Source organism: Sminthopsis crassicaudata, chromosome 1 (genome assembly GCF_048593235.1).
Source record: "Sminthopsis crassicaudata isolate SCR6 chromosome 1, ASM4859323v1, whole genome shotgun sequence".
NCBI classification, from domain to species: domain Eukaryota; kingdom Metazoa; phylum Chordata; class Mammalia; order Dasyuromorphia; family Dasyuridae; genus Sminthopsis; species Sminthopsis crassicaudata.
The window spans coordinates 396,778,727-396,850,815 of record NC_133617.1 but is presented as its reverse complement, the minus strand read 5'-3'; the positions used below and the strand labels follow the sequence as shown (position 1 = coordinate 396,850,815).

Sequence of the window (72,089 nt, the reverse complement as noted above, 5' to 3'; positions counted from 1 at the left end):
AAAAGGTCAAGAATTTCAAAGGAATTAATGAAGAGAAAAGCAAATGAAGATGCCCTAGCTGTACCAGATCTAAAACTATATTGTAAAGCAATGGTCATCACAACCATTTGGTACTGGCTAAGAAAAGAGAAGTTGATCAGTGGAATAGGTTAGGTTCACAGGACAAAATAGCCAATGGCTATAACAATCTAGTATTTGATAAACTCAAAGGCCCCACCTTTTGGGATAAGAATTCACTATTTGACAAAAAGTGCTTGGAAAACTTGAAACTAGTATGGCAGAAAGGTAGGAATAGATCCACATCTAACACTGTATACCAAGATAAAGTCAAAATGGATTCATGATCTAGACATAAAGAATAATACTATAAACAAATTAGAAGAATATAGGATAGTTTACCTCTCAGATTTGTGGAAGAGGAAGGAATTTGTGATCAAAGAAGAACTATAGATCATTATTGATTATAAAATAGATAATTTTGATTATATTAAGTTGAAAAGTTTTTGTACAAAATGCAGAAAAGATTAGAAGAGAAGCAATAAACTGGGAAAACATTTTTACATCCAAAGGATCTGAGAAAGGCCTCATTTCTAAAATATATAGAGAATTGACTCAAATTAATAGTAGTTCAAGCCATTTTCCAATTGATAAATGGTCAAAGGATATAAACAGACAATTTTCAGATGAAGAAATTGAAACTATTTGTAGCCACATGAAAAGGTGCTCCAAATCACTATTGATCAGAGAAATGCAAATTAAGACAACTCTGAGATACCACTACACACTTGTCAGACTGGCTAAGATGACAGGAAAAGATAATGACGAATGTTGAAGAGAATGTGGGAAAAATGGGACACAGATACGTTGTTGGTGGAATTGTGAACAGATCCAACCATTCTGGAGAGTAATTTGGAACTATGCTCAAAAAGTTATCAAACTGTGCATACCCTTTGACCCAGAAGTGTTTCTACTAAGAGATCTTAAAGAAGGGGAAGGGACCCACATGTGTAAAAATGTTTTTGGCAGCCCTTTCTGTAGTGGCTAGAAACTGGAAACTGAGGGGATGCCCATCAATTGGAGAATAGTTGAATAAATTATGGTATATGAATGTTATGGAATATTATTGTTCTGTTAGAAATGACCAACAGGATGATGTCAGAGAAGCTTCGAGAAACTTATAGGAACTGATGCTAAGTGAAATAAGCAGAACCAGGAGATCATTATACACTTCAACAACAATACTATATGATGAACAATTCTGATGGATGCAGCCGTCTTCAACAATGAGATGATCCAAAATCAGTTCCAATTGTTCAGTAATGAAGAGAATCAGTTATACCCAGCGAAAGAATTATGGGAAATGAGTATGGACCACAATATAGCATTTCCACTCCTTCTGCTATTGTTTGCTTGCATCTTTGTTTTTCTTCTCAAGTTTTTTTTACCTTCTTTCTAGATTCAATCTTTCTTGAGCAGCAAAATATTGTATAAATATGTATACTTATATTGTATTTAATATATACTTTAAGGTATTTAACATGTATTGGACTACCTGCCATCCAGGGGAGGGGGTAAGGGGAAGAAGGGGAAAAGTTGTAACAGAAGGTTTTGCAAACGTTAATGTTGAAAAATTACCCATGCATATGTTTTGCAAATAAAAAGCTATAATAATAATAATAAAAGAAATCATTGACAGATTATTAGAACAATAGCCTTCTTAGATCAGAGGGCCTCAGGATCACTAATATGTCTTCCCTAAAATCTAAGGGAAGAAATATTATTATATTTCTAGACCAGGGAACTGTTACAATCATTGATAGACATTGCCAGAACAATAGTGCTCCAAGGTTAGGAGAAAACTCAGGATCACAGATTTTAAAGTCAGAAGACTTTAGAATAACTGACAGATTGTTAGAACCAAGCACCTCAAGGTCAGGGGGACCTCCATACTACTGTCCCTCCTAGCATAGCTTCTATTAGTGAACAATTATGCTGTAGATTGGAGATGTATTCTTAACCAAACAGTAGAGAGAAGGAATTAAAAAAGGCAAAATGGATAACTTTGATTCCATGAAACTGAAAAGCTTTGGCACAAACAAAATTAATGCACCTAGGATAAAAAAGGAAGATGTACCCCAAACTCCAGGACAGAATATTTCAGAGATGCAAAGGTGTGACAGTATTGCTCTCAATTACTTTCTATAATCCAGATACACTACATTGTTATTAAAATTGTCTCTAATTTCTCAAACTGTATGTAAATCTGAAATTAAGGCAATTTGAAAACTAAGCTATTCCATGATTCTGACTTCCTCATCCAAATTCAGGATATCTATGTGATATTTGAAATTAAGTTGAAAATCATTAGAAATCTCTTGAGTTACCTGGGAAAGAATTAGGCAAATCTTTCAGAGGCAATAATAGTAACTTCTTATATTTCTATTTTTCAGCTTTTAAAATTTACAAAGCAACTTACATGCCCTGTCTCATTTGATTCTCAAAACTAAGGCTCCTTGAGTTGTCATTATGGAGAAAGAAATTCATAAAGAAGCACCAGAGAAAGGAGACCATGTAAAAAACAAAATAGATAATTTAAACTGTATAAAATTAAAAGCTTTTGCAGGAAGAATATCAATGGAGTTAAAGTAGAATATAAGATGGTAAAGTGGGAAAATTTTTTTTCATCAAATATCACTGATAAAACCTGATATACAAATATAGGGAATTATCACAAATGCATGATGTTAAAAGCCATTCCCTAATAAATATATAATCAAAGGACATGAACAGTTTTCATTAGAATAGAAAAGTTGTTGAAGAAGAAAATTAATGTATTTTATGCTTATACTATATATTTTAGTTACAAAACCATCAGAAACAATTTGTTTTAATTTAATATTTTAAATCCAAGCTAATTTTAAAGCTAAGGATGAGAAATATCTAAACTGGCATAGTCTTTTCCTGCTTCCTCTCCTTCTCCCTCTGCCCCCAATATCCTGACATGCAAAATACTCCAACATATTTGAGATAATATTTATAAAGAATCTTGAAGAAGTTAAAATTTTTTGAGATGTTAAAACAACGCAAAAAATTGTTCATTTTAAACTTTCTAGAACAATGGACAATTAATCTATTTAAATTGCTTGAATTACTATATTTCTTCCTTGATTGTTTCTGTCAAGTATGGAAAGGTCTTCCTTCCTGTGATCATTTATCTTGAAATTTTGCAATCCTTGAAAAGGGAACACTGTTCTTTGGTGGATCATCATGCCAATTATAGCAGGATAATAGATAACAATGCTCTTAAATAGCTAAGAGTTAAGTGTACTTTCCAAGAAATATATTTTTTCAAGGAAGTCCTTAAGTTTTTTTCAAGCCACTTTTTTTTTTTCGATTCAACATCAACATTTATTTGGTGCCCATGGAAAGCAGTATTCTCTTGTTTCTTTTCTTTTAATTTAAATTTTTAAAAATTTTATAATTATAATTTTTTATGACAGCATATATGCATGAGTAATTTCTTTTATAACATTATCCCTTGTATTCATTTTTCCAAATTTTCCCCTCCCTCCCTCTACTCCGTCCCCTAGATGACAGGCAATCCCATAAATTTTACATGTGTTACAGTATAACCTAGATATAATATATGTGTGTAAATACCATTTTCTTGTTGCACATTAAGAATTGGATTCCGAAGGTATAAGTAACCTAGGTAGAAAGACAGTAGTGCTAACAATTTACATTCATTTCCCAGTGTTCCTTCTCTGGGTGTAGTTGTTTCTGTCCATTATTGATCAACTGGAAGTGAGTTGGATCTTCTTTATGTTGAAGATATCCCCTTCCATCAGAATACATCTTCATACAGTATTATTCTTGAAGTGTACAGCAATCTTCTGGTTCTGTTCATTTCACTCAGCATCAGTTGATGTAAGTCTCTCCAAGCCTCTCTGTATTCATCTTGCTGATCATTTCTTACAGAGCAATAATATTCCATAACCTTCATATACCATAATTTACCCAATCATTCTCCAATTGATGGACATCCATTCATCTTCCAGTTTTTAGCCACTACAAAAAGAGGTGCCACAAACATTTTGGCACATACAGGTTCCTTTCCCTTCTTTAGTATTTCTTTGGAATATAAGCCCAATAGCAGCAATGCTGGATCAAAGGGTATGCACAGTTTGATAACTTTTTGGGCATAATTCCAGATTGCTCTCCAGAATGGCCGGATTCTTTCACAGCTCCACCAACAATGTATTAATGTCCCAGTTCTCCCACATCCCCTCCAACATTCATCATTATTTGTTCCTGTCATCTTAGCCAATCTGACAGGTGTGTAGTGGTATATCAGAGTTGTCTTAATTTGCATTTCTCTGATCAGTAGTGATTTGGAACACTCTTTCATATGAGTGGATATAGTTTCAATTTTATTATCTGAGAATTGTCTGTTCATATCCTTTGACCATTTATCAATTGGAGAATGGTTTGATTTATTATAAATTAGGGTCAGTTCTCTATATATTTTGGAAATGAGACCTTTGACAGAACCTTTAACTTTAAAAATATTTTCCCAATTTGTTACTTCCCTTCTAATCTTGTTTGCATTAGTATTGTTTGTACAGAAACTTTTTAGTTTGATGTAATCAAAATTTTCTATTTTATGATTGATAATGATCTCTAGTTCTCTTCTGGTCATAAATTCCTTCCTCCTCCACAGGTCTGAGAGGTAGACTATCCTCTGTTCCTCTAATCTATTTATGATCTCACTCTTTATGCCTAAATCATGGACCCATATTGATCTTATCTTGGTATATGGTGTTAAGTGTGGATCCATATCTAATTTCTGCCATACTAATTTCCAGTTTTCCCAATAGTTTTTTTTCAAATAATGAATTTTTATCCCAAATGTTGGTATCTTTGGGTTTGTCAAACACTAGATTACTATAGATGTACCCTTTTTTGTCCTTTGTACCTAATCTGTTCCACTGATTGACCGGTCTATTTCTTAGCCAATACCAAATAGTTTTGGTGACTGCTGCTTTATAATATAGCTTTAGATCAGGTACACTTAGACCACCTTCATCTGACTTTTTTTTCATTAGTTCCCTTGAAATTCTCGACCTTTTATTCTTCCATATGAATTTAGTTGTTATTTTTTTCTAGGTCATTAAAATAGTTTCTTGGGAGTCTGATTGGTATAGCACTAAATAAATAGATTAGTTTGGGGAGTATTGTCATCCTTATTATATTCGCTCAGCCTATCCAAGAGCACTGAATGTCTTTCCAATTATTTAAATCTGACTTTATTTTTGTGCCAAGTGTTTCGTAATTTTGCTCATATAATTCCTGACTTTTCTTTGGTAGATGGATTCCCAAATATTTTATACTCTCAACATTTGTTTGGAATGGAATTTCTCTTTGTATCTCTTGCTGTTGCATTTTGTTGGTGATGTATAAAAATGCTGAGGATTTATATGGATTTATTTTGTATCTAGCAACTTTGGTAAAGTTGTGAATTATTTCTAATAACTTTTTATTAGAATCTCTGGGGTTTTCTATCAAGCCACCTTTCTAATAGAAAATACAAAAATGGCTCTTACTATAGATAAAATCATTTTTCTTAATTTTATCAGACTAAAAAGGAAGTTTTATAGGCTATCTGGTGATATGGCAAATCCAATTTACAAATACTCAGAGATATCTCAAGTGAAGAATAGAAATGTTTATTTTAGAATCTTGCAAGAAGCGAACATCTTCCACTGGAGTTCCACCAGTGGAGAGAGGTTAATTTCCACAGAGACTTAAGTGACTTATATGGTCATAAGCACAAGAATCCATGACATCTCCTTCCCCTTATCGATCAATTCTCACTTTCCCACTTAGTGGCACAAATTTGCCAAATTCTGGTCAGACCCATATGGTCAGTTTTACTGTTTGCAGGTGTAGTTTCCTAAATTTATGGATTTATGGTGGTCAGTCTCACAAGATTTACAACTGTTTACTTGAGCTAGTATGAGCACCTTATTTCATTTCCCCAAATTCCCAGATAAACTGAATCTAAGTTATAAATTCAATCTACCTTAGTTAATAATTTTATAAGAAAACATATAATCCCCCACAACAAGGAGATTGGTTTAAAGGTAAGTAGTCCATTAAACTAGAATAATCAAGGAGATTTAGTTTACCTCAGGCTTCCTCAATCAACAAATAGAGATTAGCCAGTTTATAGACCTTGTCTTCTCTTAAGTAGTTAGGTAAAGGTCCAGGAGATCAACTCAGATATTTCTACTACCGTGTTTCCCCGATAATAAGACACTGTCTTATTATTTTTTTGGGACTAAAAAACACCAGAGGGCTTATTTTCAGGGGAGGGCTTATTTTATCCTCCATCATGCCCCTTTTATCCTCCATCATGCCCATTTTAGCCTCCATCATGCCCCTTTTATCCTCCATCATGCCCATTTTAGCCTCCATCATGCCCCTTTTAGCCTCCATCATGCCCCCTGAGTGCTTATTTTATTCTCCATCGCTTACTGAACTTACCGAGTTTTTAGATGGTCCTGTCTCAGCTCTACTCCGCGGCGCTGCTCTCAGTAGCGCCAGCAAGCAAATCACCAGGGAAGAAGAGGATGACGCGCTCACTGCTGCAGCTCTGATTGGATGCAGCTCGGAGCCCGACGTGCGTTTCACCCGGGAGGGGAGGGCGGCGCTGCTTACTGAAGGTACCGTTACGCAGCATATAGCGCAGGGGATCACCATGATGACCGTTTTCATAGTAAGTTCGATAGGGCTTATTTTCGGGGGAGGGCTTATTTTAGCGGAATATTAAAGAGTATGTGGGTGTCTTATTTTCAGGATAGGTCTTATTATCGGGGAAACACGGTAGAAGAGCAAGCCTTTTGTTGTCCTTCCCAAAGCCTTAATGATTTCTTTAAAAAATAATTAATTAATTAATTAAAAACAATTTTTAATAGTTTTTATTTACCAGATATATGCATGGGTAATTTTACAACCTTGACAGTTCCCCCCCCCCCCCCCGAGGCTGGGGTTAAGTGACTTGCCCACGGTCACACAGCTAGGAAGTGTTAAGTGTCTGAGACCAGATTTGAACTCCTGAATTCAAGGCTGGTGCTCTATCCACTGTGCCACCTAGCTGCCCCCCACAACCTTGACAATTGCCAAACCTTTTGTTCTAATTTTTCCCCTCCTTCTCCTCTCCTAGATGGCAGGCTGGCCAATACATGTTAAATATGTTAAAGTATAAATTAAATACAATATAGGTATACATGTCCAAACAGTTCTTTTGCTGTACAAAAAGAATCAGACTTTGAAACAGTGTACAATTAGCCTTTGAAGGAAATAAAAAATGCAGGCAGACAAAATTAGAGGGATTGGGAATTCTATGTAGTGGTTCATAGTCATCTCCCAGAGTTCTTTCGTTGGGTGTAGCTGGTTCAGTTCATTACTGCTCTATTGGAACCGATTTGGTTCATCTCATTGTTGAAAATGGCCACGGACATCAGAATTGATCATCATATAGTATTGTTGTTGAAGTATATAATGATCCAGAGCCTTAATGATTAATAGACCTTTGAAATTTGGTCTGGAATTATCAAGTGACTATTCTGAGAAGTTCTCAGTTTCCCATTACACTCACTATCATAATTCCTAATTTGTGCTATTAGTTTTATTATTTGATAAATCTGTGTTAATTCTAGGGTTTCAATTTTGTAGTTAACAATTAATAGAAAATTATTTAGAGTAGTTTATTCACATTAAGGAGTTCCGGAGGAGTTCTTTATATTTTTCTTCAGGGCAGAAAATAAAAAAAACAAAACTGTAGATCAAGAACTATTTGAGATGTCATGATAGTCTCCCCAATGAAATACTTAGAAGCATTTAATTCACAAGGCACAGAGATCAAGTATTCACACATATGAATTTCTAGCCTTTCAGTTTTTTTTCATTTTGTGAAGGATTTAATTTTTTTTTAATAATAGCTTTTTATTTTCAAAATATATGCAATGACAGTTTTCAACATTCATCCTTGCAAAACCTTGCATTCCAAATTTTTCTCCTTCACTTCTCCCTACTTCATCCCCTAAACACCCAGTAATCTAATATAGGTTAAACATGTGCAATTCTACTATACATATTTCCACATTTATCATGCTGCACAAGAAAAATCAGATTAAAAAGGAAAAAAAATGAGAAAAAGAAAAAAGCAAGCAAACAACAACAAAAATGGTGAAAATACTATGTTGTGATCCACCCTCAGTCTCCAACGTCTTCTCTCTGGGTGCACATGGCTCTGTCTCCATTACAAAATCTATTGAAATTGGCCCAAATCACCTCATTGTTGTAGAGTTGTACACACAGAAATGATCATCATATAATTTGTTGCTGTGTACAATGTTCTCTTAGTTCTACTCACTTCACTTAGCATCAGTTCAAGTGAGTTTCTCCAGGCCTCTCTGAAATTATCTGAAATCTTAGCTCCTAGAGGAGATAGAAGTACGGAGGTACCCCTGACTTTGGAGTGCTTCTTTTGTAACAATCTTTCAGTAATTCTAAAGTCTTCTGGTTTTGGAATTTGTGATTCCAAGATTCCCCCACCTCCATCCTTGGAGTGCTATTGTTCTGGCAATCTGTCAATGACTGTAAAAGTCCTCTGGCTTAGGAATATAATACTATTTCTTACCTTAGATTTTAGGGAAGATATATTAGTGATTCTGAGAACCTTTGACCTAAGAATTCTACTGTTGTAACAATCTGTCAATGATTTCAAAAGTTTCTGGCCTTAGAATAGTCCTAGAAACATTACTATCAGATAGATAATCTGTGGGTCAGTGATAAACAGATCCCTGAGACAATAGTGAATAGACTACCATTCAAAGCTACTTGTAAGCCATAAAATTAGCAAATAAGTAACATGAAGCTCTGATCAACTTTGTCTTATAAATCTCTTTTCTCTTAGGTTCTTTGCTAAATTCTTCTGGAACTTAGCCTGTTTCAGTTGGCATTACAATTACAATAAACTTTGCCCCTTGACTTGGATATGGATTCAAGCCTGCAAATTCTGTTGAGACACCTTGCATCACCTGTCTGTGACCCCAACCTTTTTGGGACCCTTCCCAACCTCAACATTTGGGTGACCTATGTGGAGAGAGTCTAGCCTCCCCTGGCTTGGTTCCTTCATTGTCAAGGTAAGCCCTCCCCCATTTTTTTCTTTCTCACTGTTATAGTTGGGACAGCACTGGGAGAAGGCTTGTCTGGGTCATTATGCGCTCCATGCTCAGCAAGTTTTTCTTGACTGGGGATGCCCAGACTTGGAAATTCTTGCAGTTTTTGGAAAAGTTCCTTTGCCAGGGCAGCTAGGTGACGCAGTGGCTAGAGCACCAGCCCTGAATTCAGGAGGACCCGAGTTCAAATCTGGTTTCAGACACTTAACACTTCCTAGCTGGGCAAGTCACTTAACCCCAGCCTCAAAAAAAAAATTTCCTTTGCCACCTTTTCACCTTTTCTGTAACACCAGAGAAGACAAAATGCTATAGAATAGCTTTTGTTAAAGAAATTTTATGGCTTTTGGCAAAGATGGGACAGTTCTCTTTCATGTCTGTGCTGAATGACTGTGTCATGTTTGTCCTGCAAGATAGATTCTATTACCTGGAAAGATTTAAACTGCAGCCAGCAAGAAAAACTTCTCTGTTGTAGTTGTAATGCTGGGAAGATTATGACTTCCACCTTAAAAAAGGGGAAAAAAATCTAACTTTCCTTTGGACCTCAGCTCTGGCTAAGCTGGGGGTTACAGAAATGAAGTTTGTTAATTAAAATTAAAATAACTTCTTAGCAGAGTCTCAAGGTTTTGAGAGTATGATTAAGAAGTTTGGTAATTAGTCATTTTAAGATTGCAAGAAAAATTCCTGAAACATTGGGGATAATTCCAGAAATTTACCCCATTCTGATAGAAAAGAAAAGGAAAACAACAAACTAGATAAATAGCAACTTTTTGCTAATCCTTCCTTGACTCCTATCTTGTCCAGAATTCTCTTCTGCTCCTTTGGGAAAGCACCCCAGAAGGTAATAAGAGACCCTTTTTACTCTACTCCCCAGAGTCCTGCTGTATCTTAATTGTGGGGATTGCTAACAAAATCAATATAGTCCGAGTTCCTCTGTTTGCCAATTTCTCTCATTTCAGATCAGATTAAGAAAAGAGAATGCTTGTTCGTGGAGTTGTGAAAGAATCCAACCATTCTGGAGAGCAATTTGGAACTATACTCAAAAACTTATTAAACTGTGCATACCCTTTGATCCAGCAGTGCTACTATTGGGCTTATATCCCAAAGAAATACTAAAGAAGGGAAAGGGACCTGTATGTGCCAAAATGTTTGTGGCAGCTCTTTTTGTAGTGGCTAGAAACTGGAAAATGAATGGATGCCCATCAGTTGGAGAATGGTTGGGTAAATTATGGTATATGAAGGTTATGGAATATTATTGCTCTGTAAGAAATGACCAGCAGGATGAATACAGAGAGGCTTGGAGAGACTTACATCAACTGATGCTGAGTGAAATGAGCAGAACCAGAAGATCATTATACACTTCAACAACAATACTGTATGAGGATGTACTCTGATGGAAGTGGATATCTTCGATAAAGAGAAGATCTAACTCAGATCTAATTCAGATCCAATTGGTCAATGATAGAATCAGCTAGAACCAGAGAAGGAACACTGGGAAATGAGTATAAACTGTTTGCATTTTTGTTTTTTCTTGCCAGGTTATTTTTACCTTCTGAATCCAATTCTTCCTGTGAAACAAAAAATTCGGTTCTGCACACATATACTATAACACATTTAACATGTATGGGACTGCCTGCCATCTAGGAAAGGGGGTGGAGGGAAGGAGGGGAAAATTCAGAATAGAAGTGAGTGCAAGGGATAATATTGTAAAAAATTATCGATGTATATGTACTGTCAAAAATGTTATAATTATAAAATAAAAAAAAAGTTTCAGCCCTTTACAAGAGATGGCTACATGACCATCCTTTTAATAATTATTTGTTAGGCATAATTAATAAAATGATTAATGACCCAGAAAAAAAGAAAAGAGAATGCTAAAGAACTCTAGGGAAACTCAAATTCTGCCTGACCTGTAGAAATAAGGGAAGCAGCAATAGCTGTGGAGGACCCTGCATAACCTTGCCCAAATACCTCCCTAACCCTGCCTGGGGACCAGGGATGGAGTTGGGGTCAGGCTCGATGGCCAGCATTCCCTGAGTCCTGGCACCTGAAACTATCATCAAAGGGAGATCCTGGCATCAGTCACACCAGCCTTCAGCAGGTTCTGTCCAGCAACTGCCTGGGAAGCATCCAGGTTCCCCTGGCAGCAGCCAGCCTGGCTGTGTGAGGTGAGAAAGCCATCAGGCTCTGCATTTGGCAAGCCCACTATTCTCTGTTTCAGTTGGGATATGTGTTAGCTGTGTACTTCATGGCAGATTATTTTATCTCTGCCCAGTTTTCTGATTTGTAAAGAGAAATAATAATGATTATTGTTGTGAAGATCACATGATAGCAAAAGTTCTTAGCATAAAACATGCTATATGAATGTTAGCTGCTTTATTGGATAGAATTGCTTCATATTTGACAACTTCATGGGTTTTTAGATGCATATAATGTCAGTGTTGAAATAAATAATTTCTATGTGTATGTAAAGTAATTTGGAAGCAATTCAACTAAATTAAGGCCTCTTCAGGACTAGGAGGATAATGCATAGAAGGAAGAACAATTCAGTGAAATTTGTAATTTGAGATATGATAATAAAAGCAGTTTTAAAAGAACTCTAATTAAAACCCACTAAAGGGATATGTAAATTATAACCTATTTGTACTGATAGTGTTAACAGAAGATTTAAGAGTTTGGGAACTTAAGGAAAACAGAAAAGCAGTTTGCTACTACTTTAAAGACTCTGGCAATAAACAACCTGCTTTTGAGTTATTGAGTCAGACTTTTGAGGACCTTATCAATAAAAACTGGCACCTTAACTCTTTTCCTGGCTCACAAAAAAAGAAATGATTTACATGAATTGGAAAATAACCAAATGGCAATTCAATTTGTCTAGAACATTTAATCAGAATTTAGGGAATCTCATTAACTAAAGTTAAATGAATTTTAAAATATGTTCTATCTCAGTTTTAAGAATTGTCTTGTTTTCTCCCTAAAACAAAGGGGAAACTTATATTACCCATTTATAATCCTCTCACTATGAGGTATAATTATGACAAGTTCTATTTGCCTGCAACAAACAGACCTTAAATCTCTCATCGCTTCCTCTTCTGTAAGCCAGATAGGTTTAGTAATTATTGCTGCCCTCATGCAATTCCCCCTTAGCTTTATAGGAGCAACTGTACTAATAATCGCCCATGGACTTATTTAAGGGAATAGAAATTACAGCTAAGACTATTTGGCTTTTAGGAAAATTCTAAAATTGTTAACTAAGTTATTTGGAGTTATAGTCATTATGTTAAACCTAAAATTGGTAATTACTGTGTGTGTGTGTGTGTGTGTGTGTGTGTGTGTGTGTGTGTGTGTGTGTGTGGAACAAGAGGGATGAGGTGAAAGCGTTATCAGTTCACCTCCAAGTATGAGGTGTGCAACACCTTTTCCCCCTTCATGGAGTAGGGGAGGTATCAAGAAGCACAGCCCAAGCAAACATTAAAAATAATTGGGGCAGACAACAGCAAACTCAGCTCCTATCCTGGGGTCTCTGTCAAATTCTCTAAATGTGTAAGCTTGACAGTTTTCTTGAAATCATCAGGGAAAGCAAGGTCATCAGCCCTGAGGAATATGCTTACTATGAATCTATAAGGTTGTTTAATGATCGATCCTTTGCACGAGGATAAAGTTAAACATATAAAACATGTTAAACAAAATCTCCTATGTGTCTAAGACCTGGTAAACTTTTAAAGTAATGTATCTAGCCCTAAGCTGTGATTAGTAGAATCTGCTATTAGAGATACAACCTCTTGGGAATGTAACTGGTATTCTTTTGGGTTTTGAATTTGATTGCTGGATCATTAAGTCAGTAACCCACCATGCTTTGAGTTATTCAGAGGAATGCCTTTCTGAGCTGTCTATCAGGTGGATGTCTATCTGGGTAAGAATTGGGAGGACAATCTTAGCTTCTGCTTGAGGTGGGATTCTTCTGACTCATTTCCCAGTTCTGTTTCTTTGTTTCTCATCTGATTATTCCTGAATCTGACTGGAAGGTGGAATTGTTACTAAATGATTGGTTATTAAACAGAAATAAGGATGTTTTATCCTGTCATGTGTGTGCTCTCAGGCTAAAGCCTGAAGGACCTGTTTTGATGCTATTATAATCATGTCTCTGCTTTTCCCTCTTACAGAAAATTTCTATAATCAGAGCAAATGGTCAGTAGAAGCCATGAGCCCAGCACCCTTATTGTCGTCTGAACCTTTCTCTAAGAAACAGCTGTGTACTTTCCTGGGCATGGCTGACTTTTATACCTAACTTGGGTTATTGCCAAGCCTCCCTATGATTCTAGTCCAGGCCCTGACACAATTCCCCTCGAATGGGGCCCTGATCAAGCCAAGGCTGTTAAGATCCTGAAAGCTGAACTGACCTCTTGCCTCTGCCTTAGCCCTAAAGCCTTTCCCACTATATATTGATGGAAGGCGGGCCAGGTTCTAGGAGTCTCGGCTCAGTCTCTGGAAGCCCATCCAGACACCTTGCTTACTTCTCAAAGAAACTGGATGCTTCTTTGCCTCCTAGCTAATTGAGAAAGCCTCTAAGCTTACCCTACACCAACCATTGGAGGTTCTAATCTCCCTATAGGTGCAGAGTGTTTTTGCCCTCACCAGGGATTTAGAATTGGGGAAAGGAATGTGAGTGGATGTCTATACTGACTGCAACATGTTTTGCATGCTCAGGGGAAGAAAAGAGAATTTTGACAGCAAAACATTTATGGCAAACTGACTATGGACTTAGAGAGGTTTCTGTTATGTTTTGTAAAGGATATTAGAAGTGGGATTCACTTCAGACTAAGGGAAACAGGTTTGCAGACTCAACTGCCCGTACTGCTGCCTTTTTGCCCCTGCCCGTGGCACCTTTAATTCCCCAACTCCTACATTCTCATGTAGCTCCTAGAAACAGGCTCTTTGCTAAAGGAAAGGAGTACCTCCTTTCTCCTTTTGGGTGCTTTCAAACACTTCAGGCCAACTTCTAATCCCTGAACCAGCCAACTGAAATTTCTCTATCACCTACACTAAGCTACTCACTTGGAAAAAATGCTCTCCCATCCCTTGTGAAACCTATTTTTCACTGGTTACAAACAAGGAGAAACAATGAAAATAGGTTTGTCAGGCCTGCCCAGTTCTGCTCAAGTAAATCCTGAAAGGGCTTTAAAACACCCCCTGCTCCTGAGGCCCATCCAGAGAAGAGGTACATACCCAGTGAAGGACTGGCAGATGGATTTTACACATGTGCCCCTTTCTGGGGCTTCAGACTACTCTTGGTTTTGTTGTCATCTTTACTAATTGGGTAAAAGCCTTCCCTTGTAAGGGAAGATTTAATTAATTTATTACTAATAATATTTATTAATATTTTATTACACTATATTAATAGTAATTATTAACAATTAAGATTAATTATTATCTCTACTCCGCATGTCATTCTCTTAATGCTTAATCCTCAATGCTTAATGCCTTTTAAATATTATGTCTGGATGTGAGACATTCCTGATGGCCTCCTTTACCCTCCCCGCTCCCAAGTCTTCCTCTAGGTGGGTCTCCTGATTACTGTCCCTAGTAATCTCCATACTAACTTCACTTTTATTTATTCTTTTTTGTTCCTATTTGGCCCCTACATTTTTTAACCTACTTAACAAGATTTGTTTCCTCCAGACTCTAAGCTATGTACTTCCAACTATTTGTTCACCCTGAATATCATGAGCTAACTGATTCTGACACTTAGTACCCTTCTGAATGCTGCTGCTGCCATCTTCAAATCAGTCTGGACCCCACTAAAGAAGGACAGCTCCACACCCCTTATTAGCCTGAAGCAGCTCCAGAAGAAGAGATCTCTGTCCCTATGTCCCAAAGGAATTTGAGGTGCAGACTGCTTGAGAGGGAAAATGAAGCATAATAGCTTCTAGGGAAGACAGTAGTGTGGAGGTCTCCCTGACCTTGGGGTACTTCTAATAAATTGTCAATGATTCTAAAGTCTTCTGGTTTTCAATCTGTGGTCTTGAAGTCCTACCCCCAAACCTTGGAGTGCTATTGTTCTGGCAATCTGTTTGTCAATGATTATAAAAGTCCCCTGGCCTAGGAATATAATAATAATTTTCCCCTCAAATTTTAGGGAAGATATATTAGAGATCCTGAGGCTCTCTGACCTAAGAATGCTGTTGTTCTAACAATATGTCTGTCAATAATTTCAAAGTCTTCTGGTCTTAGAATTGTCCTAGAAACAATTATGACTATCAGATAGATGATCTGTGGGTCCCTGAGACAAAAGTGAATAGATCACCCCTCAAATTTCCTTGTAAACAATAAAATTAGGAAATAAGTAACTGATCAACTTTTTGCTATAACTTTATCTCTTTTCTCTTGGGTCCTTTGCTAAATTATTTTGGAACTTACTTAGCCTGTTTCAATTGGCATTACAATTACAATGAACTTTGCCCCTTGTCTTGGATATGGGTTCAAGCCTACAGATTTTTTGAGGCACCTCACAACACTGGTCTATGACTCCAATCGTTTGGGGGTCCTTCCTAACCTCAACAATCTTGATGATTGTTTCTTATAGAATAGTAATATTCCATTACAGTTATATATATATATATAAAACTTATTCAGCCATTCCCCAACTGATGGGCATCCACTCAGTTTCTAGTTCCTTGTCATAACAAAAATGGCTGCCACAAACATTTTTGCACATTTGCAGCCCTTTAGTTTTTATTTGTAGCCAAAGGCTCTGCAGCTTAATGATGCTTTCTGGTTTGAAGATGATCTAGTTTAAAGGCAATTGGTACTTAATCTGATCACCTAGTTGGTGACTTTGGTCATAGCTATTACAGAACAAATATTTTGAAACCATATGTTTATCTGGAAAGTGTACTCACTATTCTTTGTGAAAAGAATCTTATTTGATTTATCTGCATCCAAATCTCAATTTTTTTATACAGTGGAAATGGATGACCATAAAGATCAGAAAGCTTACTAATTTTCTCTTGAATGCCCAATATTTGAATTATTCTAGCAGCTCTTAGAATCAAATGAATAAGCTTCATAGGGAACTACTCTGTCAAATATACCTTCTTCCTTCATGGGTTTGTAGGAATGGAAAATTCATTGTGAATAACTACACTCCTAATCTGATAATCTTTAGGTGTAACTCTATGGCCATAGATCAGAAGGAAGTCTCAATTTTTTAAAGTGTCTGGCATGAATGAGTGAGTACATCAGTTATGGCTCACAGTTGATCAGGACTTTCTGATTTACTTTTATTCTAGAGTTTATTACTCTATTTACTTAGCCACTTAGTTGCCTCTTTCTTTAGTTTAAATCTCCCAAAGTTGTATGTCACATAAATAAGGTTGGTATAGTAATGCTGTAGTATCATTAAATAAAAAATTAACTCAAAATGTTTTTTTAACCATTTTTATGAATGTAGTAAAAATACCAATTGATATAAATTACTATCAATTCCCCCTACCTTGCATTTTGCTAAGCCTTAGAAAAAGAAGGAAGAATTTTCTTTGGCACAGATAAGTTGGTCTAAAGCTGAAGAAGAAGTAAGAAAGAGCTCTACCCAAAGTATAAAAAAAAATTTAGATCTTGGTTATGGAATCAGCCTAGATTAAGGTGAATTTTTAAATTGCCTAGACATTCCCAGGATGGTTTTGGATTTTTTTTTCTTATTTTAAAAATGATTTTTAATTTTTTTCCAAGTTGAATGTAAATGGAAATTTTAACATTTTAATTTTTAGCTTTAGTTTTTACAAATTTCAAGTTCTCTTCCTCCTTTTCTCTTTCTCCTTCCCCTTCTTCCCAGGAAAGGTAAGCAATTTGCCATAAGCTATATATGTGAAATCACACCAAACATGTTTTGGATTTGTACTTCTGAAAGATCCCCCTGCATCAGCTTCTCAGAGTATACAGAAACAAAGATGTTAAAGGTTATTCCTGGACTGAATTCTTCTGATTTGACTTTTCCCCATGATCCTGGTCACTCTGATTCAGATCTACCCAATGACGGGCATACATGGTACTTCACATAATGGAACATAAAGGGTCTACAGGCAATTCCTTGGTGTCTAAATTGCCATGTCACCAACACTTCTTCACATCTTTAACTGTGACAAAGATAAGGTCATTTGAATAGGTTAGAATAACATGGTTTGGATTGTTAAAGAAAAAATCACCAAAATTAATCATTTAAGTGTAATATAAACAATCTTCTTTAAACTGTTCCTGAGCTGCATTCAACATTGGTTCCTGAATATCAGTATGCATAAGCCTCAAAACACTATATCTATGTAGTATCCTTTCAAAATTACTCAAGATTCTATCATGATTTTTTATCATTTCCTGCATCATTGCTGGATTTCTTGCAAATTCTAGTGTTTGTTTCATTATAGCTGGATTGTTAATTATACGATTTATCTCTGATTTCTTTGTATTAGGTGATATATATATATATATATATATATATATATATATATAGCATATATATCATCCTTGAATCCAATCATAAAGGATTAATATTATTTTTTATTTATCACACTAAGGAAATGAAAATGTAAATAATATAAAAGAATTATAATTTTTTTCAAAAATACACACTTTGCTATTTCCTTCTCTGGCTCATTTTACTGATGAGGAAACTGAGACCAACTGGGTTAAGTGACTTGGCCAGGGTCACACAGCTAGCAAATGTCAGAGAACAGGTTTAAATTCAGGTCCTCCTGATTGAAAGCCATATGCCTTAACTACTGCTCCACCCAAAGGCACCAAAGACTCTCTTAAATTCCCACAAAGAACTGCAAAACTGACTATACCCATTTCGACCTTTACATTTTACTTGTGGTTAAAACCTCCTTTCAACCACACCCACTCTTCCCCTCCTTCATTTCCCTAGAGCCAGGATAGAGGAGTTGAGGTACTTCTCAAGTATCCATGGAATCCTCTCGCTACAACAAAAGGTCTAAAAGGCTCAATGATTTCCTTGCACCAGGGACAAAACTAAAATTCAGTTTCAACTCTTGCGTTTTAAGAAGCTGATGTTATTTCACAAATAATTAATAAAATCACAATAGCTTTTCATGTCCTTAGGCCATCTCTTAATGTCAGGCTGGAAATCTTCCCAGTCAAATAACCACTGGATTTCCCTGAACTACATTCTCTATAGCAAGATACTTGAAATGATCCTTTCTTTATCTGGAGTACAAGTAGCATATAAGCCAAGTCTAAGGGAACACTTAAGAGGAAGCAATGTCAGTGTTTGCCAAGTATCAGTAAAGTACAAGGGAAGGTGGAGTGCAGAAAACTGCATTATTCTTATAAATTCTTGAATTCTGTGGCTGGGGGCTCATGAAGGAAAAAGAAAGAACAAAATGATGCAACTTGAAGCACAAAGACAAAGTTAATTTATATTTTTGATCATTTGAGGCATCCTCTGGATCATAGCTCCTTGAACTGTGGGTCACTATCCCATATGGGGATCTTGTAATGGAATTTACAGAATGATGATTTTTGTTAATATACCTGCATACCCCAGGTCACATAAAAATTTCTCAGGGGAAAAAAGGTTTCAAATGGAAAAGTTTAAGGAGTTATGTTCTACATCCAGGTTATTAACTTAGAGGTCTGTGAGTTTGTTTTTAAAAAACTTAAACTCATTTTTAAAATTTTATAAATATTTGATAACTATTTCCATGTAACCATTTTCCTTTGAAATCTCATGTTTGATATTTTATTCTGAGAAAGGGCCATAGGCTTCACTAAACTGCCAAAGGGCTTCATCATGCAAAAGTTCAGAACTTCTGCTACAGATTTTATTTCTTAATATCTGTTGAGCATGTGCTCATCTCTGATAGGAATAGATGCTAGTGAGGAATGTTAGAAATAAAGAAAAGAGTAGGCTTTTCATGGGTTACCTATCAGAATGAGATGTGGTACTTCACCCCCAGAACAGGTTAATGATTTAATTGTATGACAGTCTGATGCTTACTATAGATATCACAAAACAGGGAAATGAGTCAGGTATGGGATCATTAAAGTACATCTCACAACAGCCTCTACTTAGACCAATATTGCCCATTGGAAGAAGCAGCTGATGGTGCAGTAGATAGAGAATACTGGTGCCTGAGTGGAAGAGATCTGAGTTCAAATTGAACTTCAGACTTATGGTGGATGTACAATCTTGGGCAAGTCATTTAATCTCTGTTTGAGGATAATAATAGCACCCCTTTTCCAGGGTTGTTGTAAAGATCAAATGAGATATTTGTGAAGTTCTTAACAATAGTGGTTAGCACATAGTGTATCCCATATAAAGGTTTGGTTAATACCAACGTATTTCAGGGAAGAGGTCATCAATTGCTGGCATTGCTCCCATTTGCATTGAGTTTCATAGTTTAGATAGCATTCTCCTCCTTATCCTATGAAATAAGTCAGTGCACAATTATCTCCCTCATTTAATAGATGAGGAAACTGAGTCAGAAGAGGTATAAAGCAATTAGAGTCAGTCAACCTTGGCCTAATAGCTCTAGTAAATCACAATCAATTCTGGAACCCAGGATTCCTTACTCTATCCTCAGTGTCCTAATACCCCAAAGTTTGGAAAATGGAATTGAGGAAAGTACCCAAATGTTCCCTGGATTTGAGCACAGACACTTCATGCTCTATTAGTCTCACAGAGAGCAAAGCATTATGATTTCTTGACCTTAGTCAATTCTCCTTTCCACAACAGACAACCCCTATTTCCCCTGATTTGAGGATTTCCTACAAAGGAATGGGATCCTCTGTTGGTACCACATCTACACTCATAAACCTCAAATACATTTCCCAACAAAGAACATAGTCTACCACGAGGAACACAGCTTTTACAGAGGCTTTATTGATTGATTAGATTTCTAAATTCCCTCAAGTTGTTCTCCCACCACCGCCTTAATTTCTTTTCTTCCTTTAGTCACATCATCTGGGTCATGGGTACCATCTCTTCTTTCAGATTTTATGATGATTGACCAGCTTAAGGTCTCTGGAAGAGTAACCCAGGTCATGGAATATATAACCTTACAAAAACAACTCAAGGTAACTACAGCTTTAAATCTTTTCTTAGAAGGGACAGATGGCTTAGTGGACAGTAGTTGTAGGAAGCTAAGTAACACGGTTGTGAAGTTGAGGTGTCTTCAAAAGAGATCCAGGGGGTGTCCTAGGATTCTTTCTGGGAAGAATGTGTCAGTTGTTTTCAGTAAGCACTATTGGGGTGTTTTCAGCAAGGGTCTCATTCAGGTAGAGTTATTTCAGATGGTTGTTTTTTTTAGGAGCGTGTTTCCAATCAAATGACATTTTTTGGATACATATGGCCCCATACAAACCCCTGATACCACTAAGCACCATCCCCTCCTCAGGGGGGGAGGCAGTGAATTTCTGGCCAGTGGGCTCCCCGATTGTAAAAGTTCTCCCTAAGTTGGTTTCCATTGTGATTGAGTGGATGCAGAGGTTATGATAGCCTGATACTTTTATTATGCTTTCTCCTTTCCAGAGGGTGAATTTCTCAGGATTGCCCCCTGAGAGTCCATATTTTTCACTCCATTGATCATTTACTTTCACCTGGATCCTAGAAGAAAGGATAAGTGTTAAAACTTCTTTGAACCCCAGAGTTGCCTCCTCCAGCATTTGTCTCTATATAGGAAAACTCTTCCTCAAGCTGGAGATAGTAAATTATGGGAAAGAAGTTGGATATTTTTATAGTTTCTGTCATGGGTAATTTCCAGAAAAGGAGATCTTATAGCCCCCATTGTGTACCAAATAGCCAGAAATTCATTCATGATGTTTAATCTCTGTAGGTACATTTGTAAGACACTGTAGTGGAAAGAATTCTAAACTTGGAGCAAAGATGCCATTGTTCAAACCTAATTCTGACCCTTCTTATCTGGGTGATTTCGAGCAAGTGACTTCAGGCCTCAGTTTCCTCATTTGTAACAGTATAGATAGTTATAGTTGCATTGCCTACCTCACAGATTTACTGTAAGGAAAATATTTTGCAAACTTAAAAGGGCTCAATAACTGTGAATTTAAATTTCCTGCAGTTAAGCATCAAAGCAAGTTTTCTTTAAATGAACTTATATCTTTTCTACAAAGTGAGGTAGTTGAATATTAAGAACTTTAAGGTCTGTAATAGTTGTCACATGCTCTCTTATAAGTTTTAAGGGGTGTTCCTGACCTTATATTCTGATATTTCTCCCAGATCTGACATTGCATATCCTGAGGAATCTTCAAGTTCTGACATGGGGTAGATCTACAACACTATTAGCAACAAGCCTTCACTGAGTGACTTCTATGTGATGGCCTTTTATAAAGGGTGGATGCTAAGTCTTGATGGTTTTGTCATGTCATTCAGATCTCAGAAGGGACCTTAGACGTCATAGTGTTTAATCATTCCCTGCCTCCTCAGTTTATATAAGAGGAAACTGAGGTCAGTGATATGAAATGACTTTTCCCAAAGGATATAGAAAATATCTACAAGTCTAAAGACAACATGACCTATTCCCTTGGCTGTGCAAGGTTTCTCCTAGTGGATCTCTTATATTTGCCCTGAGTTTGGTCTGTCAGTCAACCTGGAAATACATCTTTCCCCCTACATCCAAAAAATGGAGCCCCTCACTTTCTGTATCCTTACTCTATCCTCAGGATGGTAGTAAATGTGTAGACCTGCAGTCAAAAGACCCAGGGTGTGATGCTTATTATCTATGTGTATCTGAATAAGCAATGAATTTGGTAACAGCTTCCTTGGATTCTATTACTCTCATCTGTGAAATGGCATAATGCTGTACTATTCATCTCAAAACGTGGTTGTAAAGAAATGCTTTATAAAACATAGATAATTATAGAAATGATTTTCTGGAAGGAATTCCTATTATTCTTTCTTGCTATGAGGAGCAGAGCTGGACTAGTTTGCCTCTGAGGTCCCCCCCAGCTCTAGATCCTATGATCTGTAATGTAAAAGACCCAGGCTTCATAATCTCAAAGATCTTATCAGAGATGGCATTTTATGACTCTGTGATCATTCAATCATTCATTCTCTCCCTCATGGCTTGGGGAAAAGCAGTAGGAAAAAGAAATGGAAAAAGGGAAACTGAGACTATTTCTTAAAATATACAAGTAACAGTAGCTATCTGTGTATGAGTGAGGAGTCTGCCTGACTCCTTGGCCAAAGCTCCTTAGTGGAGCTGTGGTTTCAGACACTACAGGGGTCTTGTCCTTAAGCTTGAGGTACTCTAAAGTGTAGGTTCCTGTGATTCCTGGGGTGAGAGTAGACAGACTGGAAAATGGAGAAGTGATGGACCTTCAGACCTTCCCTATGCTTGTGCTTGCTCATCCAGAAAATCCCAGTGGTAAAATCTTTCTCACATGTTGTCTTGTACAACCCCTGATTTTGTTCTTCAGTTCATGTCCTACTTCAGTACATCTATGTTTATTATCAGTCCTCAGAAGGCAGAAGTTCTGTTTCTAAAAAACCCATCATAGAAACTTGTGCCATTAGGAGCTTGGAATCATAGTCTCAGAACAGGAAGAGACATTTAGAACATTGTATGTTGGAGCTGAGAGAGACCTTAGAACCTAAATAAAGTATTGGAGCAAACTCTGAGGATGTCAGCGTTCAAAGGAATCTTGGAAATCATCTAATTCAATCCCATCATTAGGCTGATGAAGAAACCAGTGCTTAGAGAGGTCATGACTTTTCCAAGTTCACATAGAATATTATCTCCTGACTTTCTGTCTAGTGTTTATTGCCTTTACAAAATCTGACAAGGTTTGTGTGGAAAAGGCCTGGGGACTCCATGGGTTCCACTTACCCCTTGAATTCGCCTAAAGCCCCCAGGAAGAATTGAATGGCCTCGATTCTGTCTCCAGGTTTCTCTTCACCAGCGGTAAAAAAGCCATTCCCAATGCCAGAAAGCTGGTTAGAAAGTACACCTAGAAGAGACAGCAAAAAGAGAAGCTTTGCTCTCAGGTGTGACAGGTGGAGGAGCATTAGGAGTATGGAGATCTTGAAGATCTCCAAGTGATCACTGTTATAGTTCATTTGGGTGGGCTTAGGGCCAGTCCCTCTGGTTCTCTGAGAGCCAGTATACTGACGTGGAAATAGGGACAACTTTGCAGGTTTCCAGTGAGGATTAAATTTCTTTCAGTTCATTTTGTGAAATATCCACTATGTGAGTAACACTTTTCTAGGGAATGGGGAAATAGCAATAAAATAGTCTCTGCTGTCACATTCTCCTGGAGGTGGGAGTAAGGCCAGAATGTGGTATTTACACTGAGATGTAAAGAGGAGGTAATTTAAAGTGGGAAGAAACTCCAACAAATAGGGAAATCAAAGAAAATGTCTTGAAAGAGGAGGCAGCTGAGTAGAGTTCTGAAGGAAGAGAAAGCTTCTGAGACTGTGATGAGGAGGGACCCAGTTCTAGGCAAGAGGAATGACACAAAGACATCATTATGTTGGAGCCTCTCTAGCCTTTCTCCTAAAGACTCAATATTTTAGCAAAGGCTTAAGGACATAGTAAGAATTGTAGGTATTTCCCTCCATAAGGAAGATGTGAGAGATTTCTAAGGGAGCCAAGGCAACTCACAACTCAGGAACTCTAGGCAGTTCCTGTAAAGTAAGGTGTCTGACGAAACTTTAAAGGACTCAAGTTGCTCATATTCCACATTTACCATATCACAGGATCTAAAATTTAGAGCCAGAAGGGCTGAGATGATAATGATAATAATAATAATTATTATTATTAAAAGCAATAATAATATTAATAGTTGAGGTCATACAAGCAACAAGATAGAGGACTAAAAATGTTTTGCTGCCTCTCAGTATCTCTCAAACCCCTCCAAAACAGAAATTATGTAACAAAAATAAAACAACTTCAGCTCTCTCCATGGTCTAGGACACCCAGAATCCAAAAGAAGGTAATTTTTCTTCCCATCTTTGAACTGATGCTTACCAAGTCTGAGCTTACTCAGTACCCCATCCCTATCACCCATGAGACCACTAATGTATCTGTGCAAGTAGACTCAAAGACCTGAGGGCTTCCAAAAGAATCCAACTTCATATTCCATATCCATATCCCTCCTTCTCTGTGGTGTTGGATAGACCCCACTTTCAGAATGCAGAATTTTGTTTGAGTTATAAGACTCATTATCTTATACACGCATTTTTTGGTTTGTTTTAATAAATGACTCTTTGCTTTCTGGGATTTTTTTTATATATATAATAAGTTTTGGTGGGGGTAGAGAGAAGCTGGATGAAGTTTAGCTATTATCTGAGATTAAACTACTTCCTAGGACCCTCACCTTCCCTGATCAGAGGAGGTGGTTTTTATCCTGGAATCAGCAAAATAATTGTCCTCCTGCACTACAAATATCTGCTTAGGTGTAAGAGATATAATTCTTGTGTGATACCCTTCTAGCAAATAGGGAAACAAAGCCCTGATGGATTGTCTATCTATGACTACTTTTTGCTTTCCACTAAGTGAAGACTTTTAAATTTCCTTGGGCAGCTAGGTGCTGCAGTGGATAGAGCACTATCTCTGAAGTCAGGAGGACCTGAGTTCAAATCCTACCTTAGACACTTAACACTAACCAGCTGGGTGAACCCTGGGCAAGTCACTTAACCCCATTTACCTCAGGAAAAAAAATTCCTTGCAAAAAGGCTTGATAGGGCATTACAGCTTAATCTAGAAATCCCTACCATGTCACATGATATACATTTTGGCTACCTTAGGATAAATTTTCCTAAAGGTCAGAGAAAATTCTCTATAACCTTCCCCTCTCCCACTCTTCCATTAAATCCTAGAAATATCAAAGAAGGTTTGTAAGTGCTATGTAACAGGCAGAACCTAAAGGAATCAGGAGTCTGGGGAAAGAGAACAATTCTTAGAAGACTTCAATAGGTGCTATCCAACCTCGGCTTCAGTGGCCCAAGTTTTCCTCAATTCCCATGTTGCATTGTAGAGGAGTGGGGCAGGAAGATAGACAGAATAAGACGCCTTGACCAGAATCCAAGAGGGAGGGATCAACTTACCATGGAAACTGCAGGCTATTCCTCCCAAGAGGACAAGGACCAATAAGAATCTCATGGTCTGCAAAGAAAAAAAAAATAGGACCTTATGCTTTATTTCTTTATTTTCTATTTTAAAAATGCATGAATTTAATAACTGTGAAAAAGTAAAAACATTTTCTCATATGAATCACAGAAATCTTGAAAACAAATGTACCTTTTTCACATTTTTATCCTTAGAAAGGCTATTACATTTTAAAAAATTAGTAACAAAATATCCCTGTTCATTATCCAGTATTTTTTATTCTATGTATTTAAAAATATTTTATTGAGGCTTTTATTTTTTTGCCTCTCAGTCACTGCCTACTATCTCCTCCCCTGCCATGACCCTCTCCATACCATTGAATCCCAAGTTCTCCATTTTTTGACAAATACAGTCAAACTAAACAAATCCATACATTGGCCATGTCTATAAATGCATGCTTCCCTTTGCAGCTGTGGTCCTGCATCTGTCTGCCAAGAGGTGGGAGGCATGTCATAGAATTTAGAGCTGAAAGGACCCTTAAAAAACCTTGAATTACTCAAAAGAGTGAAAGTCAATCACCTATTATCACACAGGTAGCAAGCTGCAGAAAGCTAGGATTCCAACTCTGGTCCTCCAGAGGTTTGGCCTGGAGACAAAGGAGGAGAAATAATTGTGGAGAGTAAGGATAACATGATGATCATAGACTTATAGATTTAGAAAGAGACCTTAGAGACCATAAATCTCTAACTTCATTTTACAGATGAGGAAGCTGAAGTTGTAAAGGTTGGAGTTGATGATATTTTGGGCCCCTTCCTCTTTTAACAGTCTATGAATCTTATGAGTCTCTGGGCCTGGAGAGCAAGGGAAGGTGGTGAGACCCTTCAGGTCTGCTCAGTAGATAGTAAGTGATTAGAGCAATTTGAACCCAGGTAATTTTTCACTCTAATGCCAGAGTACTATCCATTGCACCCCTTAGCATTTCAAGGGACTCATATTCCTTGCTCCTATTCTATCTCATGCTTCTGAACCCCTTTAGATCACAGCTTCTTATCTCCCTCTTCTGATCTTTGAAAGCTCTGATACCTTTAGAGCTGGTCTAGAAGTACCGTCCCCATTCACCAGCCCCCCAGATTCTGGGCTCAGAGATGATTCCAGGGCTCATGGCCTTCCCCATCTCTTTCTTACCTGTCCTGGGCTGGAAGTGCTTTGCTAGTCTCTACTCACCCATTTATACTCACCTATTGTTTTCTTAGATGTTGTATAAGTTCCTCCCTGTGACATCTGGCCCTTTCACATCCTAGCTCAGCTTCTTGAAACCTCTAAAGTTTCCCCTTAGTCAAAGGATGACTTTTACATAGGGATTATCTGAAGTCAACTAAAAAATGTTCCTGGTTGTGTAATAATACTTACATCCACACCTTCACTGTATGGAAGAGAAGGTATAGGGGCAATAAAGAATTAAGCTCATTCCTTCTTCCCCTGCTAAGATCCCTATTCTGGGTCCTGATAGATTATTCCCAGACATTTGGAAGTAGTTTCTAGGTTTTATAGTATAAGTAATGAATTCAGCCTAGATTTCGAGTCAGGATACTGGGTTCATATGTGTTTGACCTTGCATGACCAAATTATTTCTCATTTTAGGGTCTTAATTTGTCTTTTGTATAATGAGTAGGTTGGAGTTGATGATATTTTGGGCCCCTTCCTCTTTTAACAGTCTATGAATCTTATGAGTCTCTGGGCCTGGAGAGCAAGGGAAGGTGGTGAGACCCTTCAGGTCTGCTCAGGCAATGTCATATCACTGGCATCCAACTGTTTCCCCTCTTTTTATTACCCCCAGATTTCTTCTTTTCTCTCCTTTTCCTGACCTTTAGCTGGCAAACAATGCTGCTCTGTTGCTCAGAGTCTTGAATTTTAGTTCAAGGAAATAAAGCAAATAGATCCAAATCATGAGTACTTCCCCAAGAGAACTGTTTTTGACCCTTTTGTTAGATTTCTGTCAGTCTCCTGGGGTGGGGCAGGTTGTGGAGAGGCTTAAGGTAAAATGTCTTGGAAACTGCTCATACAATGAACTTCTTTTTCTCTACTCCCATTCTTCCATAAAAGTGATGTACGGGATGTCACACAAATTTACTGATGGGCCACATCTATCCTTGTGAAAACATTATTGAACAGGAATTGTGTAATTTCACAAGTCTATTTGGTTAGTGTATATGTGTTGGGGAAGGGCTTGGGAAAAACCAGAAGTACCTACAGTCTTCTCCTTGTTTAATTATTCTTCCTGCTCTTCCTTTTCCCAACTATTAAGAAAACTCCTTTTGTCTTTATGGACTTTTCTCTGTTTTCACCTTCATTTTATTTTCATTTGCCAACCTGCATACTCTGACCTGACTTCTGAATTAGACTGCAGGTGAAAGAAGGTTGGTTGGGAAGTATGTGGATCAGGGTTCCAGCCTGCAGTTTGGACACTGACTTACCCTATGACCTTAAGGAAGTCATTTACACTCCGAAGACCGCTGGCCAGCTATACAAGGAAAGGTTAATCGCTAAAGAATTTTTCAGTTTTAGAATTCTGTGCTATAAGATCTTCACCTCTGAATGTTTTGTGTTCTCATTTAAGATTTCTTAGAGTACTGATGATTTCTATTCTGTCTTTAATAGTTCAATACTCTGGTCTATAATCTAAGAATGTAACAGCTCTGGATTCTGTTCTCTACTCTTTCAACAGTGATATTCTGGGTTCAAGGACTTCCATTATATCAACTGCCCAATTCTTTTTAGTTTGTTGTTTTTCACTCTCTGTGCAGTACCTATCCCTGAAACTGCAAGATGACACTGTCAGTTCAACTGAAAATGAGTCCATTGAATGAGCTTAATTTTACTCTGATGCAAAAGTATGGGATCAGACCCATTTTATAAATATATATATTCTGTCCATGACGACATTTTGCCTTTCCTCAGGGAGGGTAGAAAATGTATGTGGGGATATATCTACACATATACATAAGTGTGTGCCTACACACATATGTGTGCATGTATGTATGCATAGTTATAGGGGTATAGATATTTATTCATGTATGTGTCCATATACATATATACAAAATAAATTACCCTGTCCTGTGTGAGTGAATCCTTGAGCCCTCTCAAACCTTCATCCCCTTCTTTCCATCAGTACTTCCTGCCCTTCTGACAGTTATTTAATTCCCTCTGGTTGGGATAGTTGCATAAAGCTGACATGATGTTGAATTTGACCAGCCATTGTGATCATTTTCCATTCCATCTGTCATAAGCCACATCTGTATCTCAGTCTTGATGCTATCCTTTTTCTTTCTCTCTCTCACACTTCTTCTCTGTCTCTCTTATTTTGTTTTTCTGTCTCTTTTTTTGCTCTTTTTGAATCCAGTGGCTACTGCAGAATTTTTCAGATTTGCTGGAATATTGACACCAGGACTTTAATATCACCATTCTCTAGGGTTTTAAATAGCTCAGCTGGCATTCTGTCACCTCCTCTAGCCTTACTGTTAACTGTCCTTCATAAGGCCCACTTGATTTCATTCTTCAGGATGTTGTCTTTTGACCAGTAATCCCACCATTGTGATTATCAGTGATGTTAAGATCTTCCTTGTATAGCTATTCTGTATATGCTCGTTACTCTTTAATGTCTTCTGCTATTAAATCCCTATTATTTTTTGTCTTTTATCGTACACATTTTGGCATCAAACATTCTCTTGACACTTCTCATTTTCTTGAAGAGATCTCTTGCATTTCTCTTTCTATTGCTTTTTAAAATTTTCTTTGCAAAGCTCATTTAAGAAAACTTTTATGTTTCATTGCTATTCTTTTGAATTCTGTATTCATTTGATTATATCTTTCCCTTTTTTCTTTTCCTTTCTCTGTCTTTCATCTGAGCTATTTTAAAACCTCAACATATAATTTTGTTTTGTTTTGTTTTCTTTTTCTTTTCTTTTCTTTTCTTTTTTTTCTTCTTCTTCTTTTTTTCCCCCTGAGGCAATTGGGGTGAAGTGACTTGCCCAGGGTCATATAGCCAGGAAGTGTTAAATGTCTGAGACCACATTTGAACTCAGGTCCTCCTGACTTCAGGGCTAGTGCTCTATCCACTGCGCCACCTAGCCGCACCCCCCCCTTTTTTTTTTTCCAATTTTGTTTTCTTGCTCTACTTTTGCTTTGGGATTTTTTAGTTGATGCTTCCTGTACAACATTGTGATTCTTTATTCATAATTCTTCAGGCACTCTATCTATTAGATGTATTCCCTTAAATCAATTCACCATCTTTACTTCATACTCATTAGGGATGTTATATATGTCATATCCATATTGCCTTTTGGTTTGCTCTACTTTTCCTAATTTAATCTAAATGCTGTAATAAGAAACTCATGATCTGAGCCATAGTGGACTTCAGTTCTTGTTTTAACTGACTATAAGACTGTGAAAATTGGGACGCTGACCAAAAGAACTACATAGCTCATTCCATGCCAAGCACCATGCTAAGCTCTGAAGTTACAAATAAAATCAAGCAAAATAATCCTTATCCTCAAGAAGCTTACATTTTAATGAGGAAGGACAACATATCAAAGGATAATGGCAAAATGTGGAGGTGGGGGGAAGGAGAAAAGGAAGAGCATCTAAATAAGGGCAAGACAGTTGTCAAAGAGGTCTGGAAAGTGGGTCAAGTATGAGTGACATAAGCATGGCTGGTAGCCCTTTCCAAACTGGAGAGTAGGTTATCAAGAAGGAGGTTTCTCCTATTTCAATGACCTAGAAAAAATAACAACAAAATTCCTATGGAAGAATAAAAGGTCAAGAATAGCAAGGGAACTAATGAAAAAAAAAGTCAGAGGAAGGTGGTCTAAGTGTACCTGATCTAAAGCTATATTATATAGCAGCAGTCACCAAAACCATTTGGTACTGGCTAAGAAATAGACCGGTAGATCAGTGGAACAGATTAGATACAAAGGACAAAAAAGGGTACATCTATAGCAATCTAGTCTTTGACAAACCCAAAGATACCAACATTAGGGATAAAAATTCATTATTCGGAAAAAAAACTGTTGGGAAAACTGGAAATTAGTATGGCAGAAATTAGATATGGATCCACACTTAACACCATATACCAAGATAAGATCAAAATGGGTCCATGATTTAGGCATAAAGAGAGAGATAATAAAGAGATTAGAGGAACAGAGGATAGTCTACCTCTCAGACCTGTAGAGGAGGAAGGAATTTATGACCAGAGGAGAACTAGAGATCATTATCGATCACAAAAGAGAAGATTTTGATTACATCAAACTAAAAAGTTTCTGTACAAACAATACTAATGCAAACAAGATTAGAAGGGAAGTAACAAATTGGGAAAATATTTTTAAAGTTAAAGGTTCTGACAAAGGTCTCATTTCCAAAATATATAGAGAACTGACCCTAATTTATAAGAAATCAAACCATTCTCCAATTGATAAATGCGCAAAGGATATGAACAGACAATTTTCAGATGATGAAATTGATTATATCCACTCATATGAAAGTGTTCCAAATCAATACTGATCACAGAAACTCAAATTAAGACAACTCTGAGATACCACTACACACCTGTCAGATTGGCTAAGATGACAGGAACAAATAATGATGAATGTTGGAGGGGATGTGGGGAAACTGGGACACTGATCCATTGTTGGTGGAATTATGAAAGAATCCGGCCATTCTGGAGAGCAATTTGGAACTATGCCCAAAAAGTTGTCAAACTGTGCATACCCTTTGACCCAGCATTGCTGTTATTGGGATTATATCCCAAAGAAATACTAAAGAGGGGAAAGGGACCTGTATGTGCCAAACAGTTTGTGGCAGCTCTTTTTGTTGTAGCTAGAAACTGGAAGATGAATGGATGTCCATCAGTTGGAGAATGGTTGGGTAAATTGTGGTATATGAAGGTTATGGAATATTATTGCTCTGTAAGAAATGACCAGCAGGAGGAATTCAGAAAGGCCTGGAGAGACTTACATGAACTGGTGCTGAGTGAAATGAGCAGAACCAGAAGATCGCTGTACACTTCAACAACAATACTGTATGAGGATGTATTCTGATGGAATTGGAAATCTTCAACATAAAGAAGATCCAACTCACTTCCAGTTGATCAATGATGGACAGAAATAACTGCACCCAGAGAAGGAACACTGGGAAGTGAATGTAAATTGTTAGAACTACTGTCAAATCTACCCAGGTTACTTATACCTTCGGAAGCTAATAATTAATGTGCAACAAGAAAATGGTATTTACACACATATATTGTATCTAGGTTATAGTGTAACACATGTAAAATGTATGGGATTGCCTGTCATCGGGGGGAGGGAGTGGAGGGAGGGAGGGGATAATTTGGAAAAATGAATTAAAAAAAAAAAAAAAAGAAGGAGGTTTCTCCAGGTGGGAAAGCAAAGAGTGAGGAGGAGTTCCATAATTCTTAATTCTTCCCTTGCCTTCGTCAACCAAGGAGAATGGATAATATCCATTTCAACAAGTTCATCTTAGAAAATTGCTGACTACTTAAAAGGAACTTAAGGCATTTTGTGACTCATTCTGTTAGATGTTTTTTCTTCCTCCTCATTACTTGTGTTCCCACCATGGTAAACCTCATCCTCAAGGTTCTGCTCTGCTGTTTGGTAAGTCTCTCATTCCTTCCCTTCTCCATTTACTTTTCCTTCTCCTTCTGTTGTAAATACCTGCAAGAAGCAAGAGATAATAAATGAAATAAAAGCTCCAGAGAAATGAATTTCTCTAGAAGAGAAAGTGGCAAATTTTATCCAAAAATAGATTTCCTGAGAGTTACATATATACCAAAAAAGGAAATCAAGGACTCCATGAGACCCTTTTTTAATAGAATGATAATATTCCATCATCTTCATATACCTCAACTTGTTCAGCCACTCCCCAATCGATGAGCATCTACTCGTTTTCCAGTTTTTTGCTGCCAAAAAAAGCTAGTACAAACATTTTTGCACATAAGATCTTTTTTCCACTTTTATGATTTCCTTAGGATACAGATCCAGTAATGGCATTGCTGGGTCAAAGGATGTTCTGTAAGCTAACAGTTTTATAGCTCTGTTGGTGTAGTTTCCAATTGCCTGCCTTGAATGGTTGGATCATTTCACAACTCCACCAACAATGTATCAGTGTACCAGTTTTTCCACATCCCCTCCAACATTTATCATTGTCTTTTCCTGTCATCTTAGCCAATCTGAGAGGTGTATAGTGGTATCTCAGAGTTGTCTTAATTTGCATTTCTCTAATCAATAATAATTTAGAGCATTTCTTCATATAACTATAGATGGCTTTAATTTCATCTTCTGGAAATGATTTCTTTAAGGGGCAGCTAGGTGGGGCAGTGAATAGAGCACCAGCCCTTAAGTCAGAAGGACCTGAGTTCAAATCTGTCTTCAGACACTTAATACTTCCTGTGTGTGACCCTGGGCAAGTCACTTAACCCCAATTGCCTCAGCAAAAAATAAATTGTTCATATCCTTTGAGCATTTATCAATTAGGAAATGACTTGTATTCTTATAAATTTAACACAGTTCTTTATATAGTTTAGAAATGAGGTCTTTATCAGAAACATTAGCTATAAAGAATTTTTCCCAGCTTTATATTTCCCTTTTAATATTGTTTCTGTTGGTTTTGTTTGTGCAAAATCTTTTTTAATTTAATGTAATCAAATCTATTTTGCCTTTCATAATATTCTCTAGTTCTTCTTTGGTCATAAATTCTTCCTTCTCCAAAAATCTGATAGGTAAATTATCCCGTGTTCTTCTAATTTGTTTATGGTATCACTTTTTATGCCCAAATTATGTACCCTTTTTGACTTTATTTTGGTATGGAGTATGAAACATAGGTCTATGCTATATGTCTCTAAAATATTATTTTGATGTTTTCCCAGCAATTTTTTTTTTGTTAAATAGTGAGTTCTTATCTCAAAAGCTGGAATTTGGAGGTTTACCAAGTACTAGATCACTATAGGCCTTGATTATTGTGCCATGTTATCTAATCTATTTCACTGATCCACCTCTCTATTTCTTAGCCAGTATCAAATGGTTTTGATGACTACTGCTTTATAATATAGTTTTAGACCTGACACTGCTAAAGTTTATTCTTAAGAATAATTTACCTTGCCAAGCTGAACAATTCTAGAAGGGAAAGATGGTATCTTAATAGAATAGAGTGGACTTTTCAACATATATTAATGAAAGAACAGATCAGAAAACATAAAACACAGAGTCCAGAGCAACCTCGAAAGGTTAATTGATTTAAACAATTAGAAATATAATGATGTAGTTGAAAAGTAGAAACAAGTTGTTTCTTTATAACCTTAACATCTTCAAGGGGTATTTAAGAAGTTAAAGATAAAAAACAGAGGTCCTAGAGATAGATTGGTTCTATTTTATGGTTCTGAAGAGGGGAAAGAGCAGAGAGTAAATGGAGTCTACTGGAGTAAAAATGCAGAAGGGGCTAAATTTACTATTTGTCTTAATTGGGGTATTTGAGAAGAAAATTATACAAACATAGAAGAAAAAATAAACATAGAAATCTAAAATTTAATGGAGTACTTTAGGTTGCCTCTTAGACAATTGGGGAATGGCTCACTAAATCATAGTATATGAATATAATGTAGTATTATTGTTCTATAAGAAATGACTATAGAGATTGTGGAGAATCTCAGTAGTATGAAATGATGCAGCATGCATTAAGCAGAATCAGGAGATGATCTCTGCAAGTATAGCAACATTAAAGAAAAATAACTTTGAAAATCTTAATAGCTTAATAGACATTTTGTCTCTAAAGAATCTATAATAAAGAAAACTCCCCACCTTCTGACAGAGAGGGAGGGAATCAGAAAAAAGGAGGGGATATACTTTTTTGGGTATGGTCATTGTGTGGATTTATCTTTAAGTTCATTTAGTATAATTGTATATAATTGTATATATATTGTATATATACATATATATAATTTATAAATTGTAATATATGTTGTCATAGATAATTTTATATAAAGTTATGTTATAACTAAACTCATTTGTTATAACAAAATTTACTTGTTTTAATCTCTCTCTTGGTTTTTAACTGAGAAGAATTGGGGAGAGGTTAGCTAAAACTAAAAAAAAAATCAACTTTAGCATTAAAAAAAACTTTATAGGAGAGAAGTTCTGAAGAAAGAACAAACAAAAGTATACTTTAAAAGAAATAGTTTGAAATAAAAATTCAGTTTCATATGGATTTTTTTGGGTGTTCTGCTGTGTGAATTTAAATGATCCTTTTTTTTGTTAGCAAATTTTAAAAAGTATGTGGGTGGCATGGTGCCACAATAAGCAGTGAATTCAGAAAAATTGGATGTATTCATCAGTTGACCATGCCCAAAAAATCTTTGGGAATGAAAATATTTGGTGGCTTCTAATAAACATTTTTAAGAACTATGCTATTATCAATAAGCTAATAGTGATCACACTCACAGGCAGAAGGTTGGAGAATTGGAAGCAGAAAAGCAAGAAAGTTCTTTCTATCTGGCCTTTGAAATGATTTGAAGTATTGGGATGAGAAGTGTGAACAGACGCTTAAAGATCTGGTCATTCGCCTCACGCTTGCCCAAATGCTGGATCATGGCAATCAAGCCAATTGTGGTGCTAACTTGGAAATTTGGAGAGTAGTTGTACCACAAGAATCTTAGCTTTCAGAAAACTTACATTTGGTAGTGGAGGATTTAATGATAATGACATTTATTAACCCATTCACAAATTGGAATTAATGGCTTTGAACTGGGCAATCAGTGAGAAGAGAATTCTGAGGCTATTGAGAAAAATGATTATTAATAACTAATGAGTAAGGGAGATCCAGAGCTTCCTCTTTTTCTAAAGGCTTTATTTGAAAGCTCAGTCTTTATTATGTGTAATGGCTCTATGGTAGACAGACAACAAGGAAAATTATGATTGTATAAAAAGTAACTAATATCAATTATAATCTTTCTTCAAAAAAAAATATAAGGGCTTCCACTACCTTGCCTTGTGGTCCCTTCTAGCTGAAGTCTTTTGATTTTCTTTCTAATTTTCCTATTAGGCATTTGGGGGAAGGACATTGTCAACCTTTAATTTCTCTATAAAGACTGAGTGAAAAAGTCACAGATTGACCTTTTCATAGATTTGCGGGTACAAAACCTCCTTTTCATAATGAATTGTTGATTTGTCAGTGTAAGTACTTTTTATCAGGATCAGGGTGAGATCATAAGCAATGAGTCAATTTTTGGTCTCAGGGAATTGTGTGTCACACAGGGATTTCAGTGCTCACAATTAAACATTCAATTGTGATTTTCATTAGAATCTCTAAGTACTGACTTTGATTTTCAGTATTTTCATTTCATAATATGTGCTCTGGTTTCCTGAAAACAAATTCATTATTTACATACAATATGGATAAGCTATTTAATATTTTCATGCTATTCCATATATTCTAAGACCTTGTTAACTGCACTATTTTCATGCTTTAAAGTGGCACTTGCTATACATAATCTTAATCAAAATGTTTCAAGAATTAGTTATCTAATATCTATTTCCCCAATTGGTATGAAGGGAGACACAGGAATCATACATTTTTTGATAAGCTATATAACTTGTCCCTTTCCAGATATACGTTTTATAAAATATATGAACTAACTATCTTTGTATAGTTTATCTGAAGTTTTAAGGTCTGAACCGAATCTTTCATTTTCATGTTTAAATGGTCACTAAATTTCTGTTCATTTTTGATTTTCATTTATTCAAAGACTACATTCTATAGCTCCAGCTCTGTCCTTGAGATGCCAGACTATGATAAGTAAGTTATTTTTCTGGCCATCTTCACACCACACTGCCTTCCCTTTTCTTTTCTAGCTCACTTATATGTGTTGTCTAAATCCTCACTTATTCACTCATTTATGCATTGATTTGCTGTTCCTGTGATATATGTGTTGAGGTATGTGGGTAAGAAATCCTTTTAGACAAGAAAATGGCATAGTTAGGTTAAAGTTATTTTCCTGGGGGGTGGCTAGTGCAAATGAAGAGCCATCCAGGGTGGGGATGGTGTCATTTGGGAATGGGGTCTTTGCAAAAATGTATCAGGTTCCATATATGGGCTACCTCGAGGATGCTGAGGGCACACCCAACAATCCTGAATGCCCCCGCTGCTCATAGAGTTCCCTAGGGTGTCTGAGGACTAAGGAGTTATCTCCCCACGGGCAGGGGCCACACAGTGACACCAGGGGAGCTGGAGAGAAAATACTAGGAACAAAGCTCTCATCCTCAGCGTGTTGTTAAAGTCATACCTGGAAAAAGGGGGAAATAACAGGAGCAAAAAAAAGCTAGAGTGAGGGAGAGGACACAGACAATGTCACTCTTCTCTATTCAATGTGTTTCCAGTGTTTCCTGAAGGCCTTCTGAAGAGCCGTTTCTGGTCCTCTATGGGTTCACAGGAATATTCAGAAATGGCTGAGGGAGCACTTTTAGTTCTAGAAATGCTAATCTAGCTGAGGGAACCTGTAGAGGGCCACAGACAGTGGGGGAACTCTGGGTGAAGTATAAGACCCTTCAGCCCAGAGGGAACCTGCTGACAATGTCTGGTTCAGCTCTCATCTTCCCTTTGGGTGTCTCACCTGTTCTGAGAAGTGGAGGGGGGCGGGTGACTACCTGTGTTCTATTTGGATATCTGGGATTCTCACAGTAAAGATGCATTTACATATCAATAGCAGGGTGCTTATAGTTAGCACATGCTAAGTGAACTAAGGTATTTAGGGGCTGAGAGGACTTGAAATAAATGGACTCCCTCTTTGACCAGCCTCATGAGTCTTCTTCACTCCTCCACTAAGACCAAGGACTAGGGCTGGTCCTGAGGTCCTCCAGAGAGCTAGTCCAGATGCTATATTTTGACACCCCAGCATGGGGGCTCTAGAAAGCATAGTACATTTTTGGCATCCCAATTTGGGGGCTTTAAAGCACACTACAGGAACCTTCGAGTTTGACTAATGTAGTCAAAATGACCTTACATGGTCCTTCCTAATGGGAGATTCTTCACCCAATTCTCCATAGTTTATTAAGGACTGGCCTGAGGGTGTGATTCATTTTTCCACTTCCTTAGAAGACTGAGTCCCCAGGCAAGGTGGAGATCATAAGTAATCTTAAGTGCCTCAGCTTCCTTTTGAGTTATTTGAGAAGTGAAGGCCAGGCCATTGTCACTCTGCAAAGAGCTGGGCAGGACAAAAAGAAGCTCTTACTGACTTGCCTCTGGAGGTAGAAGGCCTGAGGGGGTTTGAAACCATCCCTGAGAAGAAAGGGTGTATCCCCTTTCCTCTGCTAGGGCTGAGAGCTATATGAAGGAGTATAAGAGTCAGGGAACTGGGAAATTAAAGGTGCTATGATCAGGGGCAAATGGGCAACAGCGAGGGCAGCTGAATTTTCAAGCCTGTTTCCATAGCCTGAAGTGAATCTCCCTTCTGCGGTCCTTTCCTCAGTTCAAAAACTCTGTGAAGGCAAAAATGCTCTGCATGTGGTGGAGGGTTAGAACCCCCACTGGTTGGCCAAGGGTGAGCTTAGAGGCTTCCTCAATTAGAAGGGCTGTGGCAGCCATTGCTCTAATTCAGGAGGTTCACCCCAAAGACACCCAGTTTCTTTGAGAAGAAGCAAGGGGTCTGCAATAGGCTTCCAGAGACTGAGTTGAGACCTCTAGGAGCTGGCCCCACCTTCCATCAATGTACAGTGCAAAAAGCTGTAGGCAGGGCTAAGGCTGGGGCAAGAGGTCAGTATAGCTTTCAGGGTCTTGAAACCCTGCCTGATCAGGGCCCCATTCCAGGGGAATTGTGTCAGGGCCTGAAATAGAATCACTGAGGGGGTTGTCAATAAAGGCATAAAAGCCAGCCATGCCCAGGAAAGTACACAATGGTTCAGGGAGTGATTAACAGACTGACAGGCAATGTGGGCCTTTAGACAAAGAAACTCCAAAGCCCTGGGTGGGGGGTGAGGGGCTGCAGCCAGAGAAGCCTCTCAGGTAAGGCTGCAGATACAAGATATCATCTCCATACTGGATAGCCAGGGCCTGTCCAAGTATGTGGGGGCTGTCATAGGAGCCCTGAGCTGTCCCAGGGTATGGAAGTGACTGCCCATGTTAATTATTGGGGTTATGTTCTCCTAAATTTGCTCTTTCAAGGACAAAAAGAAATTGTGAATTTTTATGCAGAAATAATGATCTCTAGTTCTCCTCTGGTCATAAATTCCTTCCTCCTCCCCAGGTCTGAGAGGTAGACTATCCTCTGTTCCTCTAATCTATTTATGATCTCATTCTTTATGCCTAAATCATGGACCCATTTTGATCTTATCTTGGTATATGGTGTTAAGTGTGGATCCATATCTAATTTCTGCCATACTAATTTCCAGTTTTCCCAACAGTTTTTTTTCAAATAATGAATTTTTATCCCAAATGTTGGTATCTTTGGGTTTGTCAAACACTAGATTGCTATAGATGTACCCTTTTTTGGCCTTTGTACCTAATCTGTTCCACTGATCGACCTGTCTATTTCTTAGCCAATACCAAATGGTTTTGGTGACTGCTGCTTTATAATATAGCTTTAGATCAGGTACACTTAGACCACCTTCCTCTGACTTTTTTTTCATTAGTTCCCTTGAAATTCTCGACCTTTTATTCTTCCATATGAATTTAGTTGTTATTTTTTTCTAGGTCATTAAAATAGTTTCTTGGGAGTCTGATTGGTATGGCACTAAATAAATAGATTAGTTTGGGGAGTATTGTCATCTTTATTATATTCGCTCGGCCTATCCAAGAGCACTGAATGTCTTTCCAATTATTTAAATCTGACTTTATTTTTGTGCCAAGTGTTTCGTAATTTTGCTCATATAATTCCTGACTTTTCTTTGGTAGATGGATTCCCAAATACTTTATACTCTCAACATTTGTTTGGAATGGAATTTCTCTTTGTATCTCTTGCTGTTGCATTTTGTTGGTGATGTATAAAAATGCTGAGGATTTATGTGGATTTATTTTGTATCCAGCAACTTTGGTAAAGTTGTGAATTATTTCTAATAACTTTTTATTAGAATCTCTGGGGTTTTCTATCAAGCCACCTTTCTAATAGAAAATACAAAAATGGCTCTTACTATAGATAAAATCATTTTTCTTAATTTTATCAGACTAAAAAGGAAGTTTTATAGGCTATCTGGTGGTATGGCAAATCCAATTTACAAATACTCAGAGATATCTCAAGTGAAGAATAGAAGTGTTTATTTTAGAATCTTGCAAGAAGCGAACATCTTCCACTGGAGTTCCACCAGTGGAGAGAGGTTAATTTCCACAGAGACTTAAGTGACTTATATGGTCATAAGCACAAGAATCCATGACATCTCCTTCCCCTTATCGATCAATTCTCACTTTCCCACTTTGTGGCACAAATTTGCCAAATTCTGGTCAGACCCATATGGTCAGTTTTACTGTTTGCAGGTGTAGTTTCCTAAATTTATGGATTTATGGTGGTCAGTCTCACAAGATTTACAATTGTTTACTTGAGCTAGTATGAGCACCTTATTTCATTTCCCCAAATTCCCAGATAAACTGAATCTAAGTTATAAATTCAATCTACCTTAGTTAATAATTTTATAAGAAAACATATAATCCCCCACAACAAGGAGATTGGTTTAAAGGTAAGTAGTCCATTAAACTAGAATAACCAAGGAGATTTAGTTTACCTCAGGCTTCCTCAATCAACAAATAGAGATTAGCCAGTTTATAGACCTCTTCTCTTAAGTAGTTAGGTAAAGGTCCAGGAGATCAACTCAGATATTTCTACTAGAAGAGCAAGCCTTTTGTTCTCCTTCCCAAAGCCTTAAGGATTTTTTAAAAAAATAATTAATTAATTAATTTAAAAAATTTTTTAATAGTTTTTATTTACCAGATATATGCATGGATAATTTTACAACCTTGACAGTTTTTTTTTCCCCCCGTGAGGCTGGGGTTAAGTGACTTGCCTAGGGTCACACAGCTAGGAAGTGTTAAGTGTCTGAGACCAGATTTGAACTCCTGAATTCAAGGCTGGTGCTCTATCCACTGTGCCACCTAGCTGCCCCCCACAACCTTGACAATTGCCAAACCTTTTGTTCTAATTTTTCCCCTCCTTCCCCTCTCCCAGATGGCAGGCTGACCAATACATGTTAAATATGTTAAAGTATAAATTAAATCCGATATATGTATACATGTACAAACAGTTGTTTTGCTGTACAACAAGAATCAGACTTTGAAATAGTATACAATTAGCCTTTGAAGGAAATAAAAAATGCAGGCAGACAAAATTAGAGGGATTGGGAATTCTATGTAGTGGTTCATAGTCATCTCCCAGAGTTCTTTCGTTGGGTGTAGCTGGCTCAGTTCATTACTGCTCTATTGCAATTGATCATCATATAGTATTGTTGTTGAAGTATATAATGATCCAGAGCCTTAATGATTAATAGACCTTTGAAATTTGGTCTGGAATTATCAAGTGACTATTCTGAGAAGTTCTCAGTTTCCCATTACACTCACTATCATAATTCCTAATTTGTGCTATTAGTTTTATTATTTGATAAATCTGTGTTAATTCTAGGGTTTCAATTTTGTAGTTAACAATTAATAGAAAATTATTTAGAGTAGTTTATTCACATTAAGGAGTTCCTGAGGAGTTCTTTATATTTTTCTTCAGGGCAGAAAATAAAAAAAACAAAACTGTAGATCAAGAACTATTTGAGATGTCATGATAGTCTCCCCAATGAAATACTTAGAAGCATTTAATTCACAAGGCACAGAGATCAAGTATTCACACATATGAATTTCTAGCCTTTCAGTTTTTTTTCATTTTGTGAAGGATTTAATTTTTTTAATAATAGCTTTTTATTTTCAAAATATATGCAATGACAGTTTTCAACATTCATCCTTGCAAAACCTTGCATTCCAAATTTTTCTCCTTCACTTCTCCCTACTTCATCCCCTAAACACCAAGTAATCTAATATAGGTTAAACATGTGCAATTCTACTATACATATTTCCACATTTATCATGCTGCACAAGAAAAATCAGATTAAAAAGGAAAAAAACTGAGAAAAAGAAAAAAGCAAGCAAACAACAACAAAAATGGTGAAAATACTATGTTGTGATCCACCCTCAGTCTCCAACGTCTTCTCTCTGGGTGCACATGGCTCTGTCTCCATTACAAAATCTATTGAAATTGGCCCAAATCACCTCATTGTTGTAGAGTTGTATACACAGAAATGATCATCATATAATTTGTTGCTGTGTACAATGTTCTCTTAGTTCTACTCACTTCACTTAGCATCAGTTCAAGTGAGTTTCTCCAGGCCTCTCTGAAATTATCTGAAATCTTAGCTCCTAGAGGAGATAGTAGTACGGAGGTACCCCTGACTTTGGAGTGCTTCTTTTGTAACAATCTTTCAGTAATTCTAAAGTCTTCTGGTTTTGGAATTTGTGATTCCAAGATTCCCCCACCTCCATCCTTGGAGTACTATTGTTCTGGCAATCTGTCAATGACTGTAAAAGTCCTCTGGCTTAGGAATATAATACTATTTCTTACCTTAGATTTTAGGGAAGATATATTAGTGATTCTGAGAACCTTTGACCTAAGAATTCTACTGTTGTAACAATCTGTCAATGATTTCAAAAGTTTCTGGCCTTAGAATAGTCCTAGAAACATTACTATCAGATAGATAATCTGTGGGTCAAACAGATCCCTGAGACAAATGTGAATAGACTACCATTCAAAGCTATTTGTAAGCCATAAAATTAGCAAATAAGTAACATGAAGCTCTGATCAACTTTGTCTTATAAATCTCTTTTCTCTTAGGTTCTTTGCTAAATTCTTCTGGAACTTAGCCTGTTTCAGTTGGCATTACAATTACAATAAACTTTGCCCCTTGACTTGGATATGGGTTCAAGCGTGCAAATTCTGTTGAGACACCTTGCATCACCTGTCTGTGACCCCAACCTTTTTGGGACCCTTCCCAACCTCAACATTTGGGTGACCTATGTGGAGAGAGTCTAGCCTCCCCTGGCTTGGTTCCTTCATTGTCAAGGTAAGCCCTCCCCCATTTTTTTCTTTCTCACTGTTATAGTTCGGACAGCACTGGGAGAAGGCTTGTCTGGGTCATTATGCGCTCCATGCTCAGCAAGTTTTTCTTGACTGGGGATGCCCAGACTTGGAAATTCTTGCAGTTTTTGGAAAAGTTCCTTTGCCAGGGCAGCTAGGTGACGCAGTGGATAGAGCAACAGCCCTGAATTCAGGAGGACCCGAGTTCAAATCTGGTCTCAGACACTTAACACTTCCTAGCTGGGCAAGTCACTTAACCCCAGCCTCAAAAAAAAAAAATTTCCTTTGCCACCTTTTCACCTTTTCTGTAACACCAGAGAAGACAAAATGCTATAGAATAGCTTTTGTTAAAGAAATTTTATGGCTTTTGGCAAAGATGGGACAGTTCTCTTTCATGTCTGTGCTGAATGACTGTGTCATGTTTGTCCTGCAAGATAGATTCTATTACCTGGAAAGATTTAAACTGCAGCCAGCAAGAAAAACTTCTCTGTTGTAGTTGTAATGCTGGGAAGATTATGACTTCCACCTTAAAAAAGGGGAAAAAAAAATCTAACTTTCCTTTGGACCTCAGCTCTGGCTAAGCTGGGGGTTACAGAAATGAAGTTTGTTAATTAAAATTAAAATAACTTCTTAGCAGAGTCTCAAGGTTTTGAGAGTATGATTAAGGAGTTTGGTAATTAGTCATTTTAAGATTGCAAGAAAAATTCCTGAAACATTGGGGATAATTCCAGAAATTTACCCCATTCTGATAGAAAAGAAAAGGAAAACAACAAAGTAGATAAATAGTAACTTTTTGCTAATCCTTCCTTGACTCCTATCTTGTCCAGAATTCTCTTCTGCTCCTTTGGGAAAGCACCCCAGAAGGTAATAAGAGACCCTTTTTACTCTACTCCCCAGAGTCCTGCTGTATCTTAATTGTGGGGATTGCTAACAAAATCAATATAGTCCGAGTTCCTCTGTTTGCCAATTTCTCTCATTTCAGATCAGATTAAGAAAAGAGAATGCTTGTTCGTGGAGTTGTGAAAGAATCCGGCCATTCTGGAGAGCAATTTGGAACTATACTCAAAAACTTATTAAACTGTGCATACCCTTTGATCCAGCAGTGCTACTATTGGGCTTATATCCCAAAGAAATACTAAAGAAGGGAAAGGGACCTGTATGTGCCAAAATGTTTGTGGCAGCTCTTTTTGTAGTGGCTAGAAACTGGAAGATGAATGGATGTCCATCAGTTGGAGAATGGTTGGGTAAATTATGGTATATGAAGGTTATGGAATATTATTGTTCTGTAAATAATGACTAGCAGGATGAATACAGAGAGGCTTGGAGAGACTTACATCAACTGATGCTGAGTGAAATGAGCAGAACCAGAAGATCATTATACACTTCAACAACAATGCTGTATGAAGATGTACTCTGATGGAAGTGGATATCTTCGATAAAGAGAAGATCTAACTCAGATCTAATTCAGATCCAATTGATCAATGATAGACAGAATCAGCTACAACCAGAGAAGGAACACTGGGAAATGAGTATAAACTGTTTGCATTTTTGTTTTTTCTTCCCAGGTTATTTTTACCTTCTGAATCCAATTCTTCCTGTGAAACAAAAAATTCGGTTCTGCACACATATACTATAACACATTTAACATGTATGGGACTGCCTGCCATCTAGGAAAGGGGGTGGAGGGAAGGAGGGGAAAATTCAGAATAGAAGTGAGTGCAAGGGATAATATCGTAAAAAATTATCTATGTATATGTACTGTCAAAAATGTTATAATTATAAAATTAAAAAAAAAGTTTCCGCCCTTTACAAGAGATGGCTAAATGACCATCCTTTTAATAATTATTTGTTAGGCATAATTAATAAAATGATTAATGACCCAGAAAAAAAGAAAAGAGAATGCTAAAGAACTCTAGGGAAACTCAAATTCTGCCTGACCTGTAGAAATAAGGGAAGCAGCAATAGCTGTGGAGGACCCTGCATATCCTTGCCCAAATACCTCCCTAACCCTGCCTGGGGACCAGGGATGGAGTTGGGGTCAGGCTCGATGGCCAGCATTCCCTGAGCCCTGGCACCTGAAACTATCATCAAAGGGAGATCCTGGCATCAGTCACTCCAGCCTTCAGCAGGTTCTGTCCAGCAACTGCCTGGGAAGAATCCAGGTTCCCCTGGCAGCAGCCAGCCTGGCTGTGTGAGGTGAGAAAGGCATCAGGCTCTGCATTTGGCAAGCCCACCATTCTCTGTTTCAGTTGGGATATGTGTCAGCTGTGTACTTCATGGCAGATTATTTTATCTCTGCCCAGTTTTCTGATTTGTAAAGAAAAATAATAATGATTATTGTTGTGAAGATCACATGATAGCAAAAGTTCTTAGCATAAAACATGCTATATGAATGTTAGCTGCTTTATTGGATAGAATTGCTTCATATTTGACAACTTCATGGGTTTTTAGATGCATATAATGTCAGTGTTGAAATAAATAATTTCTATGTGTATGTAAAGTAATTTGGAAGCAATTCAACTAAATTAAGGCCTCTTCAGGACTAGGAGGATAATGCATAGAAGGAAGAACAATTCAGTGAAATTTGTAATTTGAGATATGATAATAAAAGCAGTTTTAAAAGAACTCTAATTAAAACCCACTAAAGGGATATGTAAATTATAACCTATTTGTACTGTTAACAGAAGATTTAAGAGTTTGGGAACTTAAGGAAAACAGAAAAGCAGTTTGCTACTACTTTAAAGACTCTGGCAATAAACAACCTGCTTTTGAGTTATTGAGTCAGACTTTTGAGGACCTTATCAATAAAAACTGGCACCTTAACTCTTTTCCTGGCTCACAAAAAAAGAAATGATTTACATGAATTGGAAAATAACCAAATGGCAATTCAATTTGTCTAGAACATTTAATCAGAATTTAGGGAATCTCATTAACTAAAGTTAAATGAATTTTAAAATATGTTCTATCTCAGTTTTAAGAATTGTCTTGTTTTCTCCCTAAAACAAAAGGGAAACTTATATTACCCATTTATAATCCTCTCACTATGAGGTATAATTATGACAAGTTCTATTTGCCTGCAACAAACAGACCTTAAATCTCTCATCGCTTCCTCTTCTATAAGCCAGATAGGTTTAGTAATTATTGCTGCCCTCATGCAATTCCCCCTTAGCTTTATAGGAGCAACAGTACTAATAATCGCCCATGGACTTATTTAAGGGAATAGAAATTACAGCTAAGACTATTTGGCTTTTAGGAAAATTCTAAAATTGTTAACTAAGTTATTTGGAGTTATAGCCATTATGTTAAACCTAAAATTGGTAATTACTGTGTGTGTGTGTGTGTGTGTGGAACAAGAGGGATGAGGTGAAAGCGTTATCAGTTCACCTCCAAGTATGAGGTGTGCAACACCTTTTCCCCCTTCATGGAGTAGGGGAGGTATCAAGAAGCACAGCCCAAGCAAACATTAAAAATAATTGGGGCAGACAACAGCAAACTCAGCTCCTATCCTGGGGTCTCTGTCAAATTCTCTAAATGTGTAAGCTTGACAGTTTTCTTGAAATCATCAGGGAAAGCAAGGTCATCAGCCCTGAGGAATATGCTTACTATGAATCTATAAGGTTGTTTAATGATCGATCCTTTGCACGAGGATAAATTTAAACATATAAAACATGTTAAACAAAATCTCCTATGTGTCTAAGACCTGGTAAACTTTTAAAGTAATGTATCTAGCCTTAAGCTGTGATTAGTAGAATCTGCTATTAGAGATAAAACCTCTTGGGAATGTAACTGATATTCTTTTGGGTTTTGAATTTGATTGTTGGATCATTAAGTCAGTAACCCACCATGCCTTGAGTTATTCAGAGGAATGCCTTTCTGAGCTGTCACAGGTGGATGTCTATCTGGGTAAGAGTTGGGAGGACAATCTTAGCTTCTGCTTGAGGTGGGATTCTTCTGACTCATTTCCCAGTTCTGTTTCTTTGTTTCTCATCTGATTATTCCTGAATCTGACTGGAAGGTGGAATTGTTACTAAATGATTGGTTATTAAACAGAAATAAGGATGTTTTATCCTGTCATGTGTGTGCTCTCAGGCTAAAGCCTGAAGGACCTGTTTTGATGCTATTATAATCATGTCTCTGCTTTTTCCTCTTACAGAAAATTTCTATAATCAGAGCAAATGGTCAGTAGAAGCCATGAGCCCAGCACCCTTATTGTCGTCTGAACCTTTCTCTAAGAAACAGCTGTGTACTTTCCTGGGCATGGCTGACTTTTATACCTAACTTGGGTTATTGCCAAGCCTCCCTATGATTCTAGTCCAGGCCCTGACACAATTCCCCTCGAATGGGGGCCCTGATGAAGCCAAGGCTGTTAAGATCCTGAAAGCTGAACTGACCTCTTGCCTCTACCTTAGCCCTAAAGCCTTTCCCACTATATATTGATGGAAGGCGGGCCAGGTTCTAGGAGTCTCGGCTCAGTCTCTGGAAGCCCATCCAGACACCTTGCTTACTTCTCAAAGAAACTGGATGCTTCTTTGCCTCCTAGCTAATTGAGAAAGCCTCTAAGCTTACCCTACACCAACCATTGGAGGTTCTAATCTCCCTATAGGTGCAGAGTGTTTTTGCCCTCACCAGGGATTTAGAATTGGGGAAAGGAATGTGAGTGGATGTCTATACTGACTCCAACATGTTTTGCATGCTCAGGGGAAGAAAAGAGAATTTTGACAGCAAAACATTTATGGCAAACTGACTATGGACTTAGAGAGGTTTCTGTTATGTTTTGTAAAGCATATTAGAAGTGGGATTCACTTCAGACTAAGGGAAACAGGTTTGCAGACTCAACTGCCCGTACTGCTGCCCATTTGCCCCTGCCCGTGGCACCTTTAATTCCCCAACTCCTACATTCTCATGTAACTCCTAGAAACAGGCTCTTTGCTAAAGGAAAGGAGTACCTCCTTTCTCCTTTTGGGTGCTTTCAAACACTTCAGGCCAACTTCTAATCCCTGAACCAGCCAACTGAAATTTCTCTATCACCTACACCAAGCTCTCCACTTGGGAAAGCTCTCCAATCCCTTGTGAAACCTATTTTTCACTGGTTACAAACAAGGAGAAACAATGAAAATAGGTTTGTCAGGCCTGCCCAGTTCTGCTCAAGTAAATCCTGAAAGGGCTTTAAAACACCCCCTGCTCCTGAGGCCCATCCAGAGAAGAGGTACATACCCAGTGAAGGACTGGCAGATGGATTTTACACATGTGCCCCTTTCTGGGGCTTCAGACTACTCTTGGTTTTTGTTGTCATCTTTACTAATTGGGTAAAAGCCTTCCCTTGTAAGGGAAGATTTAATTAATTTATTACTAATAATATTTATTAATATTTTATTACACTATATTAATAGTAATTATTAACAATTAAGATTATTATCTCTACTCCGCATGTCATTCTCTTAATGCTTAATCCTCAATGCTTAATGCCTTTTAAATATTATGTCTGGATGTGAGACATTCCTGATGGCCTCCTTTACCCTCCCCGCTCCCAAGTCTTCCTCTAGGTGGGTCTCCTGATTACTGTCCCTAGTAATCTCCATACTAACTTCACTTTTATTTATTCTTTTTTGTTCCTATTTGGCCCCTACATTTTTTAACTTACTTACAAGATTTGTTTCCTCCAGACTCTAAGCTATGTACTTCCAACTATTTGTTCACCCTGAATATCATGAGCTAACTGATTCTGACACTTAGCACCCTTCTGAATGCTGCTGCTGCCATCTTCAAATCAGTCTGGACCCCACTAGAGAAGGACAGCTCCACACCCCTTATTAGCCTGAAGCAGCTCCAGAAGAAGAGATCTCTGTCCCTATGTCCCAAAGGAATTTGAGGTGCAGACTGCTTGAGAGGGAAAATGAAGCATAATAGCTTCTAGGGAAGACAGTAGTGTGGAGGTCTCCCTGACCTTGGGGTACTTCTAATAAATTGTCAATGATTCTAAAGTCTTCTGGTTTTCAATCTGTGGTCTTGAAGTCCTACCCCCAAACCTTGGAGTGCTATTGTTCTGGCAATCTGTTTGTCAATGATTATAAAAGTCCCCTGGCCTAGGAATATAATAATAATTTTCCCCTCAAATTTTAGGGAAGATATATTAGAGATCCTGAGGCTCTCTGACCTAAGAATGCTGTTGTTCTAACAATATGTCTGTCAATAATTTCAAAGTCTTCTGGTCTTAGAATTGTCCTAGAAACAATTATGACTATCAGATAGATAATCTCTGGTCTCTGAGACAAAAGTGAATAGATCACCCCTCAAATTTCCTTGTAAGCAATAAAATTAGGAAATAAGTAACTGATCAACTTTTTGCTATAACTTTATCTCTTTTCTCTTGGGTCCTTTGCTAAATTATTTTGGAACTTACTTAGCCTGTTTCAATTGGCATTACAATTACAATGAACTTTGCCCCTTGTCTTGGATATGGGTTCAAGCCTACAGATTTTTTGAGGCACCTCACAACACTGGTCTATGACTCCAATCGTTTGGGGGTCCTTCCTAACCTCAACAATCTTGATGATTGTTTCTTATAGAATAGTAATATTCCATTACAGTTTTATATATATATATATATATATATATATATATATATATATATATATATATATATATATATATATATATATATATATATATATATAAAGATATATATATATATAAAGATATATATATATAAAGATATATATATATAAAGATATATATATGTAAAGATATATATATATAAAGATATATATATATATATATAAAGATATATATATATAAAGATATATATATGTAAAGATATATATATATATATATATATATATAAAGATATATATATGTAAAGATATATATATATATATATATATATATATATATATATATATATATATATATATATATATATATATATATATATATATATAAAACTTATTCAGCCATTCCTCAACTGATGGGCATCCACTCAGTTTCTAGTTCCTTGTCATAACAAAAATGGCTGCCACAAACATTTTTGCACATTTGCAGCCCTTTAGTTTTTATTTGTAGCCAAAGGCTCTGCAGCTTAATGATGCTTTCTGGTATGAAGATGATCTAGTTTAAAGGCAATTGGTACTTAATCTGATCACCTAGTTGGTGACTTTGGTCATAGCTATTACAGAACAAATATTTTGAAACCATATGTTTATCTGGAAAGTGTACTCACTATTCTTTGTGAAAAGAATCTTATTTGATTTATCTGCGTCCAAATCTCAATTTTTTTATACAGTGGAAATGGATGACCATAAAGATCAGAAAGCTTACTAATTTTCTCTTGAATGCCCAATATTTGAATTATTCTAGCAGCTCTTAGAATCAAATGAATAAGCTTCATAGGGAACTACTCTGTCAAATATACCTTCTTCCTTCATGGGTTTGTAGGAATGGAAAATTCATTGTGAATAACTACACTCCTAATCTGATAATCTTTAGGTGTAACTCTATGGCCATAGAACAGAAGGAAGTCTCAATTTTTTAAAGTGTCTGGCATGAATGAGTGAGTACATCAGTTATGGCTCACAGTTGATCAGGACTCTCTGATTTACTTTTATTCTAGAGTTTATTACTCTATTTACTTAGCCACTTAGTTGCCTCTTTGTTTAGTTTAAATCTCCCAAAGTTGTATGTCACATAAATAAGGTTGGTATAGTAATGCTGTAGTATCATTAAATAAAAAATTAACTCAAAATGTTTTTTTAACCATTTTTATGAATGTAGTAAAAATACCAATTCATATAAATTACTATCAATTCCCCCTACCTTGCATTTTGCTAAGCCTTAGAAAAAGAAGGAAGAATTTTCTTTGGCACAGATAAGTTGGTCTAAAGCTGAAGAAGAAGTAAGAAAGAGCTCTACCCAAAGTATAAAAAAAATTTAGATCTTGGTTATGGAATCAGCCTAGATTAAGGTGAATTTTAAAATTGCCTAGACATTCCCAGGATGGTTTTGGATTTTTTTTTCTTATTTTAAAAATGATTTTTAATTTTTTTCCAAGTTGAATGTAAATGCAAATTTTAACATTTTAATTTTTAGCTTTAGTTTTTACAAATTTCAAGTTCTCTTCCTCCCTTTCTCTTTCTCCTTCCCCTTCTTCCCAGGAAAGGTAAGCAATTTGCCATAAGCTATATATGTGAAATCACACCAAACATGTTTTGGATTTGTACTTCTGAAAGATCCCCCTGCATCAGCTTCTCAGAGTATACAGAAACAAAGATGTTAAAGGTTATTCCTGGACTGAATTCTTCTGATTTGACTTTTCCCCATGATCCTGGTCACTCTGATTCAGATCTACCCAATGACGGGCATACATGGTACTTCACATAATGGAACATAAAGGGTCTACAGGCAATTCCTTGGTGTCTAAATTGCCATGTCACCAACACTTCTTCACATCTTTAACTGTGACAAAGATAAGGTCATTTGAATAGGTTAGAATAACATGGTTTGGATTGTTAAAGAAAAAAATCACCAAAATTAATCATTTAAGTGTAATATAAACAATCTTCTTTAAACTGTTCCTGAGCTGCATTCAACATTGGTTCCTGAATATCAGTATGCATAAGCCTCAAAACACTATATCTATGTAGTATCCTTTCAAAATTACTCAAGATTCTATCATGATTTTTTATCATTTCCTGCATCATTGCTGGATTTCTTGCAAATTCTAGTGTTTGTTTCATTATAGCTGGATTGTTAATTATACGATTTATCTCTGATTTCTTTGTATTAGGTGATATATATATATATATATATATATATATATATATATACATATATATATATATATATATATATATAGCATATATATCATCCTTGAATCCAATCATAAAGGATTAATATTATTTTTTATTTATCACACTAAGGAAATGAAAATGTAAATAATATAAAAGAATTATAATTTTTTTCAAAAATACACACTTTGCTATTTCCTTCTCTGGCTCATTTTACAGATGAGGAAACTGAGACCAACTGGGTTAAGTGACTTGGCCAGGGTCACGCAGCTAGCAAATGTCAGAGAACAGGTTTGAATTCAGGTCCTCCTGATTGAAAGCCATATGCCTTAACTATTGCTCCACCCAAAGGCACCAAAGACTCTCTTAAATTCCCACAAAGAACTGCAAAACTGACTATACCCATTTCGACCTTTACATTTTACTTGTGGTTAAAACCTCCTTTCAACCACACCCACTCTTCCCCTCCTTCATTTCCCTAGAGCCAGGATAGAGGAGTTGAGGTACTTCTCAAGTATCCATGGAATCCTCTTGCTACAACAAAAGGTCTAAAAGGCTTAATGATTTCCTTGCACCAGGGACAAAACTAAAATTCAGTTTCAACTCTTGCGTTTTAAGAAGCTGATGTTATTTCACAAATAATTAATAAAATCACAATAGCTTTTCATGTCCTTAGGCCATCTCTTAATGTCAGGCTGGAAATCTTCCCAGTCAAATAACCACTGGATTTCCCTGAACTACATTCTCTATAGCAAGATACTTGAAATGATCCTTTCTTTATCTGGAGTACAAGTAGCATATAAGCCAAGTCTAAGGGAACACTTAAGAGGAAGCAATGTCAGTGTTTGCCAAGTATCAGTAAAGTACAAGGGAAGGTGGAGTGCAGAAAACTGCATTATTCTTATAAATTCTTGAATTCTGTGGCTGGGGGCTCATGAAGGAAAAAGAAAGAACAAAATGATGCAACTTGAAGCACAGAGATCAGAGTTAATTTATATTTTTGATCATTTGAGGCATCCTCTGGATCATAGCTCCTTGAACTGTGGGTCACTATCCCATATGGGGATCTTGTAATGGAATTTACAGAATGATGATTTTTGTTAATATACCTGCATACCCCAGGTCACATAAAAATTTCTCAGGGGAAAAAAGGTTTCAAATGGAAAAGTTTAAGGAGTTATGTTCTACCTCCAGTTATTAACTTAGAGGTCTGTGAGTTTGTTTTTAAAAAACAAACTCATTTTTAAAATTTTATAAATATTTTGATAACTATTTCCATGTAACCATTTTCCTTTGAAATCTCATGTTTGATATTTTATTCTGAGAAAGGGCCATAGGCTTCACTAAACTGCCAAAGGGCTTCATCATGCAAAAGTTCAGAACTTCTGCTATAGATTTTATTTCTTAATATCTGTTGAGCATGTTTCATCTCTGATAGGAATAGATGCTAGTGAGGAATGTTAGAAATAAAGAAAAGAGTAGGCTTTTCATGGGTTACCTATCAGAATGAGATGTGGTACTTCACCCCCAGAACAGGTTAATGATTTAATTGTATGACAGTCTGATGCTTACTATAGATATCACAAAACAGGGAAATGAGTCAGGTATGGGATCATTAAAGTACATCTCACAACAGCCTCTACTTAGACCAATATTGCCCATTGGAAGAAGCAGCTGATGGTGCAGTAGATAGAGAATACTGGTGCCTGAGTGGAAGAGATCTGAGTTCAAATTGAACTTCAGACTTATGGTGGATGTACAATCTTGGGCAAGTCATTTAATCTCTGTTTGAGGATAATAATAGCACCCTTTTCCAGGGTTGTTGTAAAGATCAAATGAGATATTTGTGAAGTTCTTAACAATAGTGGTTAGCACATAGTGTATCCCATATAAAGGTTTGGTTAATACCAATGTATTTCAGGGAAGAGGTCATCAATTGCTGGCATTGCTCCCATTTGCATTGAGTTTCATAGTTTAGATAGCATTCTCCTCCTTATCCTATGAAATAAGTCAGTGCACAATTATCTCCCTCATTTAATAGATGAGGAAACTGAGTCAGAGGAGGTATAAAGCAATTAGAGTCAGTCAACCTTGGCCTAATAGCTCTAGTAAATCACAATCAATTCTGGAACCCAGGATTCCTTACTCTATCCTCAGTGTCCTAATACCCCAAAGTTTGGAAAATGGAATTGAGGAAAGTACCCAAATGTTCCCAGGATTTGAGCACAGACACTTCATGCTCTATTAGTCTCACAGAGAGCAAAGCATTATGATTTCTTGACCTTAGTCAATTCTCCTTTCCACAACAGACAACCCCTATTTCCCCTGATTTGAGGATTTGCTACAAAGGAATGGGATCCTCTGTTGGTACCACATCTACACTCATAAACCTCAAATACATTTCCCAACAAAGAACATAGTCTACCACGAGGAACACAGCTTTTACAGAGGCTTTATTGATTGATTAGATTTCTAAATCCCCTCAAGTTGTTCTCCCACCACCGCCTTAATTTCTTTTCTTCCTTTAGTCACATCATCTGGGTCATGGGTACCATCTCTTCTTTCAGATTTTATGATGATTGACCAGCTTAAGGTCTCTGGAAGAGTAACCCAGGTCATGGAATATATAACCTTACAAAAACAACTCCAGGTAACTACAGCTTTAAATCTTTTCTTAGAAGGGACAGATGGCTTAGTGGACAGTAGTTGTAGGAAGCTAAGTAACACGGTTGTGAAGTTGAGGTGTCTTCAAAAGAGATCCAGGGGGTGTCCTAGGATTCTTTCTGGGAAGAATGTGTCAGTTGTTTTCAGTAGGCACTATTGGGGTGTTTTCAGCAAGGGTCTCATTCAGGTAGAGTTATTTCAGATGGTTGATTTTTTAGGAGCGTGTTTCCAATCAAATGACATTTTTTGGATACATATGGCCCCATAAAAACCCCTGATACCACTAAGCACCATCCCCTCCTCAGGGGGGGAGGCAGTGAATTTCTGGCCAGTGGGCTCCCCGATTGTAAAAGTTCTCCCTAAGTTGGTTTCCATTGTGATTGAGTGGATGCAGAGGTTATGATAGCCTGATACTTTTGTTATGTTTTCTCCTTTCCAGAGGGTGAATTTCTCAGGATTGCCCCCTGAGAGTCCATATTTTTCACTCCATTGATCATTTACTTTCACCTGGATCCTAGAAGAAAGGATAAGTGTTAAAACTTCTTTGAACCCCAGAGTTGCCTCCTCCAGCATTTGTCTCTATATAGGAAAACTCTTCCTCAAGCTGGAGATAGTAAATTATGGGAAAGAAGTTGGATATTTTTATAGTTTCTGTCATGGGTAATTTCCAGAAAAGGAGATCTTATAGCCCCCATTGTGTACCAAATAGCCAGAAATTCATTCATGATGTTTAATCTCTGTAGGTACATTTGTAAGACACTGTAGTGGAAAGAATTCTAAACTTGGAGCAAAGATGCCATTGTTCAAACCTAATTCTGACCCTTCTTATCTGGGTGATTTCGAGCAAGTGACTTCAGGTCTCAGTTTCCTCATTTGTAACAGTATAGATAGTAATAGTTGCATCGCCTACCTCACAGATTTACTGTAAGGAAAATATTGTGCAAACTTAAAAGGGCTCAATAACTGTGAATTTAAATTTCCTGCAGTTAAGCATCAAAGCAAGTTTTCTTTAAATGAACTTATATCTTTTCTACAAAGTGAGGTAGCTGAATATTAAGAACTTTAAGGTCTGTAATAGTTGTCACATGCTCTCTTATAAGTTTTAAGGGGTGTTCCTGACCTTATATTCTGATATTTCTCCCAGATCTGACATTGCATATCCTGAGGAATCTTCAAGTTCTGACATGGGGTAGATCTACAACACTATTAGCAACAAGCCTTCACTGAGTGACTTCTATGTGATGGCCTTTTATAAAGGGTGGATGCTAAGTCTTGATGGTTTTGTCATGTCATTCAGATCTCAGAAGGGACCTTAGACGTCATAGTGTTTAATCATTCCCTGCCTCCTCAGTTTATATAAGAGGAAACTGAGGTCAGTGATATGAAATGACTTTTCCCAAAGGATATAGAAAATATCTACAAGTCTAAAGACAACATGACCTATTCCCTTGGCTGTGCAAGGTTTCTCCTAGTGGATCTCTTATATTTGCCCTGAGTTTGGTCTGTCAGTCAACCTGGAAATACATCTTTCCCCCTACATCCAAAAAATGGAGCCCCTCACTTTCTGTATCCTTACTCTATCCTCAGGATGGTAGTAAATGTGTAGACCTGCAGTCAAAAGACCCAGGGTGTGATGCTTATTATCTATGTGTATCTGAATAAGCAATGAATTTGGTAACAGCTTCCTTGGATTCTATTACTCTCATCTGTGAAATGGTATAATGCTGTACTATTCATCTCAAAATGTGGTTGTAAAGAAATGCTTTATAAAACATAGATAATTATAGAAATGATTTTCTGGAAGGAATTCCTATTATTCTTTCTTGCTATGAGGAGCAGAGCTGGACTAGTTTGCCTCTGAGGTCCCCCCCAGCTCTAGATCCTATGATCTGTAATGTAAAAGACCCAGGCTTCATAATCTCAAAGATCTTATCAGAGATGGCATTTTATGACTCTGTGATCATTCAATCATTCATTCTCTCCCTCATGGCTTGGGGAAAAGCAGTAGGAAAAAGAAATGGAAAAAGGGAAACTGAGACTATTTCTTAAAATATACAAGTAACAGTAGCTATCTGTGTATGAGTGAGGAGTCTGCCTGACTCCTTGGCCAAAGCTCCTTAGTGGAGCTGTGGTTTCAGACACTACAGGGGTCTTGTCCTTAAGCTTGAGGTACTCTAAAGTGTAGGTTCCTGTGATTCCTGGGGTGAGAGTAGACAGACTGGAAAATGGAGAAGTGATGGACCTTCAGACCTTCCCTATGCTTGTGCTTGCTCATCCAGAAAATCCCAGTGGTAAAATCTTTCTCACATGTTGTCTTGTACAACCCCTGATTTTGTTCTTCAGTTCATGTCCTACTTCAGTACATCTATGTTTATTATCAGTCCTCAGAAGGCAGAAGTTCTGTTTCTAAAAAACCCATCATAGAAACTTGTGCCATTAGGAGCTTGGAATCATAGTCTCAGAACAGGAAGAGACATTTAGAACATTGTATGTTGGAGCTGAGAGAGACCTTAGAACCTAAATAAAGTATTGGAGCAAACTCTGAGGATGTCAGCGTTCAAAGGAATCTTGGAAATCCTCTAATTCAATCCCATCATTAGGCTGATGAAGAAACCAGTGCTTAGAGAGGTCATGACTTTTCCAAGTTCACATAGAATATTATCTCCTGACTTTCTGTCTAGTGTTTATTGCCTTTACAAAATCTGACAAGGTTTGTGTGGAAAAGGCCTGGGGACTCCATGGGTTCCACTTACCCCTTGAATTCGCCTAAAGCCCCCAGGAAGAATCGAATGGCCTCGATTGTGCCTCCAGGTTTCTCTTCACCAGCGGTAAAAAAGCCATTCCCAATGCCAGAAAGCTGGTTAGAAAGTACACCTAGAAGAGACAGCAAAAAGAGAAGCTTTGCTCTCAGGTGTGACAGGTGGAGGAGCATTAGGAGTATGGAGATCTTGAAGATCTCCAAGTGATCACTGTTATAGTTCATTTGGGTGGGCTTAGGGCCAGTCCCTCTGGTTCTCTGAGAGCCAGTATACTGACGTGGAAATAGGGACAACTTTGCAGGTTTCCAGTGAGGATTAAATTTCTTTCAGTTCATTTTGTGAAATATCCACTATGTGAGTAACACTTTTCTAGGGAATGGGGAAATAGCAATAAAATAGTCTCTGCTGTCACATTCTCCTGGAGGTGGGAGTAAGGCCAGAATGTGGTATTTACACTGAGATGTAAAGAGGAGGTAATTTAAAGTGGGAAGAAACTCCAACAAATAGGGAAATCAAAGAAAATGTCTTGAAAGAGGAGGCAGCTGAGTAGAGTTCTGAAGGAAGAGAAAGCTTCTGAGACTGTGATGAGGAGGGACCCAGTTCTAGGCAAGAGGAATGACACAAAGACATCATTATGTTGGAGCCTCTCTAGCCTTTCTCCTAAAGACTCAATATTTTAGCAAAGGCTTAAGGACATAGTAAGAATTGTAGGTATTTCCCTCCATAGGGAAGATGTGAGAGATTTCTAAGGGAGCCAAGGCAACTCACAACTCAGGAACTCTAGGCAGTTCCTGTAAAGTAAGGTGTCTGACGAAACTTTAAAGGACTCTAGTTGCTCATATTCCACATTTACCATATCACAGGATCTAAAATTTAGAGCCAGAAGGGCTGAGATGATAATGATAATAATAATAATAATAATTATTAAAAGCAATAATAATATTAATAGTTGAGGTCATACAAGCAACAAGATAGAGGACTAAAAATGTTTTGCTGCCTCTCAGTATCTCTCAAACCCCTCCAAAACAGAAATTATGTAACAAAAATAAAACAACTTCAGCTCTCTCCATGGTCTAGGACACCCAGAATCCAAAAGAAGATAATTTTTCTTCCCATCCTTGAAGTGATGCTTACCAAGTCTGAGCTTACTCAGTACCCCATCCCTATCACCCATGAGACCACTAATGTATCTGTGCAAGTAGACTCAAAGACCTGAGGGCTTCCAAAAGAATCCAACTTCATATTCCATATCCATATCCCTCCTTCTCTGTGGTGTTGGATAGACCCCACTTTCAGAATGCAGAATTTTGTTTGAGTTATAAGACTCATTATCTTATACACGCATTTTTTTTTGTTTGTTTTAATAAATGACTCTTTGCTTTCTGGGATTTTTTTTATATATATAATAAGTTTTGGTGGGGGTAGAGAGAAGCTGGATGAAGTTTAGCTATTATCTGAGATTAAACTACTTCCTAGGACCCTCACCTTCCCTGATCCGAGGAGGTGGTTTTTATCCTGGAATCAGCAAAATAATTGTCCTCCTGCACTACAAATATCTGCTTAGGTGTAAGAGATATAATTCTTGTGTGATACCCTTCTAGCAAATAGGGAAACAAAGCCCTGAAGGATTGTCTATCTATGACTACTTTTTGCTTTCCACTAAGTGAAGACTTTTAAATTTCCTTGGGCAGCTAGGTGCTGCAGTGGATAGAGCACTATCTCTGAAGTCAGGAGGACCTGAGTTCAAATCCTACCTTAGACACTTAACACTAACCAGCTGGGTGAACCCTGCGCAAGTCACTTAACCCCATTTACCTCAGGAAAAAAAATTCCTTCCAAAAAGGCTTGATAGGGCATTACAGCTTAATCTAGAAATCCCTACCATGTCACATGATATACATTTTGGCTACCTTAGGATAAATTTTCCTAAAGGTCAGAGAAAATTCTCTATAACCTTCCCCTCTCCCACTCTTCCATTAAATCCTAGAAATATCAAAGAAGGTTTGTAAGTGCTATGTAACAGGCAGAACCTAAAGGAATCAGGAGTCTGGGGAAAGAGAACAATTCTTAGAAGACTTCAATAGGTGCTATCCAACCTCGGCTTCAGTGGCCCAAGTTTTCCTCAATTCCCATGTTGCATTGTAGAGGAGTGGGGCAGGAAGATAGACAGAATAAGACGCCTTGACCAGAATCCAAGAGGGAGGGATCAACTTACCATGGAAACTGCAGGCTATTCCTCCCAAGAGGACAAGGACCAATAAGAATCTCATGGTCTGCAAAGAAAAAAAAATAGGACCTTATGCTTTATTTCTTTATTTTCTATTTTAATAATGCATGAATTTAATAACTGTGAAAAAGTAAAAACATTTCCTCATATGAATCACAGAAATCTTGAAAACAAATGTACCTTTTTCACATTTTTATCCTTAGAAAGGCTATTACATTTTAAAAAATTAGTAACAAAATATCCCTGTTCATTATCCAGTATTTTTTATTCTATGTATTTAAAAATATTTTATTGAGGCTTTTATTTTTTTGCCTCTCAGTCACTGCCTACTATCTCCTCCCCTGCCATGACCCTCTCCATACCATTGAATCCCAAGTTCTCCATTTTTTGACAAATACAGTCAAACTAAACAAATCCATACATTGGCCATGTCTATAAATGCATGCTTCCCTTTGCAGCTGTGGTCCTGCATCTGTCTGCCAAGAGGTGGGAGGCATGTCATAGAATTTAGAGCTGAAAGGACCCTTAAAAAACCTTGAATTAATCAAAAGAGTGAAAGTCAATCACCTATTATCACACAGGTAGCAAGCTGCAGAAAGCTAGGATTCCAACTCTGGTCCTCCAGAGGTTTGGCCTGGAGACAAAGCAGGAGAAATAATTGTGGAGAGTAAGGATAACATGATGATCATAGACTTATAGATTTAGAAAGAGACCTTAGAGACCATAAATCTCTAACTTCATTTTACAGATGAGGAAGCTGAAGCTGTAAAGGTTGGAGTTGATGATATTTTGGGCCCCTTCCTCTTTTAACAGTCTATGAATCTTATGAGTCTCTGGGCCTGGAGAGCAAGGGAAGGTGGTGAGACCTTCAGGTCTGCTCAGTAGATAGTAAGTGATTAGAGCAATTTGAACCCAGGTAATTTTTCACTCTAATGCCAGAGTTCTATCCATTGCACCCCTTAGCATTTCAAGGGACTCATATTCCTTGCTCCTATTCTATCTCATGCTTCTGAACCCCTTTAGATCACAGCTTCTTATCTCCCTCTTCTGATCTTTGAAAGCTCTGATACCTTTAGAGCTGGTCTAGAAGTACCGTCCCCATTCACCAGCCCCCCAGATTCTGGGCTCAGAGATGATTCCAGGGCTCATGCCCTTCCCCATCTCTTTCTTACCTGTCCTGGGCTGGAAGTGCTTCGCTAGTCTCTACTCACCCATTTATACTCACCTATTGTTTTCTTAGATGTTGTATAAGTTCCTCCCTGTGACATCTGGCCCTTTCACATCCTAGCTCAGCTTCCTGAAACCTCTAAAGTTTCCCCTTAGTCAAAGGATGACTTTTACATAGGGATTATCTGAAGTCAACTAAAAAATGTTCCTGGTTGTGTAATAATACTTACATCCACACCTTCACTGTATGGAAGAGAAGGTATAGGGGCAATAAAGAATTAAGCTCATTCCTTCTTCCCCTGCTAAGATCCCTATTCTGGGTCCTGATAGATTATTCCCAGACATTTGGAAGTAGTTTCTAGGTTTTATAGTATAAGTAATGAATTCAGCCTAGATTTCGAGTCAGGATACTGGGTTCATATGTGTTTGACCTTGAATGACCAAATTATTTCTCATTTTAGGGTCTTAATTTGTCTTCTGTATAATGAGTAGGTTGGAGTTGATGATATTTCGGGCCCCTTCCTCTTTTAACAGTCTATGAATCTTATGAGTCTCTGGGCCTGGAGAGCAAGGGAAGGTGGTGAGACCCTTCAGTTCTGCTCAGGCAATGTCATATCACTGGCATCCAACTGTTACCCCTCTTTTTATTACCCCCAGATTTCTTCTTTTCTCTCCTTTTCCTGACCTTTAGCTGGCAAACAATGCCGCTCTGTTGCTCAGAGTCTTGAATTTTAGTTCAAGGAAATAAAGCAAATAGATCCAAATCATGAGTACTTCCCCAAGAGAACTGTTTTTGACCCTTTTGTTAGATTTCTGTCAGTCTCCTGGGGTGGGGCAGGTTGTGGAGAGGCTTAAGGTAAAATGTCTTGGAAACTGCTCATACAATGAACTTCTTTTTCTCTACTCCCATTCTTCCATAAAAGTGATGTACGGGATGTCACACAAATTTACTGATGGGCCACATCTATCCTTGTGAAAACATTATTGAACAGGAATTGTGTAATTTCATAAGTCTATTTGGTTAGTGTATATGTGTTGGGGAAGGGCTTGGGAATAACCAGAAGTACCTACAGTCTTCTCCTTGTTTAATTATTCTTCCTGCTCTTCCTTTTCCCAACTAATAAGAAAAGTCCTTTTGTCTTTATGGACTTTTCTCTGTTTCCACCTTCATTTTATTTTCATTTGCCAACCTGCATACTCTGACCTGACTTCTGAATTAGACTGCAGGTGAAAGAAGGTTGGTTGGGAAGTATGTGGATCAGGGTTCCAGCCTGCAGTTTGGACACTGACTTACCCTATGACCTTAAGGAAGTCATTTACACTCCGAAGACCGCTGGCCAGCTATACAAGGAAAGGTTAATCGCTAAAGAATTTTTCAGTTTTAGAATTCTGTGCTATAAGATCTTCACCTCTGAATGTTTTGTGTTCTCATTTAAGATTTCTTAGAGTACTGATGATTTCTATTCTGTCTTTAATAGTTCAATACTCTGGTCTATAATCTAAGAATGTAACAGCTCTGGATTCTGTTCTCTACTCTTTCAACAGTGATATTCTGGGTTCAAGGACTTCCATTATATCAACTGCCCAGTTCTTTTTAGTTTGTTGTTTTTCACTCTCTGTGCCGTACCTACCCCTGAAACTGCAAGATGACACTGTCAGTTCAACTGAAAATGAGTCCATTGAATGAGCTTAATTTAACTCTGATGCAAAAGTATGGGATCAGACCCATTTTATATATATATATATATATTCTGTCCATGACGACATTTTGCCTTTCCTCAGGGAGGGTAGAAAATGTATGTGGGGATATATCGACACATATACATAAGTGTGTGCCTACACACATATGTATGTATGCATAGTTATAGACGTATAGATATTTATTCATGTATGTGTCCATATACATATATACAAAATAAATTACCCTGTCCTGTGTGAGTGAATCCTTGAGCCCTCTCAAACCTTCATCCCCTTCTTTCCATCAGTACTTCCTGCCCTTCTGACAGTTATTTAATTCCCTCTGGTTGGGATAGTTGCATAAAGCTGACATGATGTTGAATTTGACCAGCCATTGCGATCATTTTCCATTCCATCTGTCATAAGCCACATCTGTATCTCAGTCTTGATGCTATCCTTTTTCTTTCTCTCTCTCACACTTCTTCTCTGTCTCTCTTATTTTGTTTTTCTGTCTCTTCTTTGCTCTTTTTGAATCCAGTGGCTACTGCAGAATTTTTCAGATTTGCTGGAATATTGACACCAGGACTTTAATATCATCATTCCCTAGGGTTTTAAATAGCTCAGCTGGCATTCTGTCACCTCCTCTAGCCTTACTGTTAACTGTCCTTCATAAAGCCCACTTGATTTCATTCTTCAGGATGTTGTCTTTTGACCAGTAATCCCACCATTGTGATTATCAGTGATGTTAAGATCTTCCTTGTATAGCTATTCTGTATATGCTCGTTACTTTTTAATGTCTTCTGCTATTAAATCCCTATTATTTTTTGTCTTTTATCGTACATATTTTGGCATCAAACATTCTCTTGACACTTCTCATTTTCTTGAAGAGATCTCTTGCATTTCTCTTTCTATTGCTTTTTAAAATTTTCTTTGCAAAGCTCATTTAAGAAAACTTTTATGTTTCATTGCTATTCTTTTGAATTCTGTATTCATTTGATTATATCTTTCCCTTTTTTCTTTTCCTTTCTCTGTCTTTCATCTCAGCTATTTTAAAACCTCAACATATAATTTTGTTTTGTTTTGTTTTCTTTTTCTTTTCTTTCCTTTTCTTTTTTCTTTTTCTTCTTCTTTTTTTCCCCTGAGGCAATTGGGGTGAAGTGACTTGCCCAGGGTCATATAGCCAGGAAGTGTTAAATGTCTGAGACCAGATTTGAACTGATGGAATGAGTTTGAACTCATGGAATAGGTCCTTGATTTAGGCATAAAGAATGAGATCATAAATAGATTAGAGGAACAGAGGATAGTCTACCTCTCAGACCTGTGGAGGAGGAAGGAATTTATGACCAGAGGAGAACTAGAGATCATTATTGATCACAAAAGAGAAGATTTTGATTACATCAAACTAAAAAGTTTCTGTACAAACAATACTAATGCAAACAAGATTAGAAGGGAAGTAACAAATTGGGAAAATATTTTTAAAGTTAAAGGTTCTGACAAAGGTCTCATTTCCAAAATATATAGAGAACTGACCCTAATTTATAAGAAATCAAACCATTCTCCAATTGATAAATGGTCAAAGGATATGAACAGACAATTCTCAGATAATAAAATTGAAACTATATCCACTCACATGAAAGAGTGTTCCAAATCACTACTGATCAGAGAAATGCAAATTAAGACAATTCTGAGATACCACTACACACCTGTCAGATTGGCTAAGATGACAGGAACAAATAATGATGAATGTTGGAGGGGATGTGGGGAAACTGGGACACTAATGCCTTGTTGGTGGAATTATGAAAGAATCCGGCCATTCTGGAGAGCAATTTGGAACTATGCCCAAAAAGTTGTCAAACTGTGCATACCCTTTGACCCAGCATTGCTGTTATTGGGATTATATCCCAAAGAAATACTAAAGAGGGGAAAGGGACCTGTATGTGCCAAAATGTTTGTGGCAGCTCTTTTTGTTGTAGCTAGAAACTGGAAGTTGAATGGATGCCCATCAATTGGAGAATGGTTGGGTAAATTGTGGTATATGAAGGTTATGGAATATTATTGTTCTGTAAGAAATGACCAGCAGGAGAAATACAGAGAGGCTTGGAGAGACTTACATGAACTGGTGCTGAGTGAAATGAGCAGAACCAGAAGATCACTATACACTTCAACAACAATTCTGTATGAAGAGGTATTCTGATGGAAGTGGAAATCTTCAACATAAAGAAGATCCAACTCACTTCCAGTTGATCAATGATGGACAGAAATAACTGCACCCAGAGAAGGAACACTGGGAAGCGAATGTAAATTGTTAGCACTACTGTCTATCTACCCAGGTTACTTATACCTTCAGAAGCTAATAATTAATGTGCAACAAGAAAATGGTATTTACACACATATAATGTATCTAGGTTATATTGTAACACATGTAAAATGTATGGGATTACCTGTCATCGGGGGGAGGGAGTGGATAATTTGGAAAAATGAATAAAAAAAAAAAGAAGGAGGTTTCTCCAGGTGGGAAAGCAAAGAGTGAGGAGGAGTTCCATAATTCTTAATTCTTCCCTTGCCTTCGTCAACCAAGGAGAATGGATAATATCCATTTCAACAAGTTCATCTTAGAAAATTGCTGACTACTTAAAAGCAACTTAAGGCATTTTGTGACTCATTCTGTTAGATGTTTTTTCTTCCTCCTCATTACTTGTGTTCCCACCATGGTAAACCTCATCCTCAAGGTTCTGCTCTGCTGTTTGGTAAGTCTCTCATTCCTTCCCTTCTCCATTTACTTTTCCTTCTCCTTCTGTTGTAAATACCTGCAAGAAGCAAGAGATAATAAATGAAATAAAAGCTCCAGAGAAATGAATTTCTCTAGAAGAGAAAGTGGCAAATTTTATCCAAAAATAGATTTCCTGAGAGTTACATATATACCAAAAAAGGAAATCAAGGACTCCATGAGACCCTTTTTTAATAGAATGATAATATTCCATCATCTTCATATACCTCAACTTGTTCAGCCACTCCCCAATCGATGAGCATCTACTCGTTTTCCAGTTTTTTGCTGCCAAAAAAAGCTAGTACAAACATTTTTGCACATAAGATCTTTTTTCCACTTTTATGATTTCCTTAGGATACAGATCCAGTAATGGCATTGCTGGGTCAAAGGATGTTCTGTAAGCTAACAGTTTTATAGCTCTGTTGGTGTAGTTTCCAATTGTCTGCCTTGAATGGTTGGATCATTTCACAACTCCATCAACAATGTATCAGTGTACCAGTTTTTCCACATCCCCTCCAACATTTATCATTGTCTTTTCCTGTCATCTTAGCCAATCTGAGAGGTGTATAGTGGTATCTCAGAGTTGTCTTAATTTGCATTTCTCTAATCAATAATAATTTAGAGCATTTCTTCATATAACTATAGATGGCTTTAATTTCATCTTCTGGAAATGATTTCTTTAAGGGGCAGCTAGGTGGGGCAGTGAATAGAGCACCAGCCCTTAAGTCAGAAGGACCTGAGTTCAAATCTGTCTTCAGACACTTAATACTTCCTGTGTGTGACCCTGGGCAAGTCACTTAACCCCAATTTCCTCAGCAAAAAATAAATTGTTCATATCCTTTGAGCATTTATCAATTAGGAAATGACTTGTGTTCTTATAAATTTAACACAGTTCTTTATATAGTTTAGAAATGAGGTCTTTATCAGAAACATTAGCTATAAAGAATTTTTCCCAGCTTTATATTTCCCTTTTAATATTGTTTCTGTTGGTTTTGTTTGCGCAAAATCTTTTTTAATTTAATGTAATCAAATCTATTTTGACTTTCATAATATTCTCTAGTTCTTCTTTGGTCATAAATTCTTCCTTCTCCAAAAATCTGATAGGTAAATTATCCCGTGTTCTTCTAATTTGTTTATGGTATCACTTTTTATGCCCAAATTATGTACCCTTTTTGACTTTATTTTGGTATGGAGTATGAAACATAGGTCTATGCTATATGTCTCTAAAATATTATTTTGATGTTTTCCCAGCAATTTTTTTTTGTTAAATAGTGAGTTCTTATCTCAAAAGCTGGAATTTGGAGGTTTATCAAGTAGTAGATCACTATAGGCCTTGATTATTGTGCCATGTTATCTAATCTATTTCACTGATCCACCTCTCTATTTCTTAGCCAGTATCAAATGGTTTTGATGACTACTGCTTTATAATATAGTTTTAGACCTGACACTGCTAAAGTTTATTCTTAAGAATAATTTACCTTGCCAAGCTGAACAATTCTAGAAGGGAAAGATGGTATCTTAATAGAATAGAGTGGACTTTTCAACATATATTAATGAAAGAACAGATCAGAAAATATAAAACACAGAGTCCAGAGCAACCTCGAAAGGTTAATTGATTTAAACAATTAGAAATATAATGATGTAGTTGAAAAGTAGAAGCAAGTTGTTTCTTTATAACCTTAACATCTTCAAGGGGTATTTAAGAAGTTAAAGATGAAAAACAGAGGTCCTAGAGATAGATTGGTTCTATTTTATGGTTCTGAAGAGGGGAAAAAGCAGAGAGTAAATAGAGTCTACTGGAGTAAAAATGCAGAAGGGGCTAAGTTTACTATTTGTCTTAATTGGGGTATTTGAGAAGAAAATTATACAAACATAGAAGAAAAAATAAACATAGAAATCTAAAATTTAATGGAGTACTTTAGGTTGCCTCTTAGACAATTGGGGAATGGCTCACTAAATCATAGTATATGAATATAATGTAGTATTATTGTTCTATAAGAAATGACTATAGAGATTGTGGAGAATCTCAGTAGTATGAAATGATGCAGCATGCATTAAGCAGAATCAGGAGATGATCTCTGCAAGTATAGCAACATTAAAGAAAAATAACTTTGAAAATCTTAATAGCTTAATAGACATTTTGTCTCTAAAGAATCTATAATAAAGAAAACTCCCCACCTTCTGACAGAGAGGGAGGGAATCAGGATGAAGAAGGGGATATACTTTTTTGGGTATGGTCATTGTGTGGATTTATCTTTAAGTTCATTTAGTATAATTGTATATATATATTGTACATATACATATATATATATATATATAAAATTTATAAATTGTAATATATGTTGTCATAGATAATTTTATATAAAGTTATGTTATAACTAAACTCATTTGTTATAACAAAATTTACTTGTTTTAATCTCTCTCTTGGTTTTTAACTGAGAAGAATTGGGGAGAGGTTAGCTAAAACTAAAAAAAAAAATCAACTTTAGCATTAAAAAAAACTTTATAGGAGAGAAGTTCTGAAGAAAGAACAAATAAAAGTATACTTTAAAAGAAATAGTTTGAAATAAAAATTCAGTTTCATATGGATTTTTTTGGGTGTTCTGCTGTGTGAATTTAAATGATCCTTTTTTTTGTTAGCAAATTTTAAAAAGTATGTGGGTGGCATGGTGCCACAATAAGCAGTGAATTCAGAAAAATTGGATGTATTCATCAGTTGACCATGCCCAAAGAATCTTTGGGAATGAAAATATTTGGTGGCTTCTAATAAACATTTTTAAGAACTATGCTATTATCAATAAGCTAACAGTGATCACACTCACAGGCAGAAGGTTGGAGAATTGGAAGCAGAAAAGCAAGAAAGTTCTTTCTATCTGGCCTTTGAAATGATTTGAAGTGTTGGGATGAGAAGTGTGAACAGACGCTTAAAGATCTGGTCATTCGCCTCACGCTTGCCCAAATGCTGGATCATGGCAATCAAGCCAATTGTGGTGCTAACTTGGAAATTTGGAGAGTAGTTGTACCACAAGAATCTTAGCTTTCAGAAAACTTACATTTGGTAGTGGAGGATTTAATGATAATGACATTTATTAACCCATTCACAAATTGGAATTAATGGCTTTGAACTGGGCAATCAGTGAGAAGAGAATTCTGAGGCTATTGAGAAAAATGATTATTAATAACTAATGAGTAAGGGAGATCCAGAGCTTCCTCTTTTTCTAAAGGCTTTATTTGAAAGCTCAGTCTTTATTATGTGTAATGGCTCTATGGTAGACAGACAACAAGGAAAATTATGATTGTATAAAAAGTAACTAATATCAATTATAATCTTTCTTCAAAAAAAAATATAAGGGCTTCCACTACCTTGCCTTGTGGTCCCTTCTAGCTCAAGTCTTTTGATTTTCTTTCTAATTTTCCTATTAGGCATTTGGGGGAAGGACATTGTCAACCTTTAATTTCTCTATAAAGACTGAGTGAAAAAGTCACAGATTGACCTTTTCATAGATTTGCGGGTACAAAACCTCCTTTTCATAATGAATTGTTGATTTGTCAGTGTAAGTACTTTTTATCAGGATCAGGGTGAGATCATAAGCAATGAGTCAAATTTTGGTCTCAGGGAATTGTGTGTCACACAGGGATTTCAGTGCTCACAATTAAACATTCAGTTGTGATTTTCATTAGAATCTCTAAGTACTGACTTTGATTTTCAGTATTTTCATTTCATAATATGTGCTCTGGTTTCCTGAAAACATTCATTATTTACATACAATATGGATAAGCTATTTAATATTTTCATGCTATTCCATATATTCTAAGACCTTGTTAACTGCACTATTTTCATGCTTTAAAGTGGCACTTGCTATACATAATCTTAATCAAAATGTTTCAAGAATTAGTTATCTAATATCTATTTCCCCACTTGGTATGAAGGGAAACACAGGAATCATACATTTTTTGATAAGCTATATAACTTGGTCCTTTCCAGATATACGTTTTATAAAATCTATGAACTAACTAACTTTGTATAGTTTATCTGAAGTTTTAAGTCTGAACCGAATCTTTCATTTTCATGTTTAAATGGTCACTAAATTTCTGTTCATTTTTGATTTTCATTTATTCAAAGACTTTACATTCTATAGCTCCAGCTCTGTCCTTGAGATGCCAGACTATGATAAGTAAGTTATTTTTCTGGCCATCTTCACACCACACTGCCTTCCCTTTTCTTTTCCAGCTCACTTATATGTGTTGTCTAAATCCTCACTTATTCACTCATTTATGCATTGATTTGCTGTTCCTGTGATATATGTGTTGAGGTATGTGGGTAAGAAATCCTTTTAGACAAGAAAATGGCATAGTCAGGTTAAAGTTATTTTCCCGGGGGGTGGCTAGTGCAAATGAAGAGCCATCCAGGGTGGGGATGGTGTCATTTGGGAATGGGGTCTTTGCAAAAATGTATCAGGTTCCATATATGGGCTACCTTGAGGATGCTGAGGGCACACCCAACAATCCTGAATGCCCCCGCTGCTCATAGAGTTCCCTAGGGTGTCTGAGGACTAAGGAGTTATCTCCCCACGGGCAGGGGCCACACAGTGACACCAGGGGAGCTGGAGAGAAAATACTAGGAACAAAGCTCTCATCCTCAGCGTGTTGTTAAAGTCATACCTGGAAAAGGGGGGAAATAACAGGAGCAAAAAAAAGCTAGAGTGAGGGAGAGGACACAGACAATGTCACTCTTCTCTATTCAATGTGTTTCCAGTGTTTCCTGAAGGCCTTCTGAAGAGCCGTTTCAGGTCCTCTATGGGTTCACAGGAATATTCAGAAATGGCTGAGGAAGCACTTTTAGTTCTAGAAATGCTAATCTAGCTGAGGGAACCTGTAGAGGGCCACAGACAGTGGGGGAACTCTGGGTGAAGTATAAGACCCTTCAGCCCAGAGGGAACCTGCTGACAATGTCTGGTTCAGCTCTCATCTTCCCTTTGGGTGTCTCACCTGTTCTGAGAAGTGGAGGGGGGCGGGTGACTACCTGTGTTCTATTTGGATATCTGGGATTCTCACAGTAAAGATGCATTTACATATCAATAGCAGGGTGCTTATAGTTAGCACATGCTAAGTGAACTAAGGTATTTAGGGGCTGAGAGGACTTGAAATAAATGGACTCCATCTTTGACCAGCCTCATGAGTCTCCTGCCTTCTTCACTCCTCCACTAAGACCAAGGACTAGGGCTGGTCCTGAGTTCCTCCAGAGAGCTAGTCCAGATGCTATATTTTGACACCCCAGCATGGGGGCTCTAGAAAGCATAGTACATTTTTGGCATCCCAATTTGGGGGCTTTAAAGCACACTACAGGAACCTTCGAGTTTGACTAATGTAGTCAAAATGACCTTACATGGTCCTTCCTAATGGGAGATTCTTCACCCAATTCTCCATAGTTTATTAAGGACTGGCCTGAGGGTGTGATTCATTTTTCCACTTCCTTAGAAGACTGAGTCCCCAGGCAAGGTGGAGATCATAAGTAATCTTAAGTGCCTCAGCTTCCTTTTGAGTTATTTGAGAAGTGAAGGCCGGGCCATTGTCACTCTGCAAAGAGCTGGGCAGGACAAAAAGAAGCTCTTGCTGACTTGCCTCTGGAGGTAGAAGCTGTCCTGAGGGGGTTTGAAACCATCCCAAAGAAGAAAGGGTGTATCCCCTCTCCTCTGCTAGGGCTGAGAGCTATATGAAGGATTATAAGAGTCAGGGAACTGGGAAATTAAAGGTGCTATGATCAGGGGCAAATGGGCAACAGCGAGGGCAGCTGAATTTTCAAGCCTGTTTCCATAGCCTGAAGTGAATCTCCCTTCCGCGGTCCTTTCCTCAGTTCAAAAACTCTGTGAAGGCAAAAATGCTCTGCATGTGGTGGAGGGTTAGAACCCCCACTGGTTGGCCAAGGGTGAGCTTAGAGGCTTCCTCAATTAGAAGGGCTGTGGCAGCCATTGCTCTAATTCAGGAGGTTCACCCCAAAGACACCCAGTTTCTTTGAGAAGAAGCAAGGGGTCTGCAATAGGCTTCCAGAGACTGAGTTGAGACCTCTAGGAGCTGGCCCCACCTTCCATCAATGTACAGTGCAAAAAGCTGTAGGCAGGGCTAAGGCTGGGGCAAGAGGTCAGTTTAGCTTTCAGGGTCTTAAAACCCTGCCTGATCAGGGCCCCATTCCAGGGGAATTGTGTCAGGGCCTGAAATAGAATCACTGAGGGGGTTGTCAATAAAGGCATAAAAGCCAGCCATGCCCAGGAAAGTACACAATGGTTCAGGGAGTGATTAACAGACTGACAGGCAATGTGGGCCTTTAGACAAAGAAACTCCAAAGCCCTGGGTGGGGGGTGAGGGGCTGCAGCCAGAGAAGCCTCTCAGGTAAGGCTGCAGATACAAGATATCATCTCCATACTGGATAGCCAGGGCCTGTCCAAGTATGTGGGGGCTGTCATAGGAGCCCTGAGCTGTCCCAGGGTATGGAAGTGACTGCCCATGTTAATTATTGGGTTATGTTCTCCTAAATTTGCTCTTTCAAGGACAAAAAGAAATTGTGAATTTTTATGCAGAAATAATGATCTCTAGTTCTCCTCTGGTCATAAATTCCTTCCTCCTCCCCAGGTCTGAGAGGTAGACTATCCTCTGTTCCTCTAATCTATTTATGATCTCATTCTTTATGCCTAAATCTTGGACCCATTTTGATCTTATCTTGGTATATGGTGTTAAGTGTGGATCCATATCTAATTTCTGCCATACTAATTTCCAGTTTTCCCAAAAGTTTTTTTTTTCAAATAATGAATTTTTATCCCTAATGTTGGTATCTTTGGGTTTGTCAAACACTAGATTGCTATAGATGTACCCTTTTTTGTCCTTTGTACCTAATCTGTTCCACTGATCTACCGGTCTATTTCTTAGCCAATACCAAATGGTTTTGGTGACTGCTGCTATATAATATAGCTTTAGATCAGGTACACTTAGACCACCTTCCTCTGACTTTTTTTTCATTAGTTCCCTTGAAATTCTCGACCTTTTATTCTTCCATATGAATTTAGTTGTTATTTTTTTCTAGGTCATTAAAATAGTTTCTTGGGAGTGTGATTGGTATAGCACTAAATAAATAGATTAATTTGGGGAGTATTGTCATCTTTATTCTATTCGCTCGGCCTATCCAAGAGCACTGAATGTCTTTCCAATTATTTAAATCTGACTTTATTTTTGTGCCAAGTGTTTCGTAATTTTGCTCATATAATTCCTGACTTTTCTTTGGTAGATGGATTCCCAAATACTTTATACTCTCAACATTTGTTTGGAATGGAATTTCTCTTTGTATCTCTTGCTGTTGCATTTTGTTGGTGATGTATAAAAATGCTGAGGATTTATGTGGATTTATTTTGTATCCTGCCACTTTGGTAAAGTTGTGAATTATTTCTAATAACTTTTTATTAGAATCTCTGGGGTTTTCTATCAAGCCACCTTTCTAATAGAAAATACAAAAATGGCTCTTACTATAGATAAAAACATTTTTCTTAATTTTATCAGACTAAAAAGGAAGTTTTATAGGCTATCTGGTGG

The 72,089-nt window shown here is 37.2% G+C and overlaps 2 protein-coding genes and 2 long non-coding RNA genes across 4 annotated transcripts in view; 2 read left to right on the top strand and 2 right to left on the bottom strand.

Annotated features, from left to right (window-relative positions):
- Positions 1 to 20,147: 20,147 nt before the first annotated feature.
- On the bottom strand, positions 20,148 to 25,967 carry LOC141554557 (prostatic spermine-binding protein-like). The gene is made up of 4 exons (XM_074286559.1): positions 25,898 to 25,967; positions 25,318 to 25,375; positions 23,099 to 23,219; positions 20,148 to 20,859 (listed from the first exon to the last, which is right to left on the bottom strand). The coding sequence occupies exons 2-4, from the start codon at positions 25,370 to 25,372 to the stop codon at positions 20,538 to 20,540; spliced, it is 498 nt and encodes a 165-aa protein (XP_074142660.1). The 5' UTR covers positions 25,373 to 25,375; positions 25,898 to 25,967; the 3' UTR covers positions 20,148 to 20,537.
- Positions 25,968 to 36,279: 10,312 nt separating this feature from the next.
- LOC141554553 (uncharacterized) lies at positions 36,280 to 46,799 on the top strand. Its single transcript, XR_012485891.1, has 3 exons — positions 36,280 to 36,313; positions 42,228 to 42,456; positions 43,453 to 46,799. It is a non-coding gene; the product is annotated as an uncharacterized LOC141554553 (long non-coding RNA).
- Positions 46,800 to 53,686: 6,887 nt separating this feature from the next.
- Positions 53,687 to 59,537, bottom strand: LOC141554543 (prostatic spermine-binding protein-like). Its single transcript, XM_074286542.1, has 4 exons — positions 59,468 to 59,537; positions 58,889 to 58,946; positions 56,668 to 56,788; positions 53,687 to 54,428 (listed from the first exon to the last, which is right to left on the bottom strand). The coding sequence occupies exons 2-4, from the start codon at positions 58,941 to 58,943 to the stop codon at positions 54,113 to 54,115; spliced, it is 492 nt and encodes a 163-aa protein (XP_074142643.1). The 5' UTR covers positions 58,944 to 58,946; positions 59,468 to 59,537; the 3' UTR covers positions 53,687 to 54,112.
- A 9,252-nt stretch (positions 59,538 to 68,789) lies between these two features.
- The window catches only part of LOC141554538 (uncharacterized), a 10,092-nt gene continuing 6,792 nt past the window's right edge, over positions 68,790 to 72,089 (top strand). Inside the window, exon 1 of the long non-coding RNA XR_012485889.1 lies at positions 68,790 to 68,824. This is a non-coding gene — a long non-coding RNA (uncharacterized LOC141554538). The remainder of the gene's footprint in view (positions 68,825 to 72,089) is intronic.

Excerpts from the sequence above, each read along its gene's own strand:
- LOC141554557 (XM_074286559.1), bottom strand. The coding sequence starts at position 25,372 with ATGAGATTCTTATTGGTCCTTGTCCTCTTGGGAGGAATAGCCTGCAGT. Across the intron at positions 23,220-25,317 it reads AATAGCCTGCAGTTTCCATG|GTGTACTTTCTAACCAGCTT; the intron begins GTAAGTTGATCC and ends TGTCTCTTCTAG. Across the intron at positions 20,860-23,098 it reads GCTTTAGGCGAATTCAAGGG|GATCCAGGTGAAAGTAAATG; the intron begins GTAAGTGGAACC and ends CCTTTCTTCTAG.
- LOC141554543 (XM_074286542.1), bottom strand. The coding sequence starts at position 58,943 with ATGAGATTCTTATTGGTCCTTGTCCTCTTGGGAGGAATAGCCTGCAGT. Across the intron at positions 56,789-58,888 it reads AATAGCCTGCAGTTTCCATG|GTGTACTTTCTAACCAGCTT; the intron begins GTAAGTTGATCC and ends TGTCTCTTCTAG. Across the intron at positions 54,429-56,667 it reads GCTTTAGGCGAATTCAAGGG|GATCCAGGTGAAAGTAAATG; the intron begins GTAAGTGGAACC and ends CCTTTCTTCTAG.